Source organism: Ochotona princeps, chromosome 10, assembly GCF_030435755.1.
Source record: "Ochotona princeps isolate mOchPri1 chromosome 10, mOchPri1.hap1, whole genome shotgun sequence".
In the NCBI taxonomy this organism is placed as follows: domain Eukaryota; kingdom Metazoa; phylum Chordata; class Mammalia; order Lagomorpha; family Ochotonidae; genus Ochotona; species Ochotona princeps.
Window position 1 is genome coordinate 3,289,576 of NC_080841.1, and position 72,089 is coordinate 3,361,664.

Below are 72,089 nucleotides of genomic sequence, written 5' to 3' on the forward strand. Positions count from 1 at the left end.
GTTTTCACCCTCCAAGCTTGGTTTGTAGTGCTGTTTCTTGAAGCAGTATTCTTGTCCCATTCTTGCACAAGTCCTTCAAGCCCCATGTCAGTCTAGATGCTGTGCAGCCTACACAATACAATTCTGATTTTCTTTCTTCTTGCCTTACCACTATGCGCACAAATACTTCCAAGGCATCCCTGTTATCCCTGTGTTGAGATGACAACAAATCCTCTGCTTAGTAGGCACCAGACTGAAGATTCCCACAGGCAGAAGAGAGTTGCCCTAAGGCATAGGACTTTGTTTTTTTCCTACTCCCTGTTTCATCCCTACCTTCTAGCAAAAATCCTAATACATGTTGGTCTTGCATACATATTTGATGAAGTAAATGTTGAATGTCTATTTTGAATATTCTGTGAAAGATTCCTGAGGCATGTACTATATAAACTGAAGTAGTTTTGTAACATGAAACTGGTGACTATTTCTTGTTTCACCACCTGCAAGATAAGCCACACTGGCCTGGGGTCAGAGTGCTAGGGGTATGGGAAGTGACCCTTGCCAACCATGCTGTTGCTATTGGAATCCTCCTACTCTCCTAGGGCACATGTGTTCTTCTGGAAGATGTAATGTGTTGGGAGATGGTCTTTTCCTGAAACCACTTCTTTTATTGCTCAACCCTGATTGGCTTGTGTCTTCCTTGATAATGAGTGATGGTTCATCTCCTTACAATTTCCATGCTGTTGTCCCGGCTCTGCCGTCGGGAGCTAATAAGGGTGTATTTTGGTTTTTGAGTGAAAACCGTTCAGGTGGATGAAGCCATTGACTACTGTTTCACTTTCGCCCAACATACTTCTCTTCAGAAAAAGGTACTTCTTGGCTGCCAAGTGAAAGCCTTCACAATGTGGCATCCTACTTTTCTACCTCCCTTGAAAGTATCTTAAATATGTTGAATAAATCTTAACTCCTTTCTGGACGATAATATCCAGTGTTAGTCCTATTTTCATTCCTATCAGCAACTGCTTTATATTCAAGGTTTAAACTAAGCTTCAGGAAAATCTAAATCACCACTCAACAGGATACTTACATTCTTTGGCATTTTCTCAAGATTTTCATGGAGGTCGCCATGATGGTTAATATCAACATGTTTAATGTGAGTGCAGAAAAAAATCCAAGGTGTGCAGAGCCCGAGGACCCGTGAGCAAGCAGAGACAACCTATTGTGTTTTTGTGACGAAGACTGTTGACGAGAGCCGAGAGTCACTGAGCGCCCATGCTGGCAGTGGGAAGGTGGTCTTCCTGCCTCCGCTGGCTGAACCAAGGATTTCACATTGATTGGGTTGCTGCAGAACATCAGGTCTTCTTCTGAAGCTAGAGGTCACGAACTCCCACTTCTCAGGTTTGGCAAATTCAAATGATTTCAGACACAAGAAATGTGGAAACACAGTGTTCTGACATCATTTATAGCCTGGGCTCTAAAATTTTTTGTTAAGTGCATTTTAAAATTAAAAGGGAATTTTAGGACTCCAATTGAGTTTTAGCAATGAACCTACAGTTCATTATGCTCAAAGCCCTCATACATTTTCCTTCTTTCTTCTTTTAACATTGAGAATATGGGATACAATAAATTATAGGTATTAGATTTCTGGCAAAATGCAGTTTAGCATGCATTATATTTTAGTAAAAAGAACAAAATTATCAATCTTTTCTGCTGTCAAAGCTTATTGAAAACTGCTATTATGCCATTAAAATTAATGAAATCACTTTTCTCTTTCTTTCCAAGTCTCATCACCCTTTTGCCACCCCATTCAGGTCATCGCCTCTTGAAGACAATGAGCCCCTTCCATTTCTTCAACTTGAATTGAAGCTCAAAAATAAAGCTGTGCAGTATTGCTTTCCTAACTCATGCCGTGCACCAAAAGATTTAATTTTCTCCCAAGATCGCTGAATTTCCTGTTGGCTTTCTCTCATACTCTGCCTCATTTAAAACCTATTGCTATTAGAAGCCCTAAAGGAAAAGGTTTCTCTTTTGCAAATGATTGGAAAGGCCATTAAGCCAAGTTCACAACAACTTTTTGATGCAAGACAAAACTGTTGGCTTTGTGACTAGTCTTCAGCATAGGCTTGACATGCTTTACAGTGTATTATTGTTTTAGCAGGAGGTGTTATAGAGCCTATGCACTGCCAGCATTCAGTTGTACTTATGAGGTACTCAGTGTTAATTTAAACATTTGCTTAAGGAGAGGTAGTCTCATTTACAGAACTGTGAAATTAAACCTATGCCTATTCTTATTTGTATTATAATATATTATAGTAATAAACCTATTATTTTATTAGCATCAGATCCACTGCGGGTTAACTTCACTGCTCTTGTTAACGCAAAGAAGGAGCTTACAGCCCATTCTCTTCTTGGGGGAGACTCAGCCTTGTGGGACCTGACAAACCCAGGTCATGTGAACAAGGAGATGGGAAGCCAGGCTGCAAGGCTGAGGACCACCTTAAAACAGGAGGTAGATTCCTTTCTCTGCAAGCCTACCTCTCTAGTCAATCCAGTAAGATACTCATTAAACTGGCGCCTTCACAGGACAGCGAGTTTATTCCAGGTTTGTGCTCAAGCCAGGCAATGTGTATTGACAAACAGATTAATTCCTGATCCTTAAATAGTCAAGATTTGATGAAAATTGTTTTTATGAGCATGCACACTAAGATTAAAAGGAAATCATTCTAGCATGAAAGTTAATAACTTGCAAAATTGACCAGTTGGTTTCTATTAAGTTTTGTTTAGACATTTTTTTAACATCATGAATATATACATACACTCTTCTATCATATTTGGTGAAAAGAATTTATATTTTACTTGGTGTTTGTGTGGCCTACCCCCTTACTTTGCTTTATTGCTTTACGCAAACATAAATTGCCTCTCCCCTTCTTTGCAGAGAATGCTGTTTAGACTTGCATGGGAAATTAGAGAAATAGTCTGTGGGTCACCAGGCTGACAAAGAAGTGTCCCTCCTCCAGCTCATTCTATTGACTGTAATCTCTTTCCTTGCAAACATTGTTTTTGTTTTTGTTTATTTTGTTTTCTGTCTCCAACGTGCTGAGATCACATGTGTCCCATGGTATTGCAGAAAACAGATGCAGTGCCTAACTGGAAGCTGAGGAAGTTGGTGCTGCTGTCCAATGCCTACTTCAGGCACCAGCCTGCAAGACAAGCAGCCTTCACCCGTGGAAATGCAATGTAAAACAACTCCTCTGGACACACGCGTCTTGTGGACTTTGGTAAATGATGCTTTTTGCCTTCTCTGATTCAAGAAAAATATTACAACCTGGATAAATACCGACCTTCTTAAAAGTTCCATCTAAGTAGGAGTGCTATTTTAAAATAATCGCATAAATTGCTGGAGGAAAGGAACTATTAAGAGATTTAAATTCCAATTAACTGGTGGTGATTGCTTTGTAGCTCTGGGTCAATTGCATTGAGCAGTTCAGAAACCAATGTTTTTGAGGTGGCAAAGGACTGGGTACTGGAGACCTGAATGGCCCCTTGGCGGTCTGAGAGCCCATCAGTTAAGACTTTGCTATTTCAGAACTCTAGCTAAGGAGGCCACCTGATTTCAAGGAGTCAGAAGCGTCAGGAAGATTTTGCCCCCCTTTGTGTTGGTAGTTGGGTATTTTCTGCACTATTCCCAGTTCTGGTTGCCTTCGCCTGTCTTCCTCACCAGTAAGGTGATGGTAACCTCTACAGCAAACACTTGTGGTCTCTCAACCCAAATTTTTGAAAGGAGCTAAAGAAGGGGCGGAGAAGGGAGGTTTTACGTGCCATTGTGCTAAACACTTATGGGAGTAAGTCATAGATTGTTGTCTGGGGGGCTCATCATGTTCCATTCAGTAGACACTGAGCTGGGCCTTTCAAGAACCCCACGTGCAGAACTCGTCTACATGGAAAGACACTGGACACTGCAATCTGTTCTTCTAGCTCTACATCCTGAGGTCAGCCAAAGTGCAATGTGGAAAGTGCGCTAAGGGACTTGCTATGTGGATGCACAGAGCCTTTCCTCCAAACAATACCATCTGAATCTTGGTAGATGAAGACTTGGGTAGCACAGATGCCTTCCCTGATGGCTCTTGGTGAAAGATGCTTGGTTTCCTTCCGCCTCCACACTTGCTATTCCCATTGTGGAAAGTGTGCCTGGCTCCTACTTCCCTTTCCTCTTTAGGAGATACTCTCCTGCTTTGGCCAGTTCTCAACCCCAGCACCGTGGGCAAGGCCTGCACGTTTCCAGTGATTTTACAGATGAAAGTCTGCATAACGCAGGGCCACACAGCTAGGAAGCCACTTCCTCCACCAGCTCTATTCATAACGAAGCGGGCATTTCAGTTTCCACACAGCTGACTCCTCCTCAGTAGATGTGGGAGGGAAGATTAAGGATTTGTTAGTCCTCTCAGATACCAACGTAGCACCATAGGATAGAAGCTATTTCAGAAACAGTAAGCAAAATTTTAGAGGACCCAATGAGTGCAGTCAGCTATGCTGCTGTGAGATGCATGCAGGTTTTAAAGCAAATGTCTCTGTGAACATGAGACACTAAAGCTAGAGAAGGGACCCATGTTCAAGGCTTGAAAGACATAGAGTACACACCGGCTTGCCACATTCCCCACAGCTGGCATAGTCAGGAAGCATCATGTTTGTTTCAGTCTGACCACACAGAGCACAATGAGGAGAGAGGGGATGAGGATGAAACAAAGGCACTTTTTTGTGATATGCAATTGCTCAACAAAAGTTTTTCTTATGGACAAGTGGCACATTCATAGGAAGCTAAGTTTGGCAAAAACATTAAAGAAACAAAAAGTGCACTAGCTGGGGGACATGAGAAAGCAGCCGCTAAGAGCAATGGAGAAGAGGAGTGAGGGAGTCATAAATGTGAGGATTTATGGAAGAAATTTGTGGGAAGTGTGGGTTTAACATGCATGTCACAACATTCCTTCAAGTTTCTGTGGCAGCTTGGAAATCATTGGCAAGGAAACTTTTCTTGACATTTAGCAAATAATATATTTATGCAGTTTCTGTTATGCCGCAAACAGGTAATTAAGGACTCGGGCATTTGCTCTTAGTATTGGGGAAGAAAAATTATTGAAAAGGTCATCGATTGCCTATCACTTTGAGTTTTACAAAATGCAAGTATAATCTTGAAGAACATAAGCTTCTGTTTCAGCTATGATTGCAGACCAGATACATGGATAAATGTACTCAGTAGGAGACACCCAATCTGATGGATCAATTAAAGCTTTAAATTCAGAGCCAGAAGAGAAGTTAGCAGATGAGGTGGGGAAAGAAGTCAAGGAAGAATGGAGTGCCGCTCCTCCTTGGAGGTCAGGCCTTCTCTTCCGAAGTCACAGTGACGCAGGGACGGTGGGAAGTCATTCTCTAAGGAAATGTCTTAACACGTCAGATAAAGAAGAGATTACAAAACCAGCGAAGTGATTCTGAGCGGGGGCCATTATAAAGGAACCAACAGAATTAGACTGTCAAAGACAACAGAAAATGAAGAGGGTCAAAACTAGACGACTGACGGGACTGGACGTTTAAGCTACTGGTTCAGATGTTGGTTAATATTCTGGATTCCTCACTAAAATACCTGGATCTCATTCCCACTCCAGCTGTTGACTCCAGTTTCCCAGAAATGCAGAAGTTAGGAGACAACACTGACAGCTAAGGTAGCTGGGTCCTCTGATTTGAATTCCCTGTTCCAGTCCTGATCATTGTGGACATTTAGGGAGAAAAGCTTTGATGCATGGGGTATATTTAACATACACAAACTGTGCATATGGTAGGTAGCATGGTAAGCATTTGGAAATACACACACTTTACACACCATACTGTCTTACCTATAATGTCGTTGATGTTTTGAATTGGAGAAGCATGTATGTTTTACCATGTTTAGGAGCATCCCTGGACTCTCTTCATTAGGTAACGACTGTATTCTTCTTATTCATTCAAGAATGTCCCAAACTTTGCTGTCTCACAGGGGACAAAATCACCTCTAGATCAAAACTACTCTGAAATTCCACTCCTAGATATTTATCAGGGAGAAATATTTGTGTATTTGTGGTAGGAGCAATGTGTGTGAGTCAGAGTCATGCTGCGTTTCAAGGCAGGAACGTAGCTCTAAGCTTAACGGGTGTCGGAGCACACCGGGATACCATGGCATAATGCTGTGTTGCACAATTAAACTGTTATATATAGTAAAAAGAAGCACATTACAGTCACATTCAATGGTGTATATCAATCTCACATTCATAATATTGAAAAATGAGAACACTGTAGAATATTGAGTTTCCATATATGCAAAATAAAAATAAGATGCTAAAGTCTACATAAGTTAATGTGTATTTCTGGGGATACACATTTGATTAACAATATAATGAAAAGAAAGCTAATAAATGCAAAAAAGGTTAAGATTGTGACCACGTCTCTTAGCAAGGGTGAGCGAAGAAAGGATAAAGAGGTCACATAATCAGTATATTAAAAAATATTGTTAATCTTGGATTTCTTTGACTTGGTGGTAAGTGCATAGGGTTTAACATGATTCTTCAACCTATGCTTCTCTTACTACAACAAACAGTATGTTTTGTAATTCAAACGTTGAAATAATAGAGTGGGATGACTTGCAAACTTTGTCTGCTGGGGCCTTCTTTCCGTTTGTCAGGAGTGTCCTCTCCCCTGCCCCGCCTTCGTCATTTATGGAGCTGCTTACACTTGGCACCACTGAACCTGTGTCTCTCCAGGGAGAACGAAGTTCTGGCATTTTCTCCCATGGTTTCAGCAGGTCAAGGTTCATTGTCATTTGTGGTACCTGAACTATTTGCCACAATACAAAGGCAAAAACTGAGTGGCTTACACAACAGAAAGGTGTTTGCTTGCTGTTCCGGAGTCCTGAGGTCTAACTTCATGATGGCCACAGACTCGGCTTCTTCTGAGTCCTGCCTGGGTTGGCAGGTGCTCTCCTCCAGGCATGTGTGACATTGGTGTCTCTCTTTCTTACAGGTTAACTGTTTGGAGGAGGGCCTTTAAGTAGCAGCTAAATTGAAATGAGTCTTTAAGAGGATGCCATCAATCCCTCTGACTGATTTCTTTATACCAATAGGCCATTTCTACACACTGAGAGACACCAGTGTGATTCAGCTGATAACACCACACTTAACCCTTGGCCCCAGTGAAAGTTCACCCCCAAGAACTTTGCGCTCATGCTGCACTTTAGAGACAGTCTAAGTCTTTGAGGATGGGGTGAAGTAATAGAGGCTGTTTAGACGCTACCGCCCGTCATGCTACTTTGGTAGTTCTTGAGGGGCACTAAGAAAACAGACAGAGCAGAAAAATGAGGAGTTTTGCAACATCCCAAACTGCTCCTTATTGCCTTTGGGCATCCTAGTACCAGTAATTCTCCAACAGATATCCTTAAACTTAAGTGAGGCAAAACACTATACATACATTGCATTTTTCCTAGAAACATGTATGTATAATGGTGCATAACTTATACTCAGCAAGCTATAAATAGCAATAACTCATCCTGAACACTTCATAAAAACTAAAACGAATGATCCATGAACTAGTTTCTCTATCAATATCTTATCAAAAGCAAAGGAACAGCTCGCATCCTGAGCACACAGAGCTAAGATTTCCTCCCGTGACTCTGAATGGCGCGCAGTTTTAAAGGAGACATATTTGCTTTGTATGTGGTGTGTTCTGCTACTGGCCACAGGGAACTGGGCCCTCAGAAGGTGAGAATGCGGACAGGAAAGGAGCGCTGTGGTTGGCTGTGGGGGCTGAGCCCCTCTTATTCACTGTGTACTTTGTTCACTAATTGAACAATACCTGAAGCATACTTCTGTTAAATACAGAGTCCAGCTAAAAATTATAACCTGAAAACTGGCCTGGAAAATAAAGTGTATTGGGAGTAAAAGTTGCCCCTAATTTCTCACCTAAAAGACCTAGAAAATAAAATTTTATTTCATGTCAATTGTTACATCCCAGGCATGCTTACCTAAAACACTGAATAAGTGTACAGTGACTCTAAGTATTACCTAAGAAGTGATGTAACATTAAGACCTCACTTCTGAACTCTATGACCATATACAATATGGTCATAAAATCATCCGGAGTTAGTCATTCTAACTGTATTAATATTGATTAAATATGACTGTTTTAATTTATGTGCTGTTAAATTCTTATTAGCATAGCCACATTGACGGAGGGCTTAACCAGTTACAGAAAACAAAACCCATCAATTAGAAGCATTGATCCTGTCCACATATTTTGAAGTAATCTTTTAACTTAGTGAAGCATGATCAGCTATAATTTCCTTAAACATATAATATAAAGGGTTTCTACTACCTTTGTCTCTGTTGGCCAAGTAGGTGGAAGTTCTGCTGTGGAACTGGGTCCAAAGAAATCATTGTTTACATGATATTGTAAAGCAGGTTTTCCATGTTACTTTAGAAAGCACTTCCTCCATCAATTCTAGTAAACAAATTTCAACATTATGATAGTATCAAAATCCCTTTACCCTGTATCTGGTAAATTTTGAAATTTTATGGAACTAGCTTGAGATATACTCATCTATGTATGTGTAAATACGTCATATTATTATGCTAAGGCATCTCATAAAGAATATGGACCAGAGAGTATCATTCCTGATGCCCACATTCATACAGAAAATCAAACATGCCAGACTGAAGACTTCAATTTCTCTGCCCTACCACTTGAAAAACATCTCTCACAAAACCATGTAAACTGTGTTTAAGGGTATAAACCATTAAAATTAGCATAGAGGAATCATAGCTGATAAGATATGCCAACAACATTTTTGAAATTGGAAAGTAAAAACAAGACAATAATAGTTTTGGCCAATTAGAGAAAATTAAGTTCACACCAAAGTGCCCCATGCGTTAGGTCCCACAGAAGTGCGTGTCTCTGGAGGACTGGTTGGAAGGGTGTGCAAGGGCACGAGCATGCGCAGAGATCTCCTTGGTTTGTAGAGTGTACAGGTGTACCTCACCAACTCAGTGGTAATCAGGAGATTCTTCCTCACCAAGTTGAATCGGCTGTGGCCTGAGTGTGTGAGGCCAGGGCTGATGAACGGTGCGTTAGGTTCCAAAGAAGAGAACCGTGGGTCTGAAGCTTGCTCATTACACAGTACAATTTCTCTCTCATCCTCTGAAACTTGGCTTCCAGAACAAGGGCATACAGCATTATAGACTCCAGAGATGAGATGGGAAAATTCCTTTACAGAGAAGCCAAATCACATCACAAAACACTTCATGTGGTTATTATCTTAAAGCTAAGTGTAACATTCAAATTGATGAGAAGAACACGTCAAGGCTTCATGGTAAAGCAAACACTTCCTGGGGGTGCTTGCAGAAGAAAGCTCTGCCGGGCAGGATACAGGGCAGAGCAGGGCAGTCACCTCCCAAGTGTCTCCCCAAAGGACAGTGTCTGCAGAAGTGAGGACCCACTGCAGCATGTAGTCAGGAGAAAACCAAGTAGCAACCTTTACCTCCTGTATGAATATTCATCCTGACTTTAACCACATGCTACCTGGGATGATTGCGAGACACGGTCATGTACCCCATATGATAGGCCTTCTCCGACAGTGCTTACCTTCAGGATTTCTCCAACCACACCTTCTCTAATGTGACTAAAATAGTAATAAAAGAAACTCCTTCAGAAATATTGATCCTCATGATAACTAGCATCGTATTACATATTGTACTACTTCAAAAAAGGTAGGAAGAGGAGACAGAGTAGGGGGCCTGGTTCCTGCTGGTGGAACCCATCCACAGTGTGATGCACAGATCTTCCCGCAGTGTTAACTGCTCAGCACACATGGGGGTGGGGGAGTAGGACTGCGCCAACGTTTGAGGAAAGCCTCGGATATGACAGTCAGCACAGTGGAAATCCATCATAGGGTTAGGATGAAGCAGCATAGCCAGAAGAAGAAAAAAGAAGCTGTCATACATACTTACTCATCATGAAGACAAGAAAATATGATTTGTTTAAAAGTGAGAAAAATTGTAAAATAGTAATATGATCGTTGTTTCAAGAATTTTTTTAAGAATAGGAGACAGTATATATTAAAAATAATACAACATGCAAACGTTTCCAGAAGAACAGAACTATTTGCCCAAGCATCTACTGTCAGAAACATTTCTGCTCTTTAATCAGGCATATTTCCCAATGTATTTTCTAATCACCAATTCCTTCACTGATTCACCCCTTTGGTCTTGTATAAGTGCAAGTTTAACATTTAATTTTGGGATTAATGATTTAAGTTTAATGGTTTTTTTATCCTTTGTGAATGAAAGTTATAAAAATGCACACATAAATAAAAAAAATAAGGGCACATAAAAGCCTCCCATGGGTAATTAATGTTAAAGGTAGCTATTGCTACATAAAATCATATGCACATTTTCTCATAAACTATTTTCAGTTGTCTGTATGTTAGCATCAAAACCTAAGAAATTTTTTCTCCAGGCCAATTCACACCTGTAAATCAAAACATTGCTTCATTGCTGTTTCCCTGTGCCTTGAATTGTCTGTCCTATTTTTTATAACAGCATTGTAGACATGTCCCATTATTTGTAATATTTCCTAAAGATTATCAGCATCGCAAATTCCATGATATTGCTTTCAAAATCAAATATTTCTGGAAATATGTTGGTAAAATGTAGTCTTTAATAACTATCAGACCCTTTGTTTCTAGTGCAAAGTGTTCTAGTCGGGGCATTGGTGAGCTTGGGGAACATGGCTGGAGGGGAAATATGTCACCATTGTTCTTTATTTACTTGGAAAGCAAAGGTGGGGGCAGAGAAATAGGTGGACGGAGAGAGAGAGGGAGAGAGCGTTAACTTAGTGGTTTAGGGCTCATGTAATGCAGAACTATCACAGCATAGACATATCAGCTTTTATTCTATGGAATGATGCTTTCTCTCTGAACATTAAATAAAATGGACTCCTTATTATTGAACTTGTATTAAAATGGAAATGTTCATCCCAGCATTCATTAAAACAGCAAAAGAAAAAAACAATTTGCAAGATTACAGGGATGAAAATAGAAATAGAGACTGTAAGAACAAAAATTGATTGACTTCAATATTACTGTGCGTGACATGAATTTCTCCTTAAATTATTCATCCCACTTTCTAGCTAGCGTCTGGCTTCTATAGCAAGGCTAACTAATCATCATTTTAATGCCAGTATTTTAATAAGTTCCTAATCAATTTTGAATTTGTCTTACATAATAAATTTTCAACCTGAGAATTGGAAATCCTGGTGTTACTTTAATGTGCATCACAAGGAAATATAGGACCTGCAATCTTTAAAGAAAATAAGAAGGTGATGTGAGGGAGAGTAGTCCAAATAAACAGAAAGAATAGGCACAGTTAACATCACAAAGTCAATAAACATGTTTATTTTCAGTTTCATGAATAATATGATCCCCCTCATACATGTGCATATGTTTTAGTTTATGTATATATGTATATGTTTGAGTTGAGTCACAACACACATATTTTATATATATGTATACACACATATTTTATATATGTATACATGTTATATATATATACACACACACATTTTGTATATATATATATATATATATACACACACACACACACACATCTTACAAGGTGCATGTTGAAGTTCTAACCCCTAGTGTGACTCTATTTAGAGATGAGGTCTGAAGGAGATCATTGAGGTTAAATGACAAATAGCTTGATTTGAGAGAACTAATGTGTCTAGGAGAGACGCCAGACAGCCCTGCAGGTTCCCCATGGACAGCCCCACCCTGAAGAAGGAGGCCACCTGTGAGCCAGGAAGAGCAACCATCGCAGGAACTGAATTGCCCAAACTCTTGATTAACTTACAATTAACAGAGAAGAGAAAACAAATTTATATCATCAGACCATCCAATCTGTTGTATTTTGTTATGTCAACCCAAACTGACTAATTGGTTAAGAAAGTTAAACCAGGATAAGACAGGCTTTAGGTATCTTAATTTCGTAGTAAGAATATATTGCTATGAAAGAATCTCAACTGAACTTGAACTGTGGCAATGCAGCAAGGTGGAGGAATCCACCATGGTGGGAGGGTTTGGGGAGGGATGGGGGGAATCCCAGTACCTATAAAACTGTGTCACATAATGTAATGTAATAATAATAATAATAAATAATATATTGCTACTTCATTTTATTTGTGTATATCTTACATGATCCCTAATGATTTGAATACATTAATATTTATAATATGAGTCAGAACTTTCATCACTTCAAGAATGGGTTACAAGGATACCATTAGGATATTCATTACGTGTGCTCTTGAGATCTCCTGGGAGTTTCAGTTTTAGTGGGTTAGGAACTTCGTGGCTCGTAAGCTGTGCTGACCTTCCCTGGGCCTAGAATACCCCGTTGTGCCTTTGCCTCCAGACTTGTTTACCACACGTGTTCTCCATCTGCAGCACTGACATCAGCACCTATTTGGAAACCAAAGAACTTACTGCCTTTTGCTTGGTTTAAATATCTTTGTTGAACGTTTTTTATTTCCAAAAAATACCTGTAATTGTTGAGTAGAGAATAGCAAACATGCTTCTTCTCCACGCCCCATGTCTCTGCCAAGCAATTATCGCAGAAAACTATAGCTGATGCCTAAGTTTATTCATGTGTTGGAATATAGGATTTATCAGTTTCCCCAGCCCCCTCGTAAGCATATAAACCCCATGAGAAGTGGACCTTAACTCTTTTCTTCATTCTTTAACTGGGCCTGTGCCAGCTACATAGAAAGGGCTTAATAATGGTTTGTGAAAGAAAGCTTTATTAAATGACTAATCCTTAGCAAAGCCCTAAGAGGTGTGAGTGACTTCATTTTACAAGAAGAGAGATCTGTTTAATTTTCATGAGCCTTAAATGTCTTTACCCTAAAAGTGGAATTAAGATTCACAGTTAACTTATTTATTGAGGGGCAGCATAATAGAGAGAGAGAGAGAAATTGAAACTACTGGTTCATTTCCCAAATGGCCACCACTGGCAAAACTGGGCCATGCTGGATCTGGGCACTCTGGCTGCAAGTCTGATATGGGCTGCTGCTGCCATAAGTGACATACTGACCCCATTTAAAGTGTTCGCTAAATACTGAATGATGTCATGGCCTACAGAGAACACTTATGACAGAAAATATTTTCTCTGTTTTCTCATGATTTTTCTGAGGCTGGCTGAAGAAATTTTAGAATTGAGTTTGACGCCTTTTTTTTTCTTTTTTTGTCCTAATAAATCATGTCAGGGGTGCGGTAGCGTAGCGTTGAGTCCTGCCTGCAGCACTGGCGTGCCATATGGGTGCTGGGTGAAATCTTGGCAGCTCCCCTGCTGATACAGGTTTCCATTAAGGGCCTGGGAAAGCAGCAGATGCTTGGGTCCCTGCTCTCACGCGTGGGACCTGGATGAAGCTCCTGGATCCTGGCTTCCAACTGGCTCAGTTCAGTTCCTGTTCTTGCAGCCACCTTGGCAGTGAGGCATTCAGTTGGGGATTCTTTTCTATCTTCCTTCTCGTTCTGAAACTCCACCTTTCAGATAAAAATAAATATCTTTAATAAAAACTCACACTGTTTTAAAATTCACGTTACTGGTGGTCAGTGCAAGAATGAAACATAAAATCTTTAGAAAAGACCCACACACTGTAAAACCCACTCCATTTAGTGGTCATGTTATGTAATATCTACAGCTACTGATGTTCAGTGGTCATGAACACCGAGTGCTGAACAGTCCCATTTTACCAAAAAATGATCCTTTTATGTTTTGGCAGGGAGCTGCCAGTCCTGCCTTGCTGGGGTAGGCCCTGTAATTTTTCCTGATCAGGTATCTCACTGATTTCTTTCAGTCTGTGATATTTCTGAAACAATGCCGTCGAAGGGCAGTTGTTACTTTTTATGAAACTCAATTCATCAAATTTGTCTTAAGTGCATTTTATGTGTGCTTACTATATCTAGGAAATTTTACCTACTCCCAAAGATCTTTTTTGTTTTCTAAAATATTGTTATTAGACTTTTATTATTTAAAGCAAAAAACCAGAAAAACAAAGCAAGTAAGATTGACTTTCAGTTATGTTTTGTGTAACTTGTCATGTATATGTTAAGGTTTTTGGGTATATTTAAATCCAGTTGTTTTGTTGCTATTTGTATTAACTACTATCATTTCTCTAGTAAGTTGATTTTATACTTTTGCAGAAAATTCCATTTACCATGCCTGTTTTAGACATTGAATTTTCCCATTGATTTATTTATAATTTTGTCAATATTGATGATTTTGACTGTATGATAAATGGTAAATAAATGATAAATGACAGTATGAATTCTTCAGTTTGGCTTGTATTTTCTAAAAGTTTTTTATAAAAGATTTCTTTATTTTAATTGCAAAGTCAGATATATATATAGGAAGAGAGACAGAGAAGAAGATCTTCTGTCCAATGATTCACTCTCCAAGTGACCACAACTGCCAGAGCTGCGCCAATCAGAAGCCAGGAGCCATGAGCTTCTTCCAGGTCTCCCATGCAGGTGCAGGGTCCCAAGGCTTTGGGACGTCCTCGCCTGCTTTCCCAGATGACAAGCAGGAAGCTGGATGGGAAGTGGGGCTGCCGGGACTAGAACCTGCACCCATATGGGATCCCTGCACATTCAAGGTGAGAACTTTAGCTGCTAGGCTACTGTGTCAGGCCCTTTAGAAGGGTTTTTGAAGTTCTGTATATTTTACGTCTCCATGGAAATTGAAATGCACTTATCTGTTTCTACAAAAAAAAAATGTTGCCAGATTTTTGTTGATATTAAAATAAATTGTACAGATCTTGTAGGTGGCATTCACACTTACAGGTATTGAGTCTTCAATCCATGAACATAGGATATATTTAAATTTGTTTGATTGCTGTGTTTTCTTTACTCAGCATTTTGTAAACTGCAATACATACAACTTCGATATGTTTCTGTAAACACATTAGAACTCATTGGAGCAAAATGGACACAACTGTATTATACTGCAGTTTGCCATAGGAATATCTTCTGTAATCTGTTTCACTTCTCAAATGACTGGGCTGTGCCAAGCAACAAACGTAGAGCTCCATCTGGGTCTCTTAAGTGGATGACTGGGATGCGAGTACCTGGGTTGTCATTCACAGGCTTCCCAGGTGACTTGGAAACAAGCTGGTCAGAAGCAGCGGGCAAGGTTTTGAACTGGCATTTATTATGGCATGTAGGCATCCCAAATGTGGCTAACCTGCTCATCAGTATCTTCTTTCCTAGCTTTGATAGTTTGAATTCTTCCAGGAATTTGTTCAATTCACAAAAATTTTTGCATTCATGCAAATAGAGTCGTTTGGATATTTTCTTATTCTAAATTTAATGACTTGTAGAATCTGTAGTGATATGCTTTTTTGTCTCACTCATATTATATGTAGTTTCTTAGCTACTGCCCACTTCTTTGATTAGTTTTGTTTTATAAATTTTAGTTTAAAATTTAAAAGAACAGACTTGATACATTGTACTTTTTGTGTGGCTTCTAGTATATTCATTTTCACATTTGTGTTTATAAATGCCTGTCTTAGTTTCTGCCTCAGCCTTCATTTTGTGCCTTTTTCTGCTTTTTTAAAAAGTGGAAACATAGATCATTCATTTGAAACTTTTGCATTTTTCTAACATAGAATTCAATACTATTAACCTCTTCTAGTCATTATTTTTGCAGTCATTTTTATCTTTTGTTACTGCTTTCACTTGTACTTTTAAATTTCCCTAATGAGTACCTGTTTGAATCATGATTTACTAGCAGTGTTCATGTGGAAAGTTCCCAGATGTGTTTCTATTAATACATTTGAGTGTGATTAAATTTTTGTAAGAGAAAACATTTTTCATGATGTCAACTTTTTCCACTGATACCAGGATACCATCTGTCTTGGTGAATGCTTCATGAACTCCTGCAGAGGGAGAGAGAATATCTTTGATCTTCTGATTCACTTCTCCAATACCCACAGTAGATGGAACTGGGTCATAATGAATCCAATCAGTTCTTCCACATCTTGACAGTGAGTCTTGTATTTCAGTCATCCTCTGCATCCCAAGCACATCAGTGGAGAGCTATATTGGAAGTGGAATATCTGGGTCACACTGGCTGTCAAATATGGCATGCCCCAAATCACAGATCAACCAGCTATACCACATTTTGTGAAGGATATTTTGAAGCTGTTTTTGTAGGTACTCAGACATTCAGGGTGGTTGTGCCTTTTTTTGGAAAATCTATACATTAGCCATTGTATTATAACTCTAACTTATGCAACATGTGCTCCAATCTGACGTGTGAAATAATTACAGCTATTTCAGCAGTCTTTCATTTAGTGATTGCCTGGTAAATCTTTTTGTTATTACTTTTGCTTTCAATATATTTTATTTATAGGCAAATTGTGTTTCTGTAGATGAGGTATTGTTGCATCCTGATTTTTAAATGCATTCTAAGAAACCTATGGGCTTGATTTGCCATATCTAACCCATTAATATTTATTGTATCTTTTTTGTATAGTTGGATTAAAATGAACCATGTTCATATTCTTATATTTTATTATATATTTTGTTTCTTTTAAACATGTGTTTTAAATTAATTGGACTTATTCCTAGGTTATGAAGTGATGCTACGGTACAAGGATGCAATGTATCATGATCAGATCAGGGTTATTGACATATCCATCACCTGAAACATTTATTGTTTTGTGGTATCATGGACATTCAAATTCTTCTGCATCAGCTATTTCTAAATATACAGGCTGTCATCCATCATTACTAAATTAAGTGAAGGGACATCAGGAGCTATTCCACCTAATATGCGATGAGGATTTGATGTCTTGAATGCCTTTGGGTTTGCCTGGTTTTAGGCAGGATTTTGCCTCCCAGGTGTGCCACCTTAGCTCTTTTCCTTCAACTGCCTGTAAAATTTTGTTTCATATCTAGCAGTAATAGAGATGTTCAGATTCACACTGAATACAATGGTTAATCTGTTACAGGTTTTGAGTAGGGAGTATTACTCTGTATTGTTCCTAACCAGATCACTGTGGGAGTCTGTTAATGGACTAAGCATGAGTGTACAAGTAACTCTCTTACTTGCTTATTTCAACATGTTTGGGTAGATTTCCCAGAGTGGGATGACTGAGTCATAAGTAGGTCTATTTTCAGATCTCTGAGGAATCTCCAATCTGTCCTCAATAATGGTTATAATAGTGTACACCCATGTTTATTGCAGTTCAATTCCAATTAGCTAACATATGGAATCAACCCGGATATCCTCAATGGATGAATGGATAAACAAATGTTGTATAAATAAATATAATATGGAATACTACTCAATCATAAAAAGAGAATAAAGCCTGCCTTTTTTTACACAGTGGCTGCAACTGAAAATCATTATGTTTTTTGAAATAAGCAAGTCCTGGCAAGACAAATAGCTCGTGTTTTCTCTGATCTTTGGTAAATAATAACAGTACAAAGAATACAGTCTACAAGAGATTGGCATTTGGAGATTTGGTTATTATTTACAATCTTTGTCTCTTCTGAGGAATAGTAAGATTTTTTTCTCCAACTTGCTGTTTATTTACTTAATGGAATGTTAAACTTTCATTTACAAAGTGAACAGAGTTTGCTGTTGAAAAAACAAAAACTAAGACAAAGAAAGGGAACTGGAGTGGTGGGTAAGGAACATGGGATAGAGGGAAAGGTTAGAAGGAGCAGTGGGCACCTAAAGCTCTACTATAAAATAAGTAAATTGTGTTCCTCTTATCTAAATAAGAGTAACTTAAAATGAATGAAATGAGGACTAAGCAAGGGCAATGGTACAGTTGAAAGCCCTAGTTAGGAGGTAGGAAATATACATGTGACTAACAGAATCAGCTTAGTGGGTAAAAGAAAGTACTCTTTTGAGAAAATAATTGTGGTCGTAAACTTGGGTTGCAATGTGCTTTTTTATCTTTCTTTGTAGATAAAGTACGCAAGAGATGACAGATTTGCACGGCCAAACCCAGAGGTACACAAATCCCTCTGTAAAATCCCAGGCTCTGTTCTCCCTACATGCACTCGTGGACACACATTCATTCTACTGTATGTTTCCTTCTTGAACCCTTCTTGACATGGGGCTGGCAAATAGACTGTGAGTATAAGAGGTATTGTATTATATGTAAGAAAAACTACTCAGTTATATAGATCCATACCCTGATTTTTTTCCTGTTGCTAAATAAAAGCCATTATTGTTTCAATAACAGGAGTAACTTTTATCTGAACTTCTTTGTGTGTAAAAATGCGTGTCACATTCAAAACTATTTTTTTCAGCTAATTTTACTGACACATCCTAACCTCTTCTAAATGGAGAGCTTAAAGATAATTTCATATTTAAATGCGACGTAAGATGACCACATTGGAATGTATTTACTTGGAAAGTCTTTGTGTTTAATAGACCATGTTCTTAAACTATGTTATTTATTATGTTAAATTTATTTAATTGAATTTTAAATATGAGTGCACTTTCAGTGTGTGCAGGTTATAAATTTATGTATGGATGCTTTACAAAAAATCATAAATAGAAAGACTCAGAACATTATGTGACAAAATAATGAATTTCCTCCACAAAGAACTTTCTCAGATTAATCCGGAATCCATTCCTTTGTAAAGAAAATGAAATGACCCCATTTTTCTCTGTTCATTCATTATTTATGCAGTGATTCCCATATGATTTGATGGTTTGTTTCAAAATGAAATGTGCAAAATCCTTTGCAAATGAACACACTATGCGCTGAATTAGGCTAGCTGGTGACAGGGTTTTGAAAACACGGCCGACTTTATTACTGCAGAGACCTGCACACTTCCCCCGTGTATTGATGTCGTGGTGAGCAGGCTGCTGTTATGAATTCAGTGGGTGTTTGTGATTTGATAGAGTCATCCTCTAAATATTAAAGATTCCTGCAAGTTGACATTTCAGAAAAGGCCAGAAAATAAAGGCGCTGGGAGGGTGGAGGCCGTTTCTCAGCCTCACAGCTGGGAGGACTGTCCTCAGTGAACGGCTCTCTAAGCTTATATTTCATTTTTGACAAGCAATCTCTGTCAACTGATGGCATGTCAGCATTTGGTGATATTTTGAGAGGATGTCAGGTGCAATAGAGGAAAAAATCACTAGTTTAGTGGATTGTTAAAATAACACATTACATTTGATTTCAGCAAATCTGAAAGGTTCGTTTCTTCTCATTCTTGAAAAATGCTTTCTCTATTTTTGTATTGGGGAAGAGAAAAATGTTTTGCATTAATCTGGATTTGTTTTTTCTTTATGTTTATTTATGTGTACAAATAGAACAGAGATATTTTAAATCCTAAGTTTCTATTTCTGATTTAACTCCCACATTCAGGACTCGTTTAAGTCTGATTTATGTAGAATATGAGTGCTTTAGCTCCATAAAGTATAGAGAATTGTGTATCTTTAAAACTCTCCTCCTATGCACTGTAATTTCATTTTTGCTAAAGAAAGCAAGTGCCATCATTATCCTGATTTTGAAGTTGAACAGTGACAGACTCTTTATCATTTACTAGATATGTAACTTATATATCTAGTACGTATTGTGCATGTGTTGTTATATAATGGAGAAGCTAATCATACAGAGCTATTATGAGGATTCAGACTTCATGTGAAGTCCTTAGACTGCGCCCAGTTCATATCGCAGATGTAGTAACGCCGGCTCGGTATTAGGCATATCATGTAGGTTGGAGTGCTACCTGTAGCATTTACCTAATGACACCAGTGCAGGTTGTCGCCATTGGAAGTGATCTAATGAATCCATAGTAGGAAATTTTGTAAAATGAATCTTTAAGCATAGATTTTGGAGTGCAAATGTCAGCAGTGTACAAAATAATGGCTTTAGAAGAAATTTTATTTTAATAACAGATTCCAGTATCAGCCCTATCAACAGATGCATATGTGATCGCAGGCACATCTCATACATTTTATACATTTACAGACACTTGGATTAATTTCTGAAGCTTATAAATGTGAGGCAATTGTAAATGGAGAACTTGAATGAAATAATCACATTACTAATTCGTGGTAGACTGATCCCTTGTTGCAGTGCTGTTCAGTTATACTGCATTAATATATTCAACAAATATTTATTAGCAACCACTGTATGCCAATCAATCAATGTCAGCCTCGATAAAATGAGATCAGATAGAAGCCACCATGACCTTCTGAAACCTAGAGTTCTCTCTCTGAAACATAATTAAGAAATGTTCTAACAGCTTACTTAAGTCCTATTTTTCTGAAATTTGAATTTGATTTTGTGATATTTTATCTTTTAAAAAATTAAAATTTAGAAGCCCCAGTGTTTAATAAGGAATTTGTAGAATTAACATAATTTATATTCTAAGATTCTAAATTTTAATGCTTGCTTCCTTCTTTATATATATTTTCCACATCTATTTATTCTTATTTGAAAGGCTAATTTATGGAGAAGAGGGGGAGGAGGGGGGAGAAGAGAGAAAGAGAGAGAACTACCATTCATTGGTTCACATTCAAAATGGCCACAAATGAGGAGCTTCTTTTGGGTGTCCTGCAGAAAAACTGGGACACAAAATGGGAACCCCATGGGATGCCAACACAGCAGGCAGTGGATTATCTTGTTATGTTATGTCACCGTTCTGGCCCTGGATGTTGTCTGGTTTGTTTCTTTCTTTCCCCCTTTTTTTTCTTTCTGGCTACTTATATTTGACAGGTAGAGGAAAGGAAGAGACCGGAAGAGCCCTTCTTTAATGGCTCATGCCTCAGAGAAGCCACAACGGCTCTATTGGGTGGAAGGAAGGCCAAGATTCAGTCTAAAATCAACATAGGTCATAGAATTTTTAAGAATATAATGATATTTCACACTCTCCCTTATTTATTTCTTGTTTAGTTTTCGAGCAAACTTATTTTTAGTTTACATTATAGTCAAAGACTAAATACTTCAGTAAATAAAGAGTTCAACAACTACAAGGCAAAAAGATGCTATTTCCGCAGGAAATGGACAATATCTATAATAATAATCAAAGGTGGATTCCCAATAAAACAGTCAAATATATCTTGACAATAAAATGCAGGACTTTCCACCATTGTCTGTAGTTACAATGTCAGTGTTACACTTATACAGCAAAATGGTGTACTTATGACTGTTGTTGAAGGACTATATAATTATACAGGGGAAATCAGTGTGTGTGTGTGTGTGTGTGTGTGTGTGTGTGTGTTAGCATCAGGGAGGAGGGTGAGAAAGGGGGTGGGGAAATCCCGTGGCTATGAAAATGTATCAAAAGAAAATTTTTAATGAAAAAAAGAAAGTAATTTTGTGTACCCCCCCCCAAGAAAAAATTTTATAGAAAATTTGAATACAAAGCTTGTTCTTGCAGAGGTATTATTCATTTATGTTTGAAAAGACAGAGGGAGAGATTGTCCATGTACTGATTCACACTCCAAATGGCTCCAAGGTCAACTGGAGATGAACTGATCTGAAGTCAGCATCCAGGATTTGGATCACAATTGACACAATCACAGCAACACTGGTCCGCAAAATAAGATGCTGACGCTGCAAGTGAAGGATTAGCACGCTATGCTACGGTGTTTGTTCCCAAAAATGATTCTTGTACAAAAACATTTTTTAAAGATTTATTTTATTTTTATTGCAAAGTCAGATATACCGAGAGGAGGAGTGACAGACAGGAAGTGACTGCAATGGCTGGAGCTGAGCCAATCTGAAGCCAGGAGCCAGGAATTTTTTCCAGATCTCCCTCATGGGTGCAGGGTCCCAAGGCTTTGGTTCGTCCTCAACTGCTTTCTCAGGTCACAAGCATGGAGCTGGATGAGAAGTGGAGCCGCTGGGATTAGAACAAGGGTCCCTATAGGATCCTAGTGCGTTCAAATAAAGGACCTTAGCCACTAGGCCACCACACTAGGCACACAAAAACGTTTTAGTCCATGTATAATTTTTTCCTAAGGCATAATTTATCTTTCTAAATACTTTTGTATGTGTGTGTTCTATTCCTTGTTTAATTTATATAAAAGCACGTTATAGTAAATTGCATTTATTAAAATGCAGTCTCCAGGTTTTACAGCTATGTGGAATTGTGTGTATATCTGGTCTAGATAGCACATTTTAAAAAATCACTATAATGGAGTAGCTGAGGCAGGCTACTTGATAAAGGAAAAATATCTATTAGCAGGGAACTTACTGAGTCATGGTAGTTTTGAGTAATTTTGTGGAAAATTATCCACAGTTTTTGATGTGTTTATAGCACTTTACATTCGCCATGCCTATGTGTGAGCAATACCTATGATTAATGACATTTGGAAATGTTGGTCTATATATACATACCTTATTTACTTTTCCAGTGATATTAAAGTAGTGTATGTCTTTATGGAGAACCATAAGGTATTGACGTGGATGTATACAATGCATAATGCCCAATCATGTTAATGTATGCATCTTCTCAAGTATATCTCCTTTCCTAATAGTGAAAATATTCAATCTCCTCCAGCCTATTCTCCTCACTGAGCAGCTCTAGTTCCCTCTGTGCTTTTGCAAATGAGATTTCAGCCTGTTGCGACTAAGCAGCATTGCTTGTGTACATCTATGCAGTTCCTTTAGCCACTCAGCTGCCGATGGACTCGTGGTTTCCATGTCTTGGCTATTGTGAATATTGCCCAAGTAAACAGGAGATGGCTGAAGTGTTCTAAATAAATTGGATTTCGCTTACCTTGTTCTTGTACTCTGTAGTGGGAATGCTGAATCCTATGGTAGCTAAATTGTCAGGTTTTTGTGGAAACGTTATTATTATTTTGCATATATGTTATACATGTCATTTTACAAAATTATTTATTTGAAAGGCAAAATTAGAAAGACGGGGGGAGGGGGAGGTATCTCATTCTCTGGTTTTGTTCCCTTGTGGGTATAGTGGCCAAGAGCTGCGTTGGGCCAGGCAGAAGTCGGGAGCTTTTTCTCCACTCTTTCCCCAGGAGCCTGCAGCAACCTAGCCAACACCCCGTTCTAGACATAATGTGTACTGGCATGTGTTGTGTCCGAACCTGGCATGACCCACACTCTGTTCTGGTGCTCGGATTCGCCAGTGGGTGATGTGAACTGGTTCAACCTGGTCCGTCCCTGACCTGTGCCAAATGCATGGATGGTGGGTACCTTTCCCTAGTCTGGGCTGCTCCCTATCGCGGGACTCCAGCCAGCTGTACTTCCCAGCACTGTGGGACATGTCACAGTGTATAGGGGAGCATCGGCTCTTCTGGCTAAGGAATCCAGAATCTGGAGCAGACTGTCTGCTGAAGTCATCCTTCCATTGTCAGAGGACAAGCCCTGCCATTTTCAGTCTCCATTCTGTCTAATTGTCTCCTTCTCCCCATTTCCTGATTTTTCAGTCTTCAATTATGCTAATTTGTTTTCTGTTCTTCACGCAAATTTTACCAAAATTTTCTTAATACCTCGAGAACTGTGTTTGGTATACATGATGTAAATGTGAAGTGCTCATGGGAAATTGAATTAGACATTCATTTTGGCTGAATAGTTTGGGATCTAAAGTAGTTTTTCATGGTATGCATCTTTTAGTCATTTGGGAGTGAATCAGCAGACGGAAGATTTCCCTCTCTGAATATCTGATTTTTCAATAAAAACATATAAATCTTTAAAAACATATTTTTAAAATATTTATTTACTTACTTGAAGGGCAGATTGACAGAGAGGCATAAAGACAGAGCAGGTAAGGGGTTTGAGAGAGAATTCTCTGCTGACTCATTCCCAAGTTCCTGCAATAGGTACAGTTCCATCCAGGTCTTCCGCATGGCTGGCACGCAGCCACGAACGAGGGACACCTTACTCTGCCCTGCTCAGAGACATCTGCTTTCTTATACTTGGTTTTGCATGTTGTAGCTTCTGATATCCTTTTATTTCCTGTTGGTCTTCAAACTGTTTTGTTCAAATAACAGTAAGATCTTCTTTTTTCTAAATTCCACTTGACAATTTTTTCTGTCATTGTAGTGCCTCAGTTGCACTTGGGGCGCTGTAATGTCTCAGTTTGGGCAATAAGTTGAAATCTAGCAATACTTTTTTTTTTTTTTAGGAAAGAAGAGAATTTCTTAATACTAGACTGGTCACTCTAACAGAGTAGACAGATAGGCAACAAACCCATTTCCCCCTTTTAGGCAGTGATAGCAATTGCAGTTTTAACCCAAGGTTTCTATATCTTGACAAATGACATACTCCAACCCCAACAGCCTGTGAGCCAAGTTGTCTAAGTGTGCGGTACATGTGAGCTGGGAATGCCCGATGTGATCCTGTATGAGGATTAGGGCTGAATGAAGAAACACAAGCCTGTTACACAGCAATTCAGTTATCCCTGTTAACAAGTCAGCACATTGCAATAGAACATGACTACCAAATGGAACTCAATACCAGTACTGTGGAAAGCTGAGGGAAACACAAACATTGCCATACTTTTAAAAATTTTGTGTAAGCCATAATATTTCGTCACTGTTAATGACATTCAAAGTACATTGTCAAAGCAATCGCAGATTCTTAGGTGTCAAACATTAGATAAGCTCTCTACGCTTGCATTTTTCATTATTTTTTTTCACTTATTTTCTGTGGAGGTAGCTGGAAATTATTTTATTTCTTAATTAAGATGCTATGATGAAGATTCTGAATAATTTAAGACATTTTTCATTTACACGGTACTAATTATGCCCTGCTGGCATAGTTATAGTGTTATTACGACACTTCTGAACAACATACTAGACGCTGCTTAGACTCGAAACTATTGCTGGCATTTTAACGAACACACCACTTACTTACATTTCACAGCGCTTTTCCGTGAACCACAAAGGATTTAAATATGTCATTCAGAGGTTGGAGATAATTAAACTGACTGAATGTAAGAAGATTCAGATGGAAGTGAAAATTGTGTATGAATTTTGTTGAGCTGGAAATATGTTTTGCTAAATGGCTTTAGATCTGTTGCTTTTCAATGCAAGCTGAGGGAACCAAGGGGGTACCATGTTCTTACATCAATTAGTTGCGTTTACATAAGTGATTCAATCTTTCAACCTCGCTTTTCATATTTTCTTGTGGGTCTTGAGCAAATTATGGATCATTTAAAATAAGTAAGTTTCAGCTTTGAAGTATTATTAAGCATATTCATTAGTTTTCATGAGTTGGGGAATTGCTTCACTTCCGTCACTCACACACACACACACACACACACACACACACACACACAAATCCTTCATAAATCAGGTTTCAAGTGGTTTTTTTTTTTTTTCAAGATTTATTTGACTTATTTGAAAGTTAGAGTTACAGAGAAAGAGGCGGGGAGAGAAAGCATACAGACAGAGAGAGGGTGAGATATTTAATCAGCTCGGTTACTGCCACAAATGGCTGCAAGGGCCAGGGTGGGCCAGGCTGAAGCCAGGAGCCAGGAATTTCTCCCAGGTCTCCTGTGTGGGTGCAGAGACCCCAGCCTTGGCCTCTGTTATCTTTCCAGGTGTCTTAGCAGGGAGCCTCCAACTCATGCCCATATGAAGCAAACACTGAAATCTCAGGCTCGGCTTCACCCACTACACTGCAGGGCCCACCCCTCCAGTTAATTAATTAATTAATTAATTGGTTTCAAGATTTATTTATATTTATTGAAAAGTCAGAGAAGAAGAGAGACTGAGAGGAAGATCTTCTGTCCTTTGATTCACTCCGCAAGTGGTTAAAGTGGCTGCAGCTGCACTGATCTGAAGCCAGGAGGCAGGAGCCTCTTTCTGGTCTCCCATGCAGGTGCAGGGTCCCAAGGCTCTGGGCCATCCTTGACTGCTTTCCCAGGCCACAAGCAGGGAGCCAGATTGGAATCAGGGATGCTGGGATTAGATTCGGTGCCCGTATGGGATCCCGGCAAGGCAAAGTGAGGACTTTATCCGCTAGGCTACTGCACCGAGCCCCAGTCAATTATAATATGAATAACGTTCAGATGTATAAATCAATTCACATGACTTTTTATTTATTAGAAAATAATGATTTTACTTGTTTCTGAACACAGCCAACCTTTTTGAAGACTGTGCAGCAGTTTTCCGAGTGTCTAAACTATAATTACATTAATGTTTTCTATGTCAACAAATTTGCATACTATTGCATTTCCACGGGCCATTCCATTTCTCTGTTCCAGAAAGATCCCCCTCGACAAGTTATTAAAGGTTTGAACAATGACATGTTCTCCAAATAATATTAATTTGCTTGTGATAAACCTCCCCAGAGAATCCTGTGAGCTTTTGCGTATGGTGCAGGACTCTAATGAAAATGTCTCTTTTGAGGAGTTTCTGAAATAAGAAATTACAGATGAGCTAGTTTAGAAAAGGAATGGCAAGTCAGTGCATACTTGGCTTCATACAAAAGCGAGCAAAGTGACAGCTCCCGAACAAGTCGCTTGTTTTAACTAAGCAATTTGCCCAAATATTTAAGTTCTATTACCTATTTTTTGTCTCTAAAATACCTTGACATGAAACTGGTTCAGAATATAAAGCTGACTATGATGTGGTATGGCTTTATTCAAAGAACTTCTATTCGTAAAGCCATAATTAAAATAATTTTCTAAGATGGAATATTTCATCAAGTGTCTAAGACTTTCTTCATTGGAAAAAAAATAAGCCTAAAACGCCTTGTAAAACTTTATTAAATTGCTTGACTAAAGGTGAAAATCACTTTTTACATCATAGTTTTGCAAAAAGAACATTTTCTAACTTATTTTGGTAAGAGATGAATAGTCTAAACTTATGAGAACAGAAAAGACAATGACTTGTTTGTTTCCAGCTGTTGCAATTGAAATACATTTATGAAGAATTGTATACCATCACACACAAATTATACATTTGCCTTCCCAGAAATCAATTATTTCTCATTATTTCATATTGTGTGAAATTTCAAGTGGGGCTCCTGGGATAGGCTCTTCTGAATTTTGAATTTCTTCCATAGGCGGTTCCCAATAAAGAACAGCTATGTTTAAGTAATTAAATTTTTCATTTGGACATTATCGTCAGAAACATAAATGTACAATAAGAAAAGAAGCAACGTGACTGAGCTGCATTTGTTGCCATGTGCTACAGCACGGAGTGGTGTGTTGCAGAATTCTGAGTGACTAACCTCAACAGAACTCCAACTCGTTTCCATATGATTCACCCTGCCAGCATCATCAGGCACCTAGGTGCGGTTGCGTAAGGTCCCGCCACGTTGCATCCCCATGATCACAACTTCAGAACACAACCCTAGTGAATGGCCCTTGGAAAGGGAGTGTTTCCGGTGAGAATGGTGTTGCTTGAACTTTATTGTGTCAGCCAGAACAAGGGGCTTCGGCCAGGTTAATTGAAAAGGTGCAGGAATTATGTGTTGAGGATTTACAATATTTTGGCAGCATTGGCATCCCTGCCACATATTTGCCTTCTCTGATGTGCTGGCTGTCAAAGTCATGTTTTTTGGTTTCTAAAAGCTAAAACAACAACAACAACAAAACCAAGGATCTCACAGAGAGGTCACACATGACGAAATGATGATTGAAAACTTAGAAACAAAACATTTTCCTCCTATGAAATACCTAACTGTTGCCTAATTGAAATATTCTGAAAATAACAAAGACAACAGGAAGATTTAATTTATTATAAATATGAAAAAAATGAAACTGTTCCTTCAGTTTCTGTTCTGAATGGCTGACATCTGATTTTCACCTACGCTCCTGAAGCTTTTGCTTCACGGAAATCTTGTGCACTGAACAGAGCTGAGCCTAAAATGGAAACAGCTAGAAATGACAACATGTACATAAGTATGTGCAGAAAGTTGCATAGACAGAAGGGCCAATTACATACAAATGATGAGAAAGGGGGAATAGAAACCCACAGAAGCCAAGGCTTGTCTCTCATGCATTAAGTTCCGGTTGGTGCAGACTCCGCAGCTTCAGTCAGAAGAATTCTCTTGTGTGACATAAGGTCAGCCCTTCAAACTCAGCCTCACCAGGCCCAAATCGAGGCATTGTCAGGACTGTGCTCCCTGGGAGCTCCGGGGAGACCAGCTGGGGCTGCTGGCTCTCCCCTACAGCTCCGGGGAGACTCACTGGGGCTGCTGGCCCTCCCCGACTGGGGCTGGATCTTTGCAGCTCACAAGGCAGCGCCTTCAGGTTCCTTTCCTCCCTGTGGTTTCCATGTCTCCCCCCAAGTATATGCCACACCTTCCTGTCTCGTTCACATAAAGGTGCTGGTCAGACCATTCAGGGCCCGCAGATAATGAAGGGTACTCGCACCATCTCAAAGTCCTTAATTTAATCACATCTGAGAAGACACTTCTCCAAGCACAGTGTGAGATGTGAGGGTTGGGTGGCTTGGTATTCCTCGGAGACTCATTACTCAGCTTATTGTGTGAGAGCTCTCCTGTGCCTTTTCCCTGAGCCTGACAATGTCTATCCACACAGACAGGTACCCATCATGAAAGTGTCTGTAAACAGAAGACTCTAGGAAGGGTGCTGGCAGAGCTGGCTTGATGCCCAGAAAATCCCCCTCCCTCTCTCCCTCGCTCTTTGAAGAATTACTTAGGTGGGCCCTGGAAACATTTGATGTCTAAAAGCCTTCGTTGCTTTCAAAGTTGTTTGTTCTCAGAAAGGCCACTCGAGGTGGACACAGTCAGATGAGGAGCAAGGGATAAATGCAGCAAGGATAGTAACTGGCTCACTCCTGAAGACAGCATTGCCAGGTTGACTGGTTTCAGTAGTGGTGAGTCAAAGTCATTTGGGCTGCCAGCAACAAACAGAAATTGCTGTGTAAGTCATGGCAGAGCTCACAGGTTAACATGTGTCATGCAGATCTAACATGTTAACATGTGTAAGTCATGGTAGAACCAACAGGTTAACACGTGTCATGGCAGAGCTAACAGGTTAACATGTGCCATGGTAGAACTAACATGCTATCATGTGTCATGGTAGAACATGTTAACATGTATCATGGCAGAGTTAACAGGTTATCATGTGCCATGGCAGAGCTAACAGGTTAAGGATTTGGGACAACAGATTGTGAAACTGGACACTCAGTCACAATTAAATACACAATCCTTTCACCAATCTACAAAGAGAGATTTTGTTTAGGTTCACACTCAGTAAGCTGCTAGGAGGGCCTGAACTTTTTGCTTTATGTGCTTACATCCATGTAGTCTCCCCGGTGATCCCCACAGCCCTGCTGCAGGAGCTCCCGTCTATAGTCGGTGGGTTCTCATTCTTGTTACCTGGTCACAGTCTCTCTGAAGATGAGGGCACTGCATATCAACCTCATGGTCTGTCAGCAGGCACCACCCACACACGAGTTATTGCACAAACTCAACTGCAGCCCAAATTCCACCATGCCCATCACACTGGGCGAGACTTATTCACTGTGTGACGCAAGTGCCTACCTCCCCACGCACTGGAATGCTCAAGATGAGCATGCCGTCTGTAACCCTAGCACTGCTAATCACATTCACAACACTCAGCTTCCCAAAGCGATAAGGTGGAGACTATCTAAACCAGACTTCAGATAACAATATGATGGGTGGAATACCTGTTAAAGGCTTGCAATTATAATTGGATTATTATTGCATTATAATATTATTATAATATTATCATATATAATTATTAAATATCATTATATATAATATAATGACATATAATATATTATGCATAATATAGAAAATATAATAATATATAATATTATAATATTATTATATTGGATTATTATTATTATTATTGGTTCTTTGTATGCACAGTTTGGGTAATAGTTCCTTACGAGAGATTTCTTTTGTTAATATGTTGTCCCAGGCTGTAGATTCTCTGCTTTGAAAGGTTTTGTGTGTTTTAAATTGAAGGAAAGAGGAGAGAGAGAGAGAGAGAGAGAGAGAGAGAGAGAGAGAGAGAAGCTAGCAGTAGGCAGTAGACCTGGAATTGGTTGGAGAAAACATTGCTGTTTGGAGGCTGGATAAAGTAAGCCCTCTTACTTCACCATGGCTGGTAAGAGAGTCAGATGGGGCATGGCAGATTATAACTAAGGAAAGCTAGGCTTATCTTAACTTGTTCTCAATGAAGGGAACAGAAATAGAATGTGACCTGGAAGTGACACCATGGGTAACAACAACTTGGCTCCCTAGTGTGAAAGGAAAGGACCAGAACCCTGTTCAAAGGGCATATCTGTCCTGGATTCATGGCCAGTTCTAGCCTCTCTAGCATCCCTATGTGTAGAGGAGTTCCTGGCTAAACTTTGCCCCCGCCGAGTCTGAAATAAGGCAACAACAACAATCCCCTGTTCCAGTAGTTGTCACAAGACACATCCCTGGCTTGTATCCTTTTCAGTGGTCAGGTTTTACCATTGTCGGTGCCTCTTACTTCTTTGTCTTATTGTGCTTGGTTTAGTGGTTGCAAAAACCCTGCTGGAGTGGGCACACACACTAGCAATGACAGTCAACCATTTGACTTGTTGGATATAGACTAGCTTCGTATCATCTCTGCAGCTTGGGATCCTTGCCTATTGTCTTAGGCACTGTGTGCATTATAATAGTTTGTTGTGATGGCCTACATGGATGCTGTGTAAGTTAGGTGCAAATATTTTCACTCCTTGCATGGGGATCCTCTCCAAAGATAGTCATCATGTAGACTGTGAGTCAAGGAACCCTGAAGGGTTAAAGTGTAGAGAATGTGGGATTGATCAGGCTCCCTCACTGTCAGCATTATCACCAAGCCAAGGAGCTGATGGAATTATGCAGGTTATGTCTTGCATGATCATTGCTGTGCAACACACCACCATCTGCTACGTAATAGTGGCTGCCTGCCAAAGGTGTCTGGAAACATATGTAAGAAGCAAGAAGACATAGCCAAGCGTAGATTCTTTGCATGTGTTCACCCATCACACAAGGATAAAGAGGTGTGGTTCTACCGTCAGTTCTACAGTTACTCTTTGCTCTGTTTGAATCTGAACCTGATCTTCTTAGAGCTGAGTTCAATTTACACAGCAGATGTTGATAATGAGGGAGGTGGTGAATTTGTGTAAAGGATATATATGGAAATTTCTTTACCTTGACCTCTTGGAGGGTCAAGGCAGTACTTGATTCAAGGATCACATCCTAATCTAAAGAGTGTGAGCTGGTTTTGTCACCAAAGAATTTCTGATGACAAATAAAATTATAATTTTGACTTGATATCTCATGAATCTCCATCTGTCAGGATGTTCTGTTCTGAGAGTTGACATTTCTTCTCTGTGATAACGATGTTCTCTGGAGACACTGGCAGCCATGCCTTCGTATTATCTACTTTTTAAGCACTTTGAGATGTTGGTGGATCCAAGTCTTTTTGACCCACAACACACACTGTGCCAACTTAATAGATTACTTTATTTCAGGCATTGACTCTTCTGCTCCAAGGGTCAGGAATCCTATCTAAACAGGCATGTTGAAAATTTGAAAAGATAAAAATAACACAAATTCGTAATGTTCTTTGGCATGTGCTTTTGCGGCAACAGATTTTCCCAATATGCACTTTGCATCCCTGCCCCTCTTGTATTCAAATGAGCATTGGTTCTATGAGAAGGGGTAGAGCCCGCCTATGTGTCCCTGACTTAGATGTTCAAACCAGCGGACATGAACAGCTTTGCTTTCTCTTGTTCCAGTCTGAAAATTCTAGAGAATGCTTCTTGTGTGCAATGTTGTGTCAGGTGTCCACTGCTGGATCCATCAGCCTGGGCTATGAATCAGTCAGATGTAGGAAAGACACCGTTCCTAGTGGGTCACCCTCGATCACTTACTCCCGGGGATGAGGGAGTCTCATGGAAAGTTGTGGTGATGACTCCTAGTTGTTTAATCACTTTAGATACTTTCAAGCCACTGCTGTTTTGTGAAACAGCAACTGCTTCTGGTTTTCAGCTCCTCATGCATGCATCATCATGTTTTAGCTATGATTGGAGTCTGTTTCCCAAAGGACATAAGTGCTGGAAACTCGATCCCCAGTGCTGGCATTGGGAATGGTGGAAGCTCTAAGAACTTAGGTCTCGTGGAACATAAGTGGGCCGTGGAGCATTGTCCTCAGAAAGGGTGGATGTGGATCTCATGGATTAGCTCTCCAGAGTGAAAGTTGTTACAACAAGACCAAGCCTGGGTCCTGACTCTATCTTATTTTCTTTCATCACACAATAGCTGTTTCTTTGTCACATAGGCTGCCACTATAATGTCATCAACATGCTGTGAAGTGACCAAGGAGGGGGGACCTCTCCAGAGACCAAACAGATGGAGTCACCTGATCTTACAGTTTCAATCTGCAAAACTGTGAGTTAAAGAAACATCTTGAATAAAATACCTCCACCTCAGATATTTGTTACTGCAACAGAAAATGAATTAAGAGCTGCTACAGTTGGCTTTGTGTGTTCTCTGAAATGATCAGTCTCCCCACAGTCCTTCTGACATGGAGAAATGTTTATTCCTGATAGGCTCAGCCTCCCTGATCTGGGTTTCCAGAAATTCTCACCGGTATCCACACCAAACTGTGATCTTTGAGTCCCGAGTTGTCCCTAGGTACCTTCCTGCACACACAGCATGCCTCATCCCTCCAACCCACAGTCACTACATTAAGAAAACATTCATTGATGTTGCTAGTGAATACACTGTCAATATCCACCAAATGTTTAACAGAATATTGATTGACCTTTTAAACATTGTATTTTTTTTCCATTGCCTCCTAAACAATCCATGATGTCTCTTGACAGTCTCTTCACTGTCTTCAAAGGCATTTATAACTAGTCAATTTTGTATAAGCTAATAGAGATATCAAGAGAAATGTGACATACAGAGAAAGAAAGCTGCATGAGGTGAAGTCCTCACAACCCTGACTCTGGAGTGCACTGCTTGATCAAATGTTCCTTTCACTCTCTCACCTTAGTTTACTTATGGAACCCTATGTGCCCCATTTCTAATTCTCAGACGAGGATAGTAACAATAGCAGGATCTATTTGCACTATGAAGAATGGGGAACGCCTTGAGCATTGCTTGATCCAATATTGACAAGTAATAGAAAGGTCTTTGGCTGTACTTTGTATACCATGATTATGTCAGTATGAAAAAGGTATGTGAAGGCTCACAAATTACACCCAAAATGCATGGGTAGAGCAAGCAGATAATGCCACAAGTTGCCCCCAATTCTATAACATAAGTGATTTACGTGACTGATCCTAAATTTCTGTTATTTGAAGTTTATACTATTATGTACTCAGCATTAAGTGATGCCCAGTGTATTTGTGGATCTCAGGGTCATCTGAACACTTTCTTGGTACTTGGATTGCACCCACAGCAGAACTTCTACCACCCGCCCTGTCCTGCACCCCTGATGCTCATGCTGGCTTACTCCAGGAGGCCACCATTCACTTGCAGCTGTGAAAGACAGAGGGGCTGCTAGCTCCTTGGCTTCTTTGTAATAAGAGACTTCAACAGATAGAGTGTGGAGGATGGTCTTGAGGAACCGCAGGGTGGGTTCGGGAGGGCCAGTGGATCCCAGTGGATGTGCCATAGGGTTTGTACCACAGCTGGGAAGGGATAGGAAGATATGACATGTGTGACCTCAGAAAGGAGTTGTCTGGTGCCCCCACCTTGGAATAAATAGACTGCCTGTGGAAATGCATACAAACTGTGTAGCTCTGTGGGAGATCTGGAATGTTCTAGACCTGTCCAAAGTGAACCCTCACGGTGGCCTCTATGCAGGTGGGACAAAGGGAAGAGAAACTGCCCCAAGCTGTTGGTGGGCCAGCACAATGCAAGACTTCCTGGACTCTGAACCTCTGGGAGATGAAGCAGAGAGTGCACCAGAGAGAACAGATCCTGACTTCCAGGATTTGTGCTCTCCGTGTGTGAAGCAGTGAACACTGCCAGTGGGTTGTGCACACTGCACAGTAAACCCCCAAGTTCTCTCAAGGGGCAACAGGGAGAATGCCAATGATGCCAACAACAGGGAGTAGGAGGACACAGACAGGAGCAGTTCCACCTCCTGGGGACAGAGCAGAGCCAGCTTGCTGTTACAGTTTGAAAGTTTCCGTCTCGTCCAAATTTTCAATGACCACTTAGTTCTTTGCAAATTTCTCCTTGGGAGCCATGTCCAAACTGCCTCACTGTAATTCAGTAATTACGTTTGGCTCAGGAAAATCATTTAGTGTGATCAAAGAAGTGAATCTGTGGGCTTGGTTTTCTTATTCCAGATGAAGAAACTAAGCTTCAGACACACTAAGTGTACACAGTGGGGAAGATGGCCATGTCTGAGCTATTTGTATATAAAAGCATCACTATTTTAATTCAGTTTCCAGTTCCCCAAATACTTTCCCACTCATTTATTCAATTTTTATCTATTCATGAAGAAAAGATTCGTTGAATGTGTCTTACAAGTAGGGTCCAAGGTCGGATACTTATTCTCATTTTTATTAACCTTTTGGTTTCAATTTAATGACTGTTGTATTACATGTAGATCATTTCTGTAGAATAAAAGAATCCTAGAAGTATAATTTGTTCTTTAGCAAAGCCACAGTCACAGGTCTCGTATTTGCTACATTGTCATGGTCACATCATTCAGTGAAAACTCTTGTATGATCATGAATCTGACATCACAAAAGAGTAGATTTAACAGCCAACTTGACTAATAAGTGGAGAAAGGAAGAGCCAGGTGAAAGGGCTTTGAATATCTAATACCTACTCTTTGCTGATGTGAGATTAAGATGTTTTTTAGTGTAATGAGACACAAGATGAGTATGGGTTCCTCTGTGCAGTCACAGCCTGCAGAAAAAAATAATATTTTATGGGTCTTATTTATACTGAATGGAATTTTCCTCATTATCTCAAACTGCAAAAGCGATTTTTAACATCTGCTTTATGTTCTTGGCTTTTTCCGCCATTCCTAAATTAAGGTTTAAAGAATTAAATCAATCAGGGATGCTGGAGTTATGAGAGGGAGAGAAGAGGGGGATTCCAAGTTCCTGGGAGTGCAAGGGTTGCAGGGTGATTTGGGATTTATTACTCACAGTGGTTTCTTGTTTGTATTTTTCTTCCAGTCTAAAGCTTAACGTCAGTGTGTTTAAGATTATAGAGATCAGATTCATGGAGTAAGCTTATCTGGGGAAGGACAGCTCTTAAAAATATTTCAAGCATACTTGATCCATCATCCCAGTCACTTTTTGGTTATTTAGGAATAATAAGGTTTTCCATCTCATGCCTATTTGGAAAATTTTGTAATCCACTTAGAATGGCGGTGTGAGAGTTGAGGAAGAAACATTCATAAATATCTAACTCTGGTTTATGACATCCATGTGGGGATGCCTGTAGATTCCCTCCTATTATTGCTCTGTTCTGTTCAGAAACGAAATGTGAACAATGCTTCATGGCAGGTGGGGCTGCTCAGGTGAGGAGTGGGCTGCCCTTGGGCCCTCTGGCTCCTCCCCCAGGGGCCCTTGGTGCCGCACTGCCCCTTTTGCTTCCTGCTGCTCTGCTCTGCCTGGAGGATGTGAACTTGTAGGGAGATGTTCCTGGAGATTGCATTGGCTGGCCTGAGTCAGCAGCTACGTGCCATCCTGGCTGTCCCTGGCTGCAGGGGCATGGCAGTGACAAAGCACAGGGCGTGAATCTACAAGTGCAGCAAAGAGGACTTGAACACCTGGGCACTTCTCCTTAAGCAATGACAGACACTGACATATGTTAAGAAGTCATGACTAGCACTGTTTCATTTCACATCTCTTTTGTGGAAGGTGAGAGAATGAATTTGAGGGCACATGTTTAGCAGGACAATCAGAAAAAAATCTGCATATATATATTCTAGTGTCGGGGAATGGAACAGAAACCTTCAGCATGACGAGTTTTGAAAGAAAAATGAAGACAGAAGCAGTAAGCAGAGACAAATGCTACAGAAAGGTCCGCCAAGGTGAGGGCAGAAATGGGCTACTGGATGCGCTCTCGTTATACTTTTCCGTTGTTTCAAATGGCCAGTGTATTGTTTGCTTTTTGACTCTGATGGACGTATCACATGACCCATTGAGAAATCCTTCCACCACGACGACGAACACCTGATAGGCTGGAAGTGAGCCAGCTTCGCCAGGGGATCTACACGGACAGCAACCTCTGGAAATACATGACCCACATTCAGGCTGTGAGTGTGAAATAGCTGCTCTCTTTCAGAAACATAGTATCAACTTGCACATTTACACTAATTATATGTGCACATTATATTAAGTTGAAAGCACTTCATTATATAAAACATACTATTCTATTTAATCTCATTTGCTTGTTTTACCATCACTAGATAAAACCTCAAATTTCTGCATTTTTTGCATTTGTGATTGAAATGAAATTTCAGATTGTATGCTGGGTATTTTCCTTCTGCTTCTGCTTTTATAGCATCCACAAAAGCCTTTTGCCTCTACCAGTCCCTGAACCCCAAGTCAAAACTCATTACAGTCTTTTTGTTTTGTTTTGTTTAAATCTATTGCTGCTGTTTTCAGTGATTTTTTTTTTGCATTATAGTCTTTTTGCCATTCTTGGTACCCCCAGTTCATTGGAATCCTGCACTTAAATGTCTGGTAATTTTTTTCTCATTATATCTCCTCATATCTATTTTTACACAATATGGATGGTTCCTTTCCATATTTGGTTCCCTCTATGCTGCGTCCAAACACTGAAATGAACAAAGGCAGTTATTTCTGTCCACACACAGGGAGCGAATGTTCTGGTCATTGTGCTGTTACCATGTTCTGATTTATGCCATTGCAAGCACTGGAACAAAATTAGGAGTGATTTAATCATTAACCAATCAAACATGGCTATACTTTAAAGTGCATAGTATTTATTAGCACTCTGCACTGAATAGATGATACGTTGCCCATTTAGTTTCAAATGCCCTAAACATATATTAAATTAATAAAAATAAATCTGTTCAAAATATAGTTAGATTTGTTTCTGTTTGGGGGAGTAAAAATTCATAATTTTTGCTTAAAAGTGCATGTACTGCAGACATTTTTTGTATACATTTCACTCTCAGAACCAAAATGCACATAAATTTTAATTATAACACTAGTAAATCATGTAATTTAGTTAGTATCTGCCATTAGTGAATATATTTTGCAGTATTTTCATGACTATGCAGGTATTTCACTAGAATACATTTAAAAATACACAATTACTCAAGAAGGAATTATGCTAAACAGAGGAACGAGCACTTCCTCATTAACCACTGCAGTCATCCAATAAACAGGCAGTGAACTGACTTGCAATGAATTTACTTGTTTGAAATTTACCAATTTAAAACATTCTGTCTACTTTTGGTACTTCTTTAAGTCTTACCAAAATCATAGAAGGATGCTGGTGGCTGGCCATGACTGCATTATCTGTTGATCTTCCCATCAGCTGCCTATATAAAGTTGAATTTACTTTCAGAGCTGCCATTTTTTTCTATGAAAAACTATTCATACTTTCCCTCATTCCATTTTTGCATAATTCTCTACATGTTGATGCTCTATGAGGGAATAAAACGTCGGTTCACGTGTCATTTACCTGGGGAGGATCATATTCAGAATAGCCGAATACTTGCACAGTAGACATGAGGAAAATGGAAAAGATTAGAGATCTCAGAAATTAATCTACACATCTACAACCAACTGACTGCTGACAAATGGACTAAAATTACTCAGTGGAGAACTGATAGTTTCTTCAAAACTTGGTGTTGGGAGAATTGGATCAATGCATACACAAGCATGAAGCAAGAGTTCCTTCTTAAACCTTGTACAAAACCAACTCACGATGGATCTGAGATCAAACCCAAGTCTCTAAACCACCAAGTTCCTAGACTAAAGCAGGGGAGACAACGCAGGGCACTGGCATATAGGCAAGGGCTCTTTGTAGAGGATCCCAGAAAGCCGGGCAATAAAGGCATCAGTAGGTAAATGGGGTTTCTCCAAGCTGTGAAGCTTCTGCTCAACAAAAGAAATACTCAAAGAAGTAAATATAGGATGGGAAAAAATATGTGAAAATTATGCATCTGATAAAGAATTAATATTCAGGCTATGTGAGAAGCACAACATGTTCAATAAATACAAATGAAGTAATGCAGTTAAGAAATGGAGTAGGATATAAACAGGCATTTGTCAAAGGATGAAATACAGACAGACACATGAGAGGATGCTCAGGATCGCTAACCTTTGGTGAAATACTAGTCAAAACACAGAGAACTTTCACCTTATCCCAGTTAAAATGGCGATCATCGCCACCTCCCATCCCCACCAAATAGCCAATGCCGGTAATTCAGTGTCAGGAATGCAAACTGATCAACCATGATGGAAAACCACATGGAGATTCCTCAAGAACTGAGAATGCAGCTACCATATTACCCAGCCATTCGAATCCTGGGCAATTCCTAAAGAAAATGAAATCAGCATAAAAAGTTAAATGTAGCTTCATGTTAATAGCAGCTCAACTCACAATAGCTAATATATAATCAGCTGAAAAATCCAACAACTGTTAACTTGACAAAAAAAAAGTTGAGTTAACTATTGTACAGAGTGCAAAAAATATAATTCTTAGGAGTGAGAATTGACATTTTGAAACTTGATTATTGTTTAATGTGTTTGTCTATACTCCTGAGAAACAGTGATTTTTCTACTTGTTTGTTTAGTTATTTTCATAGTGGAGCATAAAATTAGTTTTATGAAGTAAATTAAAAACACATAATTTAAAAATTAGGTGATTAAAAAAGAGGAAGGAGAGGGAGAATTCGGTGGAATGTTTTTAAAACTGTACATGTGAAAATTTTTCTCTTTATATAATTGAAAAGTTACACTATTTTACATAATAACTAACTTCATAATTTATTTCCCATCACCTTACATAAACAATGGATGATGGTGCATGCTTTTGCTTACCAAAATCAAATTGGCACTCTCATTTTCATTTGAAGATCATTATATAATAATTTGTATAAATATTGTTATGATTTATCTCTTCTCTGTAAAACAAGAAATACATAATTATTTTCTATTCTTATATTTCTGTGGTTCATACTCAAGCCCAACATGAATACTTTACTCAATTCCTTAGTTCTGTTGCAAAAGCTAAACTGCAGAAAGCACTCCTGTGACCAACTATTTCACAGACCAAATACTCCGGTTGGACTTCTGAGAGGGTTAAGTCAAAGCGTCCTTGAGAAGCAAGCAGCTTACATGATGCTGCCGAAGAAATACAAGCACATTTTGCGATGTTTCTGAGAAAACTGACGAGCCAAAACTCGAGCTTTCCTTTTCCAAAAATCATCTTTCCTTCTGGCCAGGCCCTTTGACACTGAAGCACTTCCCAGTGATCTTGAGAAACCAGGATCTTCAGTGTCCAGGCATGAATGGGGAAGCCAGGGTAGCTCACTCCAACGAGGAGATGAAGAAAGGACAAGTGGTGCTGATGGGCTTGATTCCTGGGATCACAGTGCCCTGTGTGGCAGTAGAACATCAGCTTATGGGGACGGAGCAGCTGTATTCCCCTCTCCGTATCAGCTTGCCTTTCTTCTGGGGTCATTGGGCCTTAATGCATGGAGATGGAGGCTCTCAGGAACTTTGCAAGGCATTCTTCAGCTGTACAATAGTGGACTCTAAAATACAACAATATCATCAGGGATGTTCTACCTTTACAATAAGGGATGCACCATGGATGACAGTTTTGTCCTAAAAACCCACAGCTCAATCCCAGTATACACCTATTGTCAGGTCTACCATTAACATGTACTCCATCATGATGACAGTTCTAGCTCTTCATCCTACAGGGACTGGCAGGTAACATCAAGGTGACTGCATGCAGTTGAAGGCACTAGGCTGGAGGAGTTGTTGGGCAGAAGTCTTACCTGAAGAAGAAGAATTGGATACAACTAGAGGGAAGAGAGATGCTAGAAGGAAGGGTGAGGCAGGTTTACTGATAGCAGGGGAAGAGGTTGTGGGGTGAATCTGGAGAGAATTCATTGTTTGGGACCTCCAGCAGAAAGGGAAAGTCTTAGATAATTGCCTATCTTTTTAGTGTTGTATAAACGAAGAAAACAAATCAGTTCATTAATTTGGCAAAGAGATAAAACACTAGACGCTTCATGGTGAGACACTGGTGAGCTGGAATGTAGGTGTTATCTCAAGCCATTCACTCAGGACAGAAAGGAAGCCCAAGTGTAGGGGTCCCTGCAAAGGTGTCAGATCCTCTGTGGCTGGGTACTTCCGTCGCACTAGCAAGTCATGAACAGGGAACACGGGGACTTCATGAGAGTCGATGAGCAGAGCCCCCTTGAGTTACATCTTCATTGAAAAGAAGCGTCTGAAACGCAGCCTGAAAAGATGCTCAAGGGGTCAGAGATCTTTGAGTCCTTGGACCCTATGTCCTGCAGGTGGGCTGAGAGCCACCAGTGAGTTCTATCATCACCATGGTGTTTTAATTTTTTTGTCTTGTATTTGTCTTTTCTGCTTTTCAGAAATGCCTGGTGACAGCCTTTGCTCATTTGTTAATTTGTTCTTAACGAGTTTTATTTTTAACCGTCATACATATTCTGCCTGTTAATTCTTTGTCAATCGCCTGCTTGTAAATATTTTTCCAAAGCCATTGTTTTGCTCTTTGCTGTTGACTGTTTGACCCAGCCACTTATCTTCTGTAGAAGTATAAATGCTAAGCAGAGCCTGGTATGGCATGTGAGCAGGAACATTTTCTTCATCAGTGAGGGAGCAAGCACACGTTCATGCTTGGATATGGGCCCTATGCATAGCTCTATACAACATGAGTAGGCCAAAGAGTTGCCCAGAGAGGGGAAGGATAAGAAAGCTCAAAGTCATGATCGGGAGGGACTGTCTGTGTAAGGTCAGAAAGGTGGAGGTGCAGAGACACCCTGCTCCACCACTGAGAACCCAGTGCCATGCCACAGTCAGGTCCACAATGCATCTGCCACACCTTTCACCTACTATGAGAACAGGTTGTAAACATGACAAGTGGATTATGGGAAAGGATGTTTTCATTGGGGTCAGTTTGTGACACCCATCTCCACAGGTTTAACTAACCAGAGGCTTGCCTCTCCAGATCTGTAGACACAATTAGTGGCCTATCTACTGATGCCACATCAACAAGCAGATTTGAGATGCCAAGATGAACGTCAGGGAGTTGAGGTGATCAGACATAAATTGTGGTAACTCCCTGTTTTGGTCCCATGCTTTTTGATTTAGTAAATTCTTCAGATTGACACTTATCCTTCAAAGTGTTTGTATGTATTTATAAAATGGAATCATATTTTAAGAACTATTAAATAAAGAAGCTAACCATATTACCAGAGGAATAAAAACTATTGTCATGAGAGGTGGGTATGTTGTGTTCACCATTCTGTTTCTTGGGTTTATGCTTTTTCTGACCTTCAAGTGGTATGGAAAAACAATGGTATATTATTTTCTTTCTTTTATAAATAGCTTCTCATGGATTAAAAGGGCAGATTTTGAGACTACGTTTTTAAACTTTCTAGTCTGTGGAACTGACAGCCTTGCCAGGTAGGCTAAACTTCCACCTGTAGCACTGGCATCCTGTTTGGGCACAGTTTGTGTCCTGGCTGTTCCACCTCTGATTTAGCTCCCTGTTTGCAGGGAAAGCAGCAGGAAATGGGTCAAGTCTTTGGTCCTCTGCATCCCACTGTAGGAGACATAGAACTCCTGGCTTCAGATCCTCTCAGCTCCAGCCATTTCCAGCTATTTGGAAAGTGAATTAGAGGATGGACAATTTTTTTCTGTTTCTTTCTCTCTGTACCTTTTCCTTACTCTGTCTTCTCTCTGAAACTCTGCCTTTCAAGTAAATAATAAGATAAATATGTAAAAACCTTCCTATTGTGAAATATCTTTGATCAGACATATCTTATTAGTTTGATTTAAAATGTAAAATGCTATCTTAGATAATCTTAATTATAGTGATTACATGTACTTGGTCTCCGTTTTTAAAACAGTAAATAAATTTCAAGGTTGCATATGAAATAGGAAAGCATCTTATTAATATATTAGCAAGTTGTGACTTGCTGTCAGGATTTAGAAAAGTATTGGGAAGTGAGAAATTGACTCAAGTAAATGAAGATGACCTGGTAAAAGAGCTGTAGTCACTTAAAAAAGTTCCTGATGGCTGGAAAATTAATGAGTGTTGATAAGTTCAGGGTTCTTCAATTCCAACCAAACTTTTCAATCTTGATTATCTTTGATTATCAAACAGTTATTATACGTGAAAGAGCCTACCTGAGGTCATAAGATAATTGTAATATAAGTTTATTTTACTTCCAAAAGTCTTTTATTTTCCTAGAATAGTATTTAACTTACGTTTTTAACTTTTATAGTTTTAAATTGAGTATCTGTTATCTATTTGAGCCACAAACACAGACAAACACGTCTTTCGAAGTACCAAACAATACGCCCTGCTGTTTTCATTCTGTTTATTCCTTGTCTTTTCTTGCCTGACCTTCCCCGGTTTTACTTTGCCTTCTTTTCCTTTCCGCCCTCTCAATGAGGGTTCAAATTAGTGAAGGTCACATATTTCATTACCTAAGTTGTCCTCAAAGATATTTACACTTATGAATCATCATAAGGGCATCGGTTCTAATTCCGGTGGCCTTGCTTCCCATCCAGCTCCCTGCCTGTGGCCTGGGAAAGTGGTCGAGGATGGCGAAAAGTAGCCTTGGGACCCTGCACCCACATGGGAGACTCAGAGGAGACTCCTGACTTCTAACTTCAGATTGGTTCAGCTCCAGCTGTTGCGGCCATTTGGGGAGTGAAACATCAGGTGGAAGATCTTCCTCTCTGCCTCTTCTCCTTTCTGTGTATCTACCTTTCCAGTAAAAAATAAATAAATCTTTAAAAAAGGATAATACAAAATGTCAAAGCATATGCATATTTTGAAAAAAAATGTATAGATTTCAAAAGTTTTTATCACCAAAATCAACTTATCTTTTTATTTCATTTTTTCTAACAAATGTTTTTTAATGCCTTCACTTACATTCCAGGCATGGGAGACAAGTCTTCATCTGTATTGGATTCGTACAGGTCAGTAAAAATTTCAGAGGAATTTTCAGCACTGGATTTGCCACAGTAATTGACATTCATCAATTATTCCTAGTTTTCAGAATGAGCAGAATGAGTTAAACTTTTGACTCACATAATAGATGATTGGACTTGCACCCAAATTAAGATTTACTGAAATAGAAGTTGGGTGATGGACTAGACAACACACGAAAGGTATTATTCAGCATTGTTATAGACTTGCTTTGTTGGAAAAGTTTTATTTCATGATTTCCATATCCCTTCGATATAGCCTTAATGTTGAGGATGTTGACTGACCTGGTGAAGGCTGCATTATGTCAGGGACTTGCACTATTTGTAGTCTGTAGAACAGGCAGGTGTTGCTCCATTTCTACCCAATTTCCTTGTAGCAATTATTCGTTTATGATATGTTTTAGCATTTGTAATAAGCCAATGATTGAGATTCATCCTTATGATTTTCAACTTTTGTTTATTTGTATTTCATTCACTGGAGAAACAAATATGCAGAGAGATAAAGAGGATTTCTATCCTTTGTCTCATTCCAAAAATGACTCACCTGCTGGTTCTAGCCCTGACGAAGGCCAGGAAATGCAGAGCTGAATCCAACTCTCTCACATAATTATAAGTGATACTTGCAGGATCTGCAGTAGCAGGAAGCTGAACTCCTGAGCAGAGCTGGGACAGCAATCCAGAAGCTCTGACCTCGGCTGCAGGGTCAACCACTTCACCAAATGTCTACCATGCTTATAATTTTACTAGCAAAATTTCGGCTTGGTTTCTCAGAAAATTTCATTGTGTCTGACGATAAAACACTTAGTTTCTTAGGTTGTAACTGTGACTCATTCAAGTCGAACTCCTTATTTGAAAGTTTGCGTTCTCTGATCACAAACTTTGTTAATACAATCCTGTTTTCTGTTAAAAAGCATCTGTCTGCCTATTGGAATGTCTAAATACCCCCTTAATCTTATATTCATGTTGCTATGGACACATCTTTAATTTCTGCTGTATTCATTAAAGACTCTTTTTAATCTGTCTTGCACATCTGGAAATGATTTCTGAAAAAAAATAGAACTAGAGCAACTAGTGTTGCTTTCATAATCTGTGCCAGAGTTCCTGCAAACTTCTCTGGTGCCTCAGTTATTTGACATGAATATTGCAAAGTCGTCCACTGTTACAAATCCGGTTATGCCCGATTCTCCTGTGCCTGATTGCATTCTCTGTGTATCTTCTTCCCCATTTGTGAGTCATCGGTTTACATCAAGTATGCTACTTGACCCCATAATGCACTTTCTTTGAAACTGTAAAGTAGATCATAAGTTGTGGGCAACACCCACGTCACCATGTACCCCGAGTCAAGTGGAAGGATGAGGCTTAAAAAGAAGACAACATGCCACGGGGTCATTCTTGTAAAGAGAATGCCATTTATTTGAACTTAGCCTGCCTTTTTATAGTCTCCCTAGTTCCTCCCAGTATTTTTCCAATGCTCAAGCAACTCCTAAGATCCCCCAGGTGCATCTTGATAAATGGGAAGCAGGGAAGCAGGAACTTGTGGTTAAGTCAAGGGTTAACTGTATCAGGCCAAGATTGCGCATCCCGTTACTCCTTGAGAAATAAGCTAAGCTGTGGAGTTAACCCTTGGAGACTGGGCCCTGCAATAAATATTACTTCCCCAGTTGTGTATAACTTACTTGTAATCATGAGGTTGATATTAAAGCTCATTTAGTTTTTATTTAATTTTATTACAAATAGAATTTTTATCCTTTTGCATTAGAATAGCCAATCAATAAATTAATACTCAATAAATAGACACACTAATACATCTGTTTAACCATCAACCGTTGTTTAGTTCTGAAGACCCTTCCCAGTGTCTGTGAGCACCTACATTCAGCTCCACCTGCACATATTCTTCCACTACATCGCAAAACACTTAGTGCAACCTCAACGATGATCTATCATGTTAAGTTGACAAGATATTTACAGATACATGGCCTAGTTTAGGAATGAAGCTTGCACTGAGTAAAAGTGTGGCTGTGCAAATTCATCCTTCTGTTAGGGCTGAAGTTTCTATGTGGACATTCATCGGCTATGGAGACATTTACTTGTGGAAATATTCAGACTTCACCTGGGACACAAGAATGTCTTTGGTAAGCTGTATGGAGTCACAGATCTATGTGTCTTTCTTGTTTCTTTTGCTTTGATTGCTAATGTAGAGACAATCCTGTGGCAGTCAGTACAGTTTTACCAGAGGCACAGAATGAGTGAATGGATTTTTAAAAGCTGGCAGAGACAACCTCTGTGGAATAGACACCAGCACAGCCTGGAACCACTGAGCCCAAGCAAATGTGTTCAGGATAAAGTCTTTCCACGATTCCCTCTAACTGATGTTGCTGAAATGAAGGACTATTTCCAAATTATACTTTTTTTTCATCAAAACTTACTAGTTTGCAATATATTTGTGTCCCTGCCCACTCCACTTCAAAGGAGAGACTAACTAGTATAAACCGTTTTTGTGATGTCATGATAGATAGCAAAATGTAGCATAGACACCACAACTAAATACACTAAGTTTTTAAGAATCTACACTTCTGTCCTCTGCTGTCTCTAGTTGTTATCTGTCGGGCATGGTTTTTGGCATTTATATTAAACCTTGTCTACTTCCAATGTGCAATAGATGTAGGTGAGCACGGGCCTCCCTTTCTGAATTATGTCCGTTTTAACAACTGTTTGGTTGAAAATAAAATGTCCTTCATGTCTCTTCAAGTATATACTTGTATCAAGAAGCAGGAAATATTGCTAACATTTGTTATCCTCGGAAATTGTATCATGTTAATTTCAAGGCAGCTATAAACCTGAATTTCATAGGGCAATATCCAATGTGGTGAGATACCCATGCCAATTTCAGACACTGAGAATTGTATGTTTTGCTTTAGGGGGCTCCCCATTTCAGAGGGGACGCTTTCATGGACTAGCTGTTGAAGTGACCAACTGGCTCAGAAATTAAAAATTCAGCCACAGCAAATTTTTCATAGAATGACAGTGCTCGGAAGCACTGCAACCCTTTGCTAAATATTATTTTTTAAAGTTTGTGTGTGTAACTAGAGATGACATTTAGTTTTTATAGCTCCCAGTGTATGCAACAAAGAATAATATGCAAATTACGAACCTATTTGTTAGAAAACTTTGATACTAAACAACATTTGTCGATTGTATATTATTTGGTCAAATTAAGAGAGACGATACAGAATTGAGTAACGGCACAGGTAGGATTTAGCAAGACAGCCATGGTCCTACTCTAAGCTGCTCTGCCATTGTGCCTTGCTGCTTCATGAAGCCATGCACACGCACCGTGGAGCACTTGGGAGGCAGGTGGTGATGACATAGACTCAAAGTGCTTGGAGCCCTTAAAGTGACACTGTTCATTATCATCAACATCGCCATCTTTAGAAGGAGCAGTGTTACCACGGAGCTCTTCCTTTGTGTATTCTGTGTCTGCGTATTTCTACATTTTCCTGCATATATGTAAGTTTAACAACACATTTTGATATGCTAGTACATAATAAAATTGTACCAAGAATTAAGTAAATTAATCTGTCCATCATTTCAGAATTTGTGTATATGAGGAAAGAGTGCATGAAATTAACTCTCACATATTTTAGTTGTGCTATGCCACGGCATATGACAATTAACCAGGTAGGTATTTATCATTCAAATAATATCTGCCATACTCAATAATACTGGTTTTGAATTATGATATCATTCCAAATGGAATCCAAATGGATTAAATCCAAATGGATACTGTTTTATTTAAATATGTCTTTTACCTACTTGTTAGAAATGGCATTTTAAGCATGACTAAAAGTTTCCCAGGGCAGATTTTAGATCAAGACATATTCCACTAAAAAGTGAGAAAGGTAGTTTTTTGCAGAAAAGTTAAACAGAGTACTTGAAAATCTGACAAAATTATAGTGGCATTTGCTTATGGGTCACAGTCCCTTCCCCTCTTTCCTCTGATTTTACACTCCTCTCCATCATGTCCAATACAATCTTACTGAATAGTTCCTATATTGTAGATTGTCCTGTATTGTACTATGACAATAATAGTATATTGTCTTTCAAAGACAAATGTGGGTTGAATACAAACAATGTGTGTGTTATTTGGGATAGTCAGAATGAACTCATGGATGTAACATTTAAGCAGAAAACAGAACAGAATAAAAAGAGAGAGAGTGAAATGGAGAAACAGAAAGACTAGAGGGAGGGACATGTTGAATGAATGTGTTAGGCAGAGGAGCCAGGGTATCAACCATGTCCTCAAAATGTGCTCCTTCCCCCAGCGGTAGAGCTGCTGTCACAGGCCAAGTTCTTAGAAAACGTGAGGCCTCTGTTTATAGTAGTCCAGTTTAATTGAGGTAGTCAGAATTCTTCTCTGGGGTTTTAAGCGTCTTTCTCCGAGGTAAAGATACTCTGTTTGCAGGTAGGGAATGCAGGAGATAGTTGTATGGAATTACATATCCAGAGAGTTGTGATCATTGGTCCATCATGGAGAAAGTCAATATACAGAGGGAAGTGAATGAAACGCAAAACAAGTCCAGGCAGGAGAACAGAAGCTTCAAGCGAGAGAAGGCTTCCCATTTGATTAACGGTTTTCTCATGGTTCATATGCCACCTTTTGCAGCCATTGGGTTTACTCTAAGCATCACTGAATGCATGAAGTCCAGACATTTGGAAGCAGCCATTCGAGCACACCTGGTGAGATTGGCAGGGTATGAAAACAATCAAGGCTTCCTTCTACCTTGGTGAGTCTGAAGGCAGCTGAGAGATGCGCATGTCTTCAAAATGTCAAGATGAAAATATGAGTTATGTTAACTGAAGATACAAACCTCGGCCCCCGGATGGGATGTGCATGGACTTCTGTGATTTCGAGAACTCATTCCTATTTGCTCCCAGGCAGAGCTGAGACAGCTCCAAGTTTCCCAGCAGGTCCTCTGAGGCAAGGTGCAGAGTAGGGAACCGGTGAGCTCTGCAGACTGACTGGTTCACTCTGAAGAGAGCGGAGAAGGAAACTGCCTCCTCCATTGTGCATCAGAGAGCAAACCATTCCTAGAACAGCACAACTATTACTACAATTGAGTCCTCACATCACGTGTCTCAGTGACTCCTTAAAAGAAAGATATCTCCTTGGAACTGAAAGCACACTGTGTAGTGGGAGACTTTGGAATTAAACAAAATCTCATTTCTTTGCCTCTCAGACAAGCTATTTCAATTTCTGAGTATAATTACATGAAGAGTCAAGATGGCGAATGATACAATACAAATGCATACGATCCTTCTCAAATTGGAAGTAAAATATTTTGTCTAATGTTATATTTTGTGTGAAATTTATTTTTTAATTTAATAATAACTATCAAAATTGTTCTTAACAAGTAAGACACATATCTATGGGATGGCCATTACATTTTGTTTAATTATGGTCATTTCAGACTCTTAAATCTTTGTATTTTCTGTTAAGTGAAATTCCATACAGCATTCTGGGCCCCCATGAAACCCCAAGTTAGCAGAAAGCTGCCTTGCTGGCACTCCTGGTACCTGGGATGGACCCTTTGGAGTTGGGAGCTCTATCACTCCTTGAATCTCAGATTTTTGCTTAGGTTAAGGACCACACACTTGGGTTCATGTGCTTTGGGTAAGCTTTCCATGTCCAGGGAACGGCCACCAAACAAACATGACCCGGCTGCTACTTTTGTTCAGGAAACCGTCAGAACTCCACCTCCTGAGAACGGTGAGTGTCCTCCCTCTGTGGATTGCTCAGCCACTCATGCCTGGAGTCTGACATGTTCTGTGAAGACTCAGAGAAAATTGAAATGTAAGAGTCAAATTGACAGCTGTCCATGGAGCACTTTGCTTTGGAACTCCAGCAAAAATATTTGTACTACAGGTTATCCGTGAGCTTGAATAAATTCCTGAAAGAGGATGGACACTAGGTTTAAAAATAAAAATCAAAGCGTAATATTAATGTGCTCGTATGGATACATACTGGTGAGTCACTGAAAGGCAGAGAGACAAAGCCAGAGCTTGGGGAGTCCATGGGCGGCGTCCATACACTCACTGTTCACCCCCAAATGCCTCAAGCAATCCGGCTGGGCCAGGCTAAAGCCAGGAGCTAGGAACTCAACTGGGTATCCCACAGTGGTGGCTACTGCTAACATCATCATCATCGTCTTCCTCCCCCGGAGTTCATTAGCAGGGTGATGGGTGGGAAGCGAAGGTGAGATTCGAACCCAGGAGCTCCATCATGGAACAGGAACATCTCCAGCGTGGCTGAGTGTGCTGTGCCGCGATACCTGCACCTCCCAGGCTGCATGTTTCCTTGTGGATTTAAAAACACAATGCTTCCATAAACTATGACTTCTACGGAAGATTAAAGTCTGTACTCTTTGTTATCTTTTATGTCTCTTTGAAAGTCTTCGGGTAGAAAATTATATTTCACGATTTTTTTAAAGAAAATTATATTTTGCTTTTTACATTTTGGATTTTACAGTATATAGTAAGAAAATACATACTTAGAAACATCATACAATTCTAAAAATGAAGAATGACAAATGTAATACATTTAGCTCACTGCAATATGGAAACTATTATTAGTAAGCAGGCATACAATTCATAAGCTAATATCTAACTTTTAAATTATTTTAAAGCCAATGATTTTTCTTTCTTTGAAAGGCGATGCTGAATGCTGTTGCGGCAAGAAAAGAAACATTAATCTTTTTGAAAATATATTTTAATCCTTACTTTTGTGAACTATTCTGAGAGACCAGGAGCCTAAGAGAAAAAACAAAGCAACAGCAAAAAATTCTAGTATCGTGTGAAGAAGGAGGTTGTAAGTGTTTGCAAACTGCTTCCTTCAGGCCTGAGAGACTCTGGGCACAGCTGGACGTCAACATGTGGATGACACAGGACAGCCAACGCAGAGGCCATGCTACCCAAAGTCCACTGGACCTGGACAGCGGCCAGCAGAGGTGGGCTGGCCAGTCTGTCACCTGATTTATACCAGGAACAAAATAAACACTACCCCACATGAAAAAAAATCTAAATTCCATTGTAAGAGCAAGATAAAATCAAGTTAGATCTCCATAACAAGGGAACAGTCGATCATAATCTGTGAGAATTAGGGTTTCCTCCAGGCATTAAGCCCTGGATTCCCAGAGTCAATTGAAATGTAAATCAGCTTGCCATCATTTTCGATCTAATATATCTTCATTAGCATAAAAGCATAGCTAGCCAACACAGAGTCCATCTCAATCATAATCCAGAATAGTGGTGTTAATTCACAAATGACTTCTAAATTTTCATCTGTCAAGAAAATTGAGACTATGACAGCTCCAACTTTTTGTGTGGGAGGCCAGATGTCGTGGGAAGAGGCTGGGGCCCACAGGACTGCATGAGCTCTGCGCGAGACTTCTTACTCAGCAGATACATAGATACATGCCTTTTAAGTTTTCTTAGTTTGTGAGGTAGAGAGAAGCTGGAACATTCACACCAAAACTTGTTAACTACTGAAATGCCCATAGTGGCTAGGGTTGTCCATAGCGGAAGGCGGTTGCTGGCAGTTCAACCCAGGTTTCGGTGCGGGAGGCAGGAATCAATGTCTTGAGTCTTCCACTGCCTCCCAGTGTCCAGCCAAGCCAGGGATGAAGCCCAGTTACTTCAATGTGGGATGTGGGCTTCTATGCCCTGGGTGGAATGCCCTTTCCGGGAGAATTTTGCATGTAAAGGTGTTCTATGTTTATTTATTCCTCTTTCCCCAACCCTAAAAAGAGGGTATCCAATTGGACCATCACACTTCCTCTTCCATTTTTTTTTTTTTTTTTGGCTTATGTTAGGCCCTTGTTTTCACCATTCCACAGAGAGAAGTCCTGCCTGATTGGCTAATGGCCTCCACAGTGCTCAACCTAGTGCCTGAGCCTCCAACAGCTATCTCTGTAAACAACACTTTACACGGTGTAACTCACCCAATTTGATTTTGTGGGGCCTTACCATCTTTTAGTGGAAATTTTTCTCATTCTTCTTCTAAAATTATCCCCTATCCTACATTAAAAAAAAAAATCCAAAGTTAGGGTCCAACTGAATGTAAAGTTTCTGGTTGCTGTACATCAAGAAAATACAATGGCTCTAGGTTTCATACTGCAGTTTGCCACTCACAGCTGCCAGAGCGGAATGTGTGTCTGTTACTTAGAACCCTATTTCCACAGGGCAAGGTAGTGAGGGCTGCCTGCCATCTAGGTGCCCGCTGGCATCTTTTGTTGGAAACAAGCACTGTTATTACACAGCCCAGATCTTATTTCAGAGACTGCTGGCAACTTTGTCCGGATCCCCTCGGACATGTTACATTTCTGCCTGGGGATGTAGGTATGCGTGCACCGATGAGAGCTACGCTGTGTTTATTATGCCAGAGACAGACATTTAAAAGTAACGTGAGGAACCATTGAGGAGGAGATGGCTTTGTCTTCCCTGAATACTTCCTTAAAGAAACATCTTGAAAGTATCATTTGGAGCAAATGGGCTATCAATGCCTAGAAGAGAAGACACAGGAGAGATCAAACAAAAATGCTTCCAGCTCATGAACTTCTTTCCTTCTGCAGTGATGGAGCCGACTGATGCTGCTTTGCCATGGACATTAATACTGCTCACCTAGTAGGCTATGTCCATAATATCCTCCCCGACTTCCTGTCCTTACCATATTTCCTTTTTAAATATTTACAGAGAACTGCAGCACACAGTGCATATTCAAACACCCGAAACTCCTTGGTATTTACTAGGTGATATTTGAATAATGCAACATTTGTTTCAATCTGCTAGGTTAATATTATTACACAGAATAATCTGCAGAAAATTTTAACTTTGATGCATTTTCTCCTTTCAAAGGACATTACTTCTGGGAGCACCATTTGATAGGGTTATCAACAGTTTATATCTACATTTAAATGTCTCAAAAATCACCTTCTGGTAGGATTAGCATGTTGCATAGAAAGGATCTGTTTCTATTTCCAGCAGATGGAGGGGGAGGTCTCAAAACATTGAAGAATCACATTTCTGTAAGTTTCTTGGAGGGGAATTTCAGCACTGAAGTACAGGGAGTGGAAATCATACTGACTGAATCATGTTGAGTCTCCAAAAGCCAGCAGAGAGAGAGTGTCCAAGAGCAAACAGCCTGCTGCCACGCTCTGGTGATGCATCTTCTGGAAAATACATGGGATACCGGAACTTCAGGGGGGAAAGGGAGGATGTGATGGCTTCTGCGAACAGCAGGGGGCTGGGAAGGCCAGTAGAGACAAAGGAGCCAAGCATGCCTCTAGCTGCACTGCTTACAGCTTCTCTGGCTCCCTGGCTGCTAGGTGCCCCACTTTCTTGCCAGGAAGTGTTTAGAGGGAAGCTCTTTGACCCTGAACCCTGCTACGCAGGCAGTGCTAACCACAGGATTCCCAGGTCCTCAGTCACTGGAGTTCAGGGTGCAATCCCCAGAGCTGCTCTTGACTGCTCCATGAGGCTGGGAAGTTCCTTTTGGCTTTTTGGAGGGGAATCTCCAGAAGCAACCCATGGGCGATTTCAGAGCATCTCATCCAAGGGAACTTCTGGAGGTCTTGTCCCAGGATGCTGTCAGGACAAGGTGACAAGCCCAGGGGTGACCCTCATTTGTCATGTATGAATGGGGGCAGGCGGGCTCCAGGTCTGTAACCCTGTGAGCGTGGCTGTGTTTGCTCTTGTCCTTGGGAACCACTCACTCTCACCTGTGGGGCCTGGATGGCCCCTTGTGCATTCATTCCTCCACGTCAGCCAGTGGAATTTAAGGAAGAGCCTGTCTGGATTCCAGAGCTCCAGAGCCAAGCCTGAGCATCAGCTGTTTGAGACCTGTGGAAGAGAGCCAAGTTCTCCATTGTATCTCCCAGAACTTGGGCTTGAGCCATAAGGCCCAACAGTAATCAGTTCCAACTAGCAGGAACCGGGGAAGGTCCTGTTTACAACACATCAGTGCAACAAGCGCAGGCATCACCCCGGCTTGCTCGGTGGGCGAAGAAGCCCCTCTCTGTGGGCCCTTTAGCAACAAAATGTGGTCAGGCCATCATCACAAACAGTAAGGTGCTTGATCTTCGGCTCTCTGAAAACGCACACCTTTGGAAGATCATATCCCTTTCAAAGGCGCACTACTGTCCCCCCTATGTGTTGCAGATAAGACAGCTTTGGCACTTGTAGGAGTTGCTGACCATGAATATTGCTGAAGAAAGCACTCAGAGGAGTTATCTGGAAATGAATTTTTGACTGCAGGAAATTTGTGAAATACTTGAAGAACAATTCAAAATAATGACCCTAAGGAAACTGAGATTCAAGATAATACAGATGAAAAGTGTAAATGAGAAAAATAGCAGATGACATGAATGAGGATGTAATAAGTCATTAAAAAGAACCAAACAGGAGTTTTGGAGCTAAAAATCTCAATTGCAGAGATAAAAAATACAATGCAAGGAGATATAGGAAACTAAACAGATCCACCACAAGCAATGAGATTGAAGTGGTAATTAAAACTCTTCCAGCAAAGAAAATTCCAGGTGTCTGCCATGTGACATGTCAAATAAAGCCACTGGCTGCCACGCCGGTGTCCCCAATGGGCAGTGACTCCTTTCCGATCCACCTCCATGCTAATGGCCTGTGAATGCAGAGGAGGGTGGCTCCCATGCCTGGGCTCCTGCCACCCTCAAGGGAGGCCCAGACACATGCCTGGCTCCAGGCTTCAGCATGTCCCAGCCGTGGCTACCGTGGTCTTTTTGGAGAATGAACCAGCAACGGTTACTCCTCCTCTCCCGCCATCCCTCCTTTTCTCACTGAACCCCTCCTCCTCCATTTCTCCTCCTCTCCCTCTCTCTTTCATTTAAAAATGAAAATTTCAGAGCCATTGGACTTTTCTTTTGAAATCTACAAAATACTTCAGAGAAAAACTCCAATACTGAAGGACAGTGTGTTGAGTGAAATCAGTCAGACAGAGAAAGATAAATTTCATGTTTTTCCTTATATGTTGGGGGCTAGAATTAAATAATAATAATAATAATAATGCAATCTGAACACAGAATATTGATTAATAGAGGCTGATAAGGATGAGAGAGAGATATAATGAGTTTGGATAAAAATTAGGAGAAACTGGATGTGGTTCATTTCTTCTTTTTAATATGTCATTTTCAAAAAGATTTATTTGCACTGCAAAGTCAGATATACAGAGAGGAGAGAGACTTCCATCCGATGACTCACTCCCCAAGTGATCGCAATAGCTGGAGCTGAGCTGATCCTAAGCCAGGTGCCAGGAGCCTCTTCCAGGTCTCCTATGCAAGTTCAGGTTCATTCTTGATTGCTTTCCCAGGCCACCAGCAGGGAAACAGATTGGAATTGGATCACCTGGGATATGAAGTGGCACTCATATAGAATCCCTGCAGATGCAAGGTGAGGATTTAGCCACTAGGCTATTGTGCCATGCCCCCTACATAGCTTTTTTTTTTCTCACAATACATGTTTTTATAACACTAGGAGGCCCATCCAATCTTAAGTCGGGCAAATGACAACAGACACACGCCCAGGATGAAAGGAAACACAGATGGGAAGGGGTATGAAGTTCCATTCAGACCAAATATGTCAGAAATCAGAGAATGCAGAGACAATGTTTGACGTTTTCCTATGTCTTTAGATAAAAACACTAAACAAGCAAGGGGTAGGCACAAATTCTGCCATGTGCTGAAGGATGCTGATGACGTACACAGTGAAGAACACAGAACTCTCCCCCGGACTGGGAGTGAAATCATGGTGTTTGATTTTAGCATCTAGCCAATATTGTCACCAGAACCTTGATCATAGTAATAACGCAATGAAGGGAATTAAGAGAAATGACGTAAGTAATCTTAAGGAATTTACCAAAACATGTGAATTTGGCAAGGTTGTGGGAGACAAGCTCAATATATAAAATGAGGTTTTTAAAAATGTTATGTAAGGATCAAATATGCATAAAATATGACATTAGGCACTGTTTTCACTAGCATCAAAAACAGTATTTTTAGGAAAAAATGTCACAATTGTGAAAAACTTCCTCACTTAATGGTATGGATCTGAACTGAGAGAAATTAAAGCCTAAATGTGCTATATAAATCAACTGCAGGACTCAGTGCTTTTAAAACATTCATTTTCTGAAAATTGATCTATCAATTCAATATTAATCAAAATTCATTTTCATGTGCATTGTTAACTAAGTGATTCTAAAATGTATTTGGAAATTCAACATATCATAGCAAAACATTTTTAAAGGAAAAAAAGAGGGGCCCTGCACAATAGCCTAGTGGCTAAATCCTCAGCTTGCATATGCTGGGGTCCCCTATGGTTCTGGTTCATGTCCTGGCTGCCTCATTTCACATGCAGCTCCCTGCTTATGGCCTGGGAAAGCAGTCGAGGTTGACCCAAAGCATCGGCACCCTGCACCCATGTGGGAGAACCAGAAGAGGCTTCTGGCTCCTGGCTTCAGATTGGCTCATCTCCGGCCATTGGGGTCACTTGGGAAGTGAAACAGCAGACGGAAGATCTTTTTTGTGTGTGTGTCTGCCTTTCCAAAAACATATATTTAAAAAAATGCAAAAGAGATTTGGGAATAGTTTATATTATATCATGTTATGATAGTTTGAATTTTTGATATCTAATTACTATTAAATTTCAAAAGTATGTCATATTTTCCTTATCTATTCTCTTGTTTACTTAATCTTAATTTATTTACAGCATGATATTCTCCTTTAATTTTATTTTAAAAATAAATTTATTTTATTTTCCATGGTATTCATGCAGTTGAGCAGAATGGATGCTCACGTGGCCCACTGCTTAGGGTGGGGAGGGCTGAGTCAGGGGGAAGTGGGTGAGACAATGCTTCCCAATGTCTTTGTTCTTCCTGTGTTTGGGTTCAGGGAGGAGAGACGGGAGGGGGCTGCTCCCAGCAACCCAACCGTCAGTGGGGGAAGGCCATCTTACGTCATTCCAGGTCTCCGACGTGGAGCATGTTCTGAGAAAACTGCTTATGTGGTTTCCGTAGTTCTAGAATGTCGATATCATTGCTCCAAGGTTGAGGAAATCCTTCCAAGGTCCATTGGCTGACAAGGTCCACCCTAGTTCTCCATTTGTCCAGATACTTGCTGTCAGTCTTGCCCGGGAGAGTCATCCAGCTTGTTGCTCTGTGGCCTCAATGATCTGCCATGTCCCCCATGCACATCTGGGCATGCTGTCCACTACACAGGCTCCAGCAGGAGGAAGCCACGTTCTGTCACATGCTCTCCACTGTTGATCACAGGTCCTATGGTTTTCCCTGTGTGGTTGCTATGGATATTATTTTGCATATGCTTTCATGAACTCATTTTTTCTTTTGACAACATCTAGGTGAAAATTGCTATGTTATGGAATATATAGGGCACATTTTTCAGTAAAGTTCAAAACTGTTTTTCAAAAATCATGCAACAATTTTCTACTACCAGCAGCAATGTGTGGTCAGTTGCTCCAATTTCTTGAGGTATTGTGTTGTCACTTACAGTTGAAATATTTTTCATCCATTTGAAATTTTTTAAGATAAGTGTCCATTGAAGATATTTTCCATTTTTGCTTTTTTTCTTTAAATTGTTGACATTTCTAGCTTCTTCCCACATCCAGATCTATGCAGCTACATTTTTTTCTCAGTGATTTTGATTGCTTTTTTTCTTTATAATAATTTGTTGGCCAGGATGTGTAATTGTTTTAAATTTTGGAAGTTAAATTTATTTTTTGTAGCTAACCCATTTGTGTTATGCATAAGTAACTTTTGCTGTCCAAACCATTTAAAATTAAACATTCTCAACTTACCCTCTGCGATATCATTCACAAATATTTGATTAAAATATATGATTGCTATGCTTAAATGTTGAGTATTAAATGATAATAGAAATATTTATGTTTTTATGTTAAAATACTTCTTTCAAGCAACAAAATAGTACCAGAAAAATCAAAAGCAAAGAAGAATTCCTGTATGAATATTTATGTGATAATCCTCAGCAAAATACAAACTGAATTCAGCTGCATATCAAAGAATTACACACCATGATCAAGTGGAATTTATTCCTGGAATACAAAATATGAAAGCCAATCAATAATACGCTGCATTAGCAAAAGTGGAAAACAACATTGTCCTATGAAATGTCACAGTGAAGCATTTGAGAAAATTCAACACAGAAGCTACTTCAATATAATAAAGGCCCTTTATGAAAAATACACAGGTCAATATATTCAGCCATGCAAGACTGAAAGCTTCTACCCCAAAGTTAGGAACAAAACAAAGTTGCCTGCTCTTACTACTTTTATTCAAAACATTATTGAACACCTTAGCAAAGAAATTAGAAAAGGAAAGGAAGAAAAATGTACACAGCCATAAAGGAAGAAGAAAAATCATCTCCATTTACAAATGATATGATTCTACACACAGGAAAATTAAATATTCAACAAAAATAAATATCAAAACTGATAAGCGAATTTGACAAAGCAAAATGCAAACAAGTGCTAATTTACAGAGACAATGGAAATATTCTTAAAAAATAAAGAGGAAGCAATTCAATCTACAAAAAATTCCAAGAAGACAAAACAATTTTTGTTCAACCTAGCTAAGGAAGTAGAAATCTTTTTTTTTTTTTTAAATTGGAAAGGCAGATGTACAGAGAGTAGCAGATACAGAAAGAAAGATCTTCCGTCTGCTGTTTCACTCCCCAAGTGACCCCAATTGCCAGAAATGAGCCAATCTGAACACAAAAAGAAAAATGCTATATAGTTCATATGGAAATCCTAGGCTAATCGATGCCCAGTTCAAAGAGATAGAAAAATTATTCATATGGTTTCCAGGATTAGAGTTGGGTGTACTTTCTTAACAGGTGTAAAGGTTTCAGTGGTAAATGATGAAAAACTTGTGTGGGCGATAGTGGTGGTGGTGTACAATGGAACAAACTGAGCACACTTAATGCTACATTCGGTGATACGAGTGCTGAAACTGATCCACACTATGTGATGCCTGGTTTTTAGTCAATTGATGTGGTCAGAGATTATAGATCATTTACGAGTATGTATGAATCTGTTACTCATCGCCTATTTTTATATTCTACATCTCTATTTGTCTGTAGACTACTTATATTATAACTTTACAATGACATTTGAAGTTTGCTATTATACGTCCACCGATGTATGTTACTTTATTCAAGGCCTTTGCTTTTCTAAATGCATGTTAGAATTCACCCAATGCTTCAAAAATACTGAGGCCAATAATGTGCCGCTCTGGGTTAAGCCATCCTTGTTGTGCTTTTGTTACATATTGGAGTGCCAGTGGAGTCTGGATACCTCTGCTGCTAATACCGCCTCCTGCTTCCTGTTCCCACACTTGGGAAGGCATGGCCCCTGCTTGGATGTCCACTCGTTGGGAGGAAATTTGGGGAGTGAACAAGTGGATTGAATGTCTCTCTTCTGCCTCTCCGTTTGCCATTCTGCCTTTCAATTTAATTTAATCAATCAATTGATTGATCTTTTAAAATCCATTTATAAGCCTGTAACCTTTCAATTAATGACATACTTATAAATGAATATACAAAATTGGCTTTGGATATTTTGACCCCTAATTGAACTCAATTGTTCTACTCATCCTTGATTTAACAGCAAAAGCAGCTCTAATAGCCACGGTTCTTTGTTAGTGGACATATTTTTCTCCTTTATGTATGAATATCTATTGCGCATGTATTTCAGAGTAACTCTTCTTTTCAGGATTGTTTACTTTGCTATTACCTGCCATAGTTCCTTTACTTAGAAAAGGATTTTCATTAAAAAAAAAGAATATGAAGAAAAGATATTCCTCGAATATTTATGACTTAATGTTTTAGTTTAGAAAAATGTTCTGAGTCAATGTGAGTGCTGAAACAAGTTTGTCTCACTTCCCCAAGAAAAGGTTTGCATTGTGTTTGATGTAACCCACTTTTAGTGTCTACTAGGTGACTGAGTGGCAATGGAATACAGTACAGGGTCAGAAGCTCATTTCTTGTTTAGAATAAAGTAAATATAAATAGAATTTTCAAAGCAGCAGAAAGCCTTGTCAGCATAGATGAGCTCATTGTGTGTGGGCTTGCCCGTCTGTCAGATGTGTGATGTCACCTGTGCGCCTGCTATGACGCTCACAGAAACCTCAGTGCTTGCACACCTCTGAGGTGGGGGTGGGCATAGGTAATGGTGCCATAGAAAGCCCCTCCTCTTTCTGCTGCACTGCACAGCATGAAAGCGTCATCTTTTATAAAGAATGCTACAGACTAAAAGTAAGAATCCACCATCAATTTGTCAAAACCTGAGTTTTCACTGTTTGCAAACTATTAAAATTTATAATTGTCAGCCTCATAAAGAGCGAGTACTAAAATGAATTGGGAGAAATATTCTCTTTATTAATGATCCACATAAGTAAAGCAAGATAGCATTTAAATAACCCTACTCTTCTTAGAGAACTGAATTTCATAGAGTTCTTAATTTGCTACTGTTTACTAACAGTAAGTTAAGAATGAAACACATGCATACACACACTCGAGAATTTTTTATAATCAGGCATACACATATATGTGCATGTTTGTAATATTCATGTGAATTTGTGTGCATGCTTGTCACCTGCCTATATTTTGATTTGCAAAGAAGCTTTTTTCTATTGCTGATACAGCAACTTCATCATAGCAATGTTGATGTGTGTGAGCTTTCAATTACTACTAAACATCTAGCCGTCCCCTCTCGTTTTTCTACCACAATGTAATCGTTTTCTTTCCTGAAAGGCAGTTTTATTTACTATCACTTTTTTTTTAAAGTGACATTTTAAAGTTACTTGCTATTGTTGTCATTCAATGTGTGTGTCGAAGGCGTTAACCCTGTCTACAGCTTGACTGCCTGTCAAGCAAGTTGGCCTTGTCATGTATGTTCAACAAGGGTGTTTATATTTACTACTTTTTAAAAACAATACAATGATTGATATGCTATGATATGATATATCACATGAACAGGATGTTCTGAGAAAACTGACATGGTTCTAATTCTGGAAATGGAACACACTGACATCAAGACTTTGGATATAGACATATTTTTGAATTGCTGATTATTTTGATGAGTGACCAGATATTAAATTGCCATATTTTTAGGATTTCTTACTATATAATAACAAATGTACACTGGCATATTAACATTAATAGGCTTATCTACTATACAGAGATTGATTTTACCATGGATTGTCTAGCAATAATTGATGGAATCAACACAAGCCTTATTTGTGCACGAACTTGACTATATTTTCTTATTAATGAGGTTGAATATTTTTTGCATTTAATAATTGTTTTTATTATTTCTCTCAGTCATGTGTTCATGTGATATTGCAGTGATCCACACTGAGTTTTCAGTGTTTTACAGTTGGCAGTTGGAAACGTCTGTGCAATTCACAAGGTTGCACTTGCTTTGTTTTTCTCTTTGAAATTTTTCTCACGCAAATGTTTTGGCTTTTATTCTTTTGCTGTCGGTTGCCTCTTAAAATGCACGCCATTGCTTTGCACTTAATAATCCATTTACTTTTTTTTACAGCACTGTGGTAACTTCCAGTTCCATCTTACTTGCATTGAAGTCTTTAATCTGCCTCTAATTAATTGTGGTGTATTGCATTTGCTCTGTGTTTCTTTACACTGGTGGTTGTTTCAGGAGTGTGGCTGCACTAGGATAATGGTAGTGATGGTGCCTGATTATTATGTACAAAGAGTAGTGTTTAGTGAATAGCCTGTTCACTTCAATGCGTCCAACAATGTGATAGTAATGTTACTACTACCACTTCCAAATGAGGCACTTGTGTCTGCTGTGTTTGGAAATGCACTGAAAAGTAGGAATGGAATCTCAAAACTGAGTTCTTCCCATTCCCTTCATGGTTTATTGAATAAACTTTCATCAAATATTGAATTCAAATATCCACTCCTTTACTCTAACGTTTTACATGTTTTTTCCTTATGGCTTGCCTTTACCTTGGACTATAACGGATTTGGTTTTTAATATGCCTCAAGCAATACAAGGGCAGACCCTCATTATTTCATTTAATGTTAATATCGTTAAGGAAATCTTCCAAACTAATGCAAATTCAGTGGGGTTCAAAGTTAATGGTAATACACCCTCCAAAAATCATTCCATACTAGTTATTTGAATTCATGACATCGTGGCTTTAATTCACAATGGCCTTTTCAAAAGGGGCATCCCCTTGCACATCCCATCCCCTCTCCACGGCATCCCCTTGCACATCCCATCCCCTCTCCACGGCGTCCCCTTGCACATCCCATCCCCTCTCCACGGCGTCCCCTTGCACATCCCATCCCCTCTCCACGGCGTCCCCTTGCACATCCCATCCCCTCTCCACGGCGTCCCCTTGCACATCCCATCCCCTCTCCACGGTGTTGCTCTGTATTAGTACAATACAACAGCTTGTAAACATAATTAAATGGAGGCTAATCAGTGTTCTCTCACCTTTATCATAGAAAAAATCTGAGATATCAGAGCACACACACAAACACACAGGCATACTCATTAACAACAACCTCAGGATTGTTTTTTAAAGAAGTAGCTCCTCAAAGTATCACTGAAGCCACTGGCATGTGACACGCACATGGGTGGAGCAAAGTGGCAGATCCACTAGCTGTGTGTCAGACACTTGATGCAAGCTGACAGCCAGCAGAGAGTGGGGAAAACCAGCACAAAGATATATTCTGGATTTTTTCAAGCTTTCATAATACTGTCTACATTGCCAGTGCGACAGTTGACATTCATCCTGACTTTAAAATACGTAGATACAGATAGAGATTTAGGTATAGATAGAATGTGTAATCCTACTTGAATTTTCTGATCATTCTTCAGAGTAAAGTCTATGTACTGAAGTGATCACTCTCAGCAACTTGCATCTATTCTGATGAGCTTCACATCAGGGCTGTGCAGCACTGAGAACTGGAGGGTCCGACCCTTCCTCTCAGGGAGTGAGAGCAGGTATCAGGGCGTTTTAAAGGAGCCTGACTGTGACGGGGAAGCTTCTAGTCACGTTATGACGCTGCCACATCCTAGCATAGGGATATAAGCAAAGTACTTTCGTTCTAACGCCTCGGCTTCCTTAGTAAGCTAACCAGTACTTCCAAGCTTGTGTCACGGATGATCGCAAGACTATTAATCCTTTAAGTTAATCTAAATTTGGTCTAGTGTTGTCTATGCACTTTGAGTTTCTGTGTAACACAGTGCATCTTAGTCGGCAAACACACTGAACTTCACTCATAAATGTGAAAAACACACTTTGATAGTGTAGCAGGTAAAACTGCTGCTTGGGCTGCTTACCTGTTTTCCATATTGGACTACCGGTTTCAGTCCCAGACAGCTCCCTACACTAAGGCCAAACAAGACCAATGCCTACACGGAGCAGGTGGGATGATTTCCCGCCCTGTTTCTCATCTCTGGTCACTGCTCACTGAATGGCTTCTGCTGCTGGGTGCAGCCTGATTCATGAATTGTTCTTTGGTCAAACAAACTTTGCTACATTTTGATTTGTCCAACAAGTTCTAGCACCAGCAATGATGATGACAATGAAATAGATGGCACGCTATTTGCATAAGTTATCCCGGCAATGTGTTGATGACCACCACATCTCATCATAAGTGCTGAACATATATTTTTTGTTTAATATCCTCAATAATTCTTTGAGGTGAGTATTAACTTTAATTTTTTTTTTAAATTTGAATGACAAGACAAAGAGAAGAGCGAGAGAATGAGAGAGTGTCAGGGAGAGAGAGAGAGGGAGAGACTACACTGGCTGGTCTCACTCTGCCCCGTCCACAACAGACACTTCTGGGTTAAACTGTAGCCAGGAGTCCGGAACACCCACATGGGTAGCGGTGACAGCCCACTGACCACCACCTACTGCCTCCACAGTGGACATTGTGCATATGCAGTTCATATAGCACGGGAAGCTGGAATTGGCAGAGGAACCGGGAGTCAAACTCAGGCATTGCAACATGGGATGGTGACCTCACAAGCCGTGTCTTACCAGCTACACCAAAGTCCTGGCCCCAGATTCCACTTCTGAGTACACATTCCAAAAGAAGTAGAAGCAGGATCCTGGAGGTAAAGTGTATGTGCCCTGATTATGTGTGTGCATGTTCCCAGTGGGCAAGACAGGGAACAAAGGTCTGTTGGTGGATGAGTAAAGATAATGTGAATGAAATATTATTGTGTATTGAATGTGTAAGGAAATTCTGTCATTTGGGACAGAGTCGTGGCTACTAGGAGTCAGGTGGAGGAGACAGTAGAGACTGGTTGACCAAAAAATGTTTGAGATCTAATTTACAAAACTGTGACTGCAATAAATAAGGCATTACTGTGGTGCAATTTACCGAGAGACTAGCTCTGAAGTATCCTCACCATGAGCAATGAGAACTTTCTGAGGTGTGGGACATGTTAATGGCACTGTAACAATTATATATATATATATAATTATACATATATACAAATATATGTATATATATGATCATCAAGTTGTGCTTTTCAAATATGGCCAGTTTATAGTCTAGATTTTATCTCTATATGGCTTTGAAAAGACAGTTTTGGGCAATTAAGTGTAGCTAGATAGGTATTTTCTTTCTGTTAGATAGATGTGTATTTTCCCTATTTAATCTGTTGTCTGTCATGGAATAGAAGCATACCTTGATAAAATCTGTCATGCTCTGTATCTCTGCGAGCTGAAGGCCCTTGGATTTGGGTTCTGAAGAATTCTACCCGGAGAGATATGATGAACATTCACAGTAACCTTTGTCCAGGAAAGTATGTTAAGTTTCATGATTATGGACCACCTACTACAACAGGCCACAATAATGAAATCAAGCATGTTGATCACTGCACACAAACAAGGATGTCGATTCTCTCTCAAGGCGCTAAGAACTCCACATCCAGAGAGAAGTTCAGCACCCAAGCCATTTTCAGCTACCATTGAAAACAACTGCTCTGGCACCACATACTGCTGCATGGGCGTGTGACACCTATAGCATCGACCCAAACAAGCAGCACAGGTCTTCCAGTGCCAAAACTAGTCCATTTCAATCGTTAACTTCACATACCATCAGCTTAGGTTACAGCTATTCCGAAACCCTGTTTCATCCCTACTCGTCCTAGGCCCACTGAGGCCACACTAATGAAATCAGTCATGTTGATCGCTGCACACGAACAAGGATGTAGTTTCCTACAACAGGAAGCCACATGTGTCTGACTTAGAGTTTGGACTTTTGATGTTTCTGTATGTTAAAGGGGGCTCTTTTAACCAACTTTAGTTTGCTTCCCCTTTTGTTCAGATGCCAAGAGCCTCAGATTTAAACTTTAGCCTGCTTTATCAACCAAAACCTAATTGCAGAACCATAAAATTTATGAACTGATTATTCCTTTCCTCATTAGAAGTTATTCCTTTTAAAGTTTTATGGCTCATTTTATAGTTTTATGGGGTCAAGATACCACGCATGTTCAGACAGAACCAAAATTTTTGTACTATAACCATTGAATTCCAAATCTTCCAAGCAATTTTGGCATGTAACAACCAAGGTTTTTGACTTTGAAATATGCATGAAATGGGTCTTTGAAAATATCTCTTTTTGTGAGCCCACGCCAATAGTTCATCATTGTATTAGATATATTGGTTCACAAACTCATGGCTGTAATTTTTTATGTACTGTTATTCTTACTGTGAGCTACTGAATCATTCAGCCTTGTTGCTAGAGGTATATTTTTGGCACAGTGTGAAAATGTGAATTATTGTGATTCTTCAAATTCAGTTGAGTCAATCATTTGCATAGTTGTTTTTTTCTAGCTCACTTTTTAAAAAAAGATTTATTTATTTTATTGGAAAGGCAGATATACAAAGAGGAGGAGAAACAGAGAGGAAGATCTTCTCTCCAATGGTTCACTCCCCAAGTGGCCACAATGGCTGGAGCTGTGCCGATCTGAAACCAGGAGCCAGGAGCCTCCTCTGGATCTCCCATGTGGGTGCAGGGTCCCAAGACTGCTTTGGGTTGTCCTCAACTGCTTTCTCAGGCCACAAGTAGGGAGCTGGATGGGAAGCAGGGCCTCCAGGATTAGAACTGGCGCCCATATGGAATCCCGGCCTGTGCAAGGTGAGGATCTTAGCTGTTAGGGCATCGTGCTGGGACCCTTTAGATCCAATCTTGGCTTCTATATTTCTACTCCATATTTTCATAACAAACTTTACTTGCTTATCAATAACCATTTATCATAATAATTATGGCGATATTTTTAAAATTCATGAAGAATGGAATTTACAGTCTCGTTTTCTTTTGGTTCAGAACTCTTGAAGTTCATGAGTACAATTGATCCTCAAAAAGCTTGTGACAAGTGTCTGAAAGGATTTGTTTTTTTTGCACAAGATAAACTTGTTGTAATTCCGCTGCTCTGTGAGCTTCTGAAAGTCCCCTTGGATAATACATGTGTCAGTACGTGTGTTCAGTACCCATCTCCAGCTCCTAGCTATTGCACACTCTGAAAGTGGGGGAAGAGAGCTCAAGGCACTTGGCTGTTGCCACTCATGGGAAAAACTGGAGTAAGTTCCACTCCTACTTTTGCCATTGACTCAGCTCTGGCCATCCCACGCATTTGGCAAAAAATACCAGCTGTGAACTCTTGCTATAACTCTCTCTCTCTGTGTGTCTTTAAAATCAGCCTCAAAGAATGGAGACTTCCGAGAAGAGAGGAACGCAGCTCATGCCGACGGCCATATCCGTTCCATGAAAGTTTTCACTTGGTATTAGAATTTCGGCCATGTTTGTCAGTAGGTTCAAGTAGCACGCCTAAAATGAAGGTGAAAGCATGTGAATAGGGAAATATTGGAATCCTTTCTTGTTTACATTGCTGTGCATTTCACAACAGCTCCAAATCCTTTGATCCTGGAAATACTTCTTCACATCTTGAAAACTTAGTCTGAGACGTGTTAAGCAGCTTGCTTAAAACCACCCTAGTTGAGAAGTTGCAGGTTCAGGAAGCAGATCTGTGTGTGTCTAACTTTCACCATGTCACGTTGTTTTCCCAAATTTGTGGCGGAATGGGCGCTGTGAACATATGTTTTGGATTTGACTATTGCTGACGTAGCTCACAAACCAGGAGGTGAACCAAAGGGCTCTCTAGGGAAAGAAGAGGAGCTGTTTGGGGCATGGAGTTTTAGAGAAAGGATAAGATGAGGAGCAGAGCCAGAGCTGTCACGCTGACAAGTGCTCGTGCCCCTAAAACGTAAGCAGGCACGTGCTGAGTGTCAGCTGTCTCATTGACTTTCCTGCCCACTCTACAGAGAGGAAGACAGAGGGGGAGACTCAAAGCAAATAAATGACTAAAATGTAGCATGGTTTGCTCAAGCCTTCACTTTTGACACAAACAAGCTTGTAAGGCTTATAGCCTGAGGCCCCCAGGAGAGGTCTAAGCTCAGCTGAACACCGTAGTGCTGTGGATTCTGGATGCAGCCAGGACCAATGAAGCCTGCGACTCCAGAGATAGTGGTTGTCTCTGTAAATTCAGTATGGAGTTACATATGGCCTGCGGGTGTGACTTAGGTATCTGTGAACTGGAGTTAGAACACTAGCTAAGGAATTCTTACTACTGTCTTTAGAGGAACCACGCAGCAGTAACATTGGCGATGGCCCAAAGCAGTTCTGTGCTGGTCTAGCTGACTGTTGGCTGGGACACTCATGCTAAGCCAGCCCTGGTTTGGCTGCTCTGTCAGCGGGGCAGCCATGCCACACCTGCAGAGGTGAGGCGGAGCAGCTGAGGTGTAAGGCAGCAGGGTCTAGCCGGCTTCTGCCTGTACTTGACCCGACCCTGGCAATTTTATGACTTTGAGGATAGAATCAGCAGTGGAAAGACTCTCTCTCTCGTATTTGTGCCTTATATAGTTACGAATTTTAAAAACAAAAATACATACTCATAAAACTACGAACTCCTGATTCTTGCCCCCTCAATCCTTACTGAGTTCTGGAGACAATCACGAGAGCATGTTTGGTTAATGAAGGAGACATACATTTCTCCCAAGAAGGAAACAGGGAAGAATGAGGCAGTGGACTGAGGGAGTCTTAGACAAATCACGGAGCTTGTGGGGGTACGGGGTGGAGAGTGAGGAAGGCAGATTTGGAAAGCAGAGGTGGCACTTTGGAGATCCATTTATTTCCTTAAGAAAACACTAGGAATATTCTACACTGTTTTTCTGTGTTTCTGAAATCAAATTGAATTCTCAGATGTGAAGGCATGCTGGGATAGGTGTCAAACTGTGTAGAATTCAGCTCAGGGAGTTATGGCTAAGAGTCAATTTACAGCAGAACACATAGAATGAAATTTTTGTGCAAGAACTAATAAAATCGATGCTGGTAAACAACAAAGGAAAAGAAAATAATGCAATATGATTGTGCTTTTGATAGCTGCTTTTTAAAAACATGATGAGAAGGTGAAAGAAAAGGGTAACATAGGTGTAGATTTCTGTAGTGTCTGCGTTTTGTAGTTTCAACGTGAATTGACTTTCTAATCAGGAAAATAAACCTAGAGTAATACAGGTCGGTATTAAACACCTGTGTCTGGTTGTCTACGGGGAACTGGTTGCTCTGTAGAGAGTTCAGAAAGACTGTAGAATTGAGCCTGGGAGAGACGAGGTCTAGTCCATTAGAGTGTCCTGGGCACTGTGTCTAACACAGGTATTATATCATCGGTTTTAACTTCAAACCCAGACCGTCCGGCAGCTGCCTCCTTGTTTCCACCGAACAACATGGCCCGTAGTGATGTGAACACCTGCCCACATCCACACAGCCAGTGAGGGTCAGGGGTGGGATTCGAGCCTGGTATGGATTCTCTCGAGTCTGAGATACATTAACTCACTTGACTATGTCTTGAAGAAATTGATGAGTGTTAAATGGATTGGAGTGGATATAAAATAATAGAATATATGGTAGATCTTTTTGAAGAAGAGAGATCAATGGGAAGAGTAAAATACACATGCACCTTGATTTGCTACGTTCATTTGCAGTGCTATTCATAGAACTTACGCCTGGTTGAAATAATGGCACTTTAAATATATTCCTTTCATTTTTCCTGTTTTGGTACAGGCTGGCTAACAGTTTGGATCTATTTCTGTAATAATTAACTGTACCTGTTTGAAAGCTTCATATGAGAATTTGTTCAAGAGCATGTTAAAATTAATATGACCAAATAGTTTCAAATAATTTTCTTATGCATCCTTTCCTTGTTACGCAGCAGCTTGTCAGCAGTCTGCACGCAATGCTTGCTTCTAAAGTCTAGATGGCAGCAGAGGTATAATGATAAATTCTCTGTTTGGTACAGTGTATTGACAAGTTGCTGATGAAAAAGGCAAACCTTAACATCCTCGAATCCTGATGCAAAAATGACATGAGCTTAACACTGATAATTGATTTATGGGTGTGTTCTTCAGAGCATGTTAACTATTTTCTATCTTTTTAATAAAATTTTGTTTAATTCAAGAAGCTGGCATTGTTATAAATAAGAACGACTGAACATAGGATATTTTTACCGAGCCTTTTTTGCAGTGACTTTCCCCAGTTGTTCCACGCTGGAGGCTCTAAGTTCTTGTACGAGACAGTGAAGGTGAGTTTTATGAGAGCATTTTGAGATCATCTGAATTAAGAAATGCTAACATTAATTCTGCTTCTCTGGTTTCTTAGAGCAACCTGCAATTATGTTCAGGAGATTAAAAGCAGCAGCTCTAGCAGATGCACATCTTTAAAAGGTACTGCAAGAAAGCAACTTACTGATTACTCATGGATTGCGCCATCTATTGAAGGCACTATCAGATTTAATATAAAGAAATAAGAGAGCAAGACTATTCACCACTCTAAAATCCGTATTCCAATCAGGTCATGTTGACTCTTTGATTTGGTTTTCTTAAGAACAGAATGTTTCCTGCAAATTTGCTAACCTCCGGGTTCATTGTCCTCAAAGGGCTAACTGGCTCTCCTGTGGTAAATGAGGATAGCCAATTCATGACCTCAAAGACACAGACCAGATGTGGAGAAGTAGCCCTGTGAAAACACCAGCAGACAGCATCCTCCCAGCCTTTGATCTGAGCACAAGGCAGTGGGGCCAGAGACGCTGAAATCATGGTGTGTGGCTGCTTGGGAGGAGCTGTGGTTTGCAAGGGGACTTGGCTTCCTAAAGACATCTAACCTGAAAGTTCAGGAATATAGTCACCTGGCAGGTAACAGGTCCTTGGCTCGTCTTTTGCTTTCACTGACACTGTGATGAAACCACAGGGTCAAGGCAGCTCCAGTGTGGTGGCAGAATTCACTCTGCCTCAGGGGCTTCCTCTCTGCAGGGCAGGAGAAAGAAGGGGAGTGGATAACGGAGTTGTAAGTTGGTTACAGTCGCTGCAAGAAATACCAGTTGGGTTGTCTGAAGAGTGAAAATTTGCTCTTTCAGGATGTCAAGTTGCTGAGAGGTTTGGATTTCCCGGGGGCCTTTCCCATGTGTCACTGGCTGCCCTCGTTGTATTCATCTTTGGCTATTCCCTCCTCTTCTTGTAATGTGACCGCTCACATGGGATTGTGATTGGTCTGAACGTCTATTTCGATCATACCTAACTCTTTGAAGGATCTGCCTCTTTATGAGGTTTTGGGGAATTAGAGATTCCGCATATGAATTTGGGGTGGCAGCTGAATCATGTGATCATAGCAACTCGAGGGGCAATTTTTGTTGGTTCTGGTTCATTCTGAGGGGGTATGGATGCTCATAGCAACAGTAGGTGATAAACCAAAATTTGAAAATAGTGGCTAATCATCATCGTAAAATCCCTTGAACTTTTAACATTTTAAGTATGCGTATTCTATAGCTTTGACATAGGTTCTGTGTAACAGTGTAAATACACAGATGATCAACATAAACACCTGAAAACCAAATCAATTACTTGGTTTGAACATCAGCTCCATCCGTGGTGACTTGAGGATGCTCCCACCTGCAATGGTGAGCCTTGGCATCTAGCTGATTAGTAAATGATCTTCTAGCTTCGTTCCTTTAACTGCACCCAAGCAAAACTTCTTCCCACACCATTTCTCTCTATTTTCTGAAGTCTATGTGGAACATATAAGCAACACTGAATATACATCTGGTATAGTAAGGCTTAATGTTCTGTCTCATTAATGCTTCAACAGAGGACAAAGCTTTACACTTTCAGTTCCCAAACTCTGTTTCCAGCATACCAATATTCTAAGAGAGGTTAATTTGTATTTCTGTGTTAAAAATAACAGTAGAAAATGACAGATTTTCGTTTACAGATTCTCAAATGTAAAACCTTTCTGCCATTGGGCATAAAGCAAATTCTCACATCTAAGCAAGCAGCAGAGTGGTCAGCAGAGCAGGGGTCTCCTCAACATGACCACATTCTCTTGAGATCCCAGAAACAAAGCCCTTTCAGGCTGGCCAGCGCACAACAGGCCAGGTGAATCAGTCTTTTGTACTCCACTGGAGGGGCAGAAAGCAGGCCCTGACATCCACATCACTCTCCATTCAAAGACTCCCGCAGAACAAACTTCCACATGACAGCAACTTCAGACTTCCACCGCAGTAGCAACCAGATGCTCCTTGTGTGTTTAACAGTAGTACGATCAGAAAAAAAAAAAATCATCCTGGACAGTAATTAATGCCTCACACGCTAGAGTTTCTTATTGTTTTTTGCTCATCACTCAGGCATACTAGAGGGAGCTTAATATTGTCATGTAGCCACTAAATGAAAATTTTAATATAAAAAAAGAGCGTAATTGTGTATAATACACCAAATCACCTCTGAAAAATAAGGATCTCAGGGTTTGTATTGACTGTACTAGTTTACTCATATTTTGCAAATATGGGACCACATATCCAAGGGAGGAGGTATACTAAAGAGAGGGCTGTCTCACTCTATAATTAATTGTGGTCTCTATCATCCAACTCTATTATTGAAGCACTTTTACACATACATGATAATGAACATTGCTTAAACACACACACACACACACACACACACACACACACACACACACACCAAGCCATATATACCATATACCACAGTCATCTACTCCTGTGTATACTCTTGACTCACAGTCCTTGGTTAGAGCTCAGGCTACTTGAAGGAAATATTAGGGGAGTCTGAACCTGGAACCATGCCTTAGGCACAGACTAAACCTAAGTGTTATCTGATTAGAAACCTTTCCATGACAATGTCACAATGTCCTAGTTATCTCCATTAGAGATGAGTTCCTTCAGGTGCCCTCTTAGGCTACCTGACCTGGGAAATGCTCCCTGACACTATCCCCTTAAAGTGACCCGTGCATCTACTTTAAAAAAAAAAAAAAAAGTGTTTGGAGTAGCAGTGAAAGGGAGATAAAGAGGAGAGAGAGGGAGAGCAAGAGCGAGAGAGAGCGAGAGAGAGAGAGAGAGCGAGCGAGCTATCTTACATATCTTACATCTGATTGACACCTAGAATGGCTGCAGCAGCTGAGTGTGGGCCAGGATAAAGTCAGGAGGCAGGGACAGATCTAAGTTTCCCACAGAGACTTCAGGGACCCGAGGACTTGGACCAATATCTGCTGCTCCCAGATGCATCAGCAAGGAGCTGTTTGGAAGCAGAGCAGCTGTCACAAGCTATGGATTAACCCAGAACTCTACAGGGCCTCTCATGAGCATCTCCTGAAACTCTTGACTGCCTCATTTTGATGCACATCCTGACAAACAATGCCAAAGCAGAGCGCTCTCTGAACTACAGCGTCAGCGTTGACAGACGGGGCT